This window comes from Arachis hypogaea, chromosome 5 (assembly GCF_003086295.3).
Source record: "Arachis hypogaea cultivar Tifrunner chromosome 5, arahy.Tifrunner.gnm2.J5K5, whole genome shotgun sequence".
In the NCBI taxonomy this organism is placed as follows: domain Eukaryota; kingdom Viridiplantae; phylum Streptophyta; class Magnoliopsida; order Fabales; family Fabaceae; genus Arachis; species Arachis hypogaea.
This window is the reverse complement of record NC_092040.1, coordinates 96,591,042-96,663,130: the sequence shown is the minus strand read 5'-3', so window position 1 is coordinate 96,663,130 and position 72,089 is coordinate 96,591,042. Positions and strand designations below refer to the sequence as shown.

The 72,089-nt window shown below is 33.7% G+C and overlaps 3 protein-coding genes across 36 annotated transcripts; 2 read left to right on the top strand and 1 right to left on the bottom strand.

Moving 5' to 3' along the window:
- The first annotated feature begins 19,035 nt into the window (after nucleotides 1-19,035).
- Nucleotides 19,036-26,894, top strand: LOC112802104 (protein REPRESSOR OF SILENCING 3). Of its 11 annotated transcripts, XM_072237508.1 has the most exons (9): nucleotides 19,438-19,876; nucleotides 19,982-20,197; nucleotides 20,311-21,242; nucleotides 22,387-22,655; nucleotides 23,711-23,738; nucleotides 24,081-24,305; nucleotides 24,414-24,629; nucleotides 24,907-25,311; nucleotides 25,649-26,894. In XM_072237508.1, exons 6-9 carry the CDS (start codon nucleotides 24,099-24,101, stop codon nucleotides 26,639-26,641), a joined length of 1,821 nt encoding a protein of 606 aa, XP_072093609.1. In that variant the 5' UTR covers nucleotides 19,438-19,876; nucleotides 19,982-20,197; nucleotides 20,311-21,242; nucleotides 22,387-22,655; nucleotides 23,711-23,738; nucleotides 24,081-24,098; the 3' UTR covers nucleotides 26,642-26,894. The 11 variants fall into 11 exon arrangements, with proteins under 11 accessions (XP_072093604.1, XP_072093606.1, XP_072093607.1 ...); XM_072237503.1 differs by lacking the exon at nucleotides 23,711-23,738 and adding an exon at nucleotides 19,036-19,337 and having other exon boundaries at nucleotides 19,652-19,876; nucleotides 19,982-21,242; nucleotides 22,382-22,655; XM_072237505.1 differs by lacking the exon at nucleotides 23,711-23,738 and adding an exon at nucleotides 19,102-19,337 and having other exon boundaries at nucleotides 19,652-19,876; nucleotides 19,982-21,242; nucleotides 22,357-22,655.
- Nucleotides 26,895-28,862: 1,968 nt separating this feature from the next.
- LOC112802102 (CRS2-associated factor 1, chloroplastic) lies at nucleotides 28,863-35,143 on the bottom strand. 22 transcript variants are annotated; one of them, XM_072237490.1, is made up of 9 exons: nucleotides 34,557-35,143; nucleotides 32,739-33,709; nucleotides 32,328-32,455; nucleotides 31,734-31,959; nucleotides 31,509-31,636; nucleotides 30,476-31,381; nucleotides 29,930-30,041; nucleotides 29,651-29,855; nucleotides 28,863-29,533 (listed from the first exon to the last, which is right to left on the bottom strand). In XM_072237490.1, the coding sequence occupies exons 2-6, from the start codon at nucleotides 33,559-33,561 to the stop codon at nucleotides 30,491-30,493; spliced, it is 2,196 nt and encodes a 731-aa protein (XP_072093591.1). In that variant the 5' UTR covers nucleotides 33,562-33,709; nucleotides 34,557-35,143; the 3' UTR covers nucleotides 28,863-29,533; nucleotides 29,651-29,855; nucleotides 29,930-30,041; nucleotides 30,476-30,490. The 22 variants fall into 22 exon arrangements, with proteins under 22 accessions (XP_072093591.1, XP_072093594.1, XP_072093598.1 ...); XM_072237493.1 differs by having other exon boundaries at nucleotides 29,651-29,841; XM_072237497.1 differs by having other exon boundaries at nucleotides 29,651-29,792.
- On the top strand, nucleotides 35,087-38,659 carry LOC112802103 (probable glycosyltransferase At3g07620). 3 transcript variants are annotated; one of them, XM_025845142.3, is made up of 6 exons: nucleotides 35,087-35,319; nucleotides 35,448-36,123; nucleotides 36,229-36,359; nucleotides 36,625-36,970; nucleotides 37,566-37,854; nucleotides 38,089-38,659. In XM_025845142.3, exons 2-6 carry the CDS (start codon nucleotides 35,539-35,541, stop codon nucleotides 38,232-38,234), a joined length of 1,497 nt encoding a protein of 498 aa, XP_025700927.1. In that variant the 5' UTR covers nucleotides 35,087-35,319; nucleotides 35,448-35,538; the 3' UTR covers nucleotides 38,235-38,659. The 3 variants fall into 3 exon arrangements, with proteins under 3 accessions (XP_025700927.1, XP_025700925.1, XP_072093602.1); XM_025845140.3 differs by having other exon boundaries at nucleotides 37,566-38,659; XM_072237501.1 differs by having other exon boundaries at nucleotides 35,192-35,319; nucleotides 35,468-36,123; nucleotides 37,566-38,659.
- Nucleotides 38,660-72,089: the final 33,430 nt, after the last annotated feature.

The window sequence follows — 72,089 nt, the reverse complement described above, 5'->3', positions numbered from 1 at the left end:
ATAGTTATCATATGTCACTTTATTGATGCAAGGTGAAATCTTAAAAAAAAAAAGATTGAGTTTTATCCAAGTATTTGTTCCTAGATGTGGCATTGATGTTGTGGATGCTATTTCAAGTGTTCGAAGACTTGGAGAATTAAAAACAAAGTCTTATCAGTATCTGTTCAAAATACTTCCTATAATGATTCATGTATAAGGGCTCTTAGGTATCATTTGTTTTGAGGTACTGAGACAGAGACTGGGAGACTGAGACTCAGTATCATGTTTGTTGGTTCAGAGACCAATACTAAATTTTTTGTCTCTGTCCCTAAAATTTCAGTATTTCAATACCTCCAAAAAATAGACACACATGAACTAAAATTTTTAGAGATGAAAATTGAAATTTTAATAACATTTTATATCTAAAATACCCTCATTTCAATTAATTAATTCCAATTTTTCCTTTTGTGTAAATTAAATTAGAGTTTCATTCTTGTTTTAATTTCTGTCTCATATTTTGCACCAAACAGGATACTCATATTTATTTCAATCTCTTTCTCTTAGTCTCTGTCTCTCAGTCTCAATCTTTTCGTCTCTATCTCTCCATCAAATGCTACCTTAAGAATACTATTTCAGATAACAACTCATTATTTGTTGGTAGTAGTTTGTTTCATGTTAGATGTTATACACACATTCTGAATTTGTTGGTACAAGATAGACAGGTAAAATTAAAGGTATTATTCACAAAGTTTGTGAAAGTGTCAAGTATGTCAATTTTAATGATTCAAGATTTAAAATATTTGTTGAGATGGCTGAGAACAAACATTTGAAGGAGGAAAAACTCATCATTGATTGTCCCACAAGATGGAATTCTACTTACAACATATTATTTGACTTTGAAATTTAAATTTGTGTTTTCTGTATATAGGAAAAGAGAACTCCACTGCAGTTACAAACCATCATCAGAGGATTTGAGAAAAGTTGAGAAGATTTGCACTAAAAATTTTTAATCTTACTATTCATGTTATTTTTTGTAGTGAGTATCCTACTGCACATTTGTACTTTCCTGAAGTTTGGAGGGTGGAACAAGTAATTGATGATGCTATTGAGGATAGAGATTCCTTCGTAAGAGAAATGGCAACCTCATTATTTTGATATGTTACATATTTTAGAAGTAGCTACGTGAGAATATATTCATATGCATTGTCTTTTTTTTTTAAATTAATAATAGTTATTTATCGATATTTTGTTTTTATTTTGTATCAATATTGTCCATAAATTTATTATTTTATATTTTATAATTTTAAAATTAAATTATATCTTAAATTTAATTATTTATTAAAAAAAATAGGCCTACTGATAGTCTTTAGGCCAGACTAGATTTAACAACAAACTAGGCTCAATACTCATTAAAAAGCCTATACCATGCTACAGGCCAGACTTAGGCCAATATACTCTATTATCGGCCTGGCCTGTTAAGAATAAAGCCTGACCTGACTTGTTTCAACCCCTAAACATAGCAATGGACCCAATAGTTCCTGAGTCTAACCTAGTTGAGGAATTTATACCTGCACCTTACTCTGATTGGGACCTTCTTTCCGAGTCAATGGTATCATCTTCGTTGGGCACTCATTAAGGAGATCATTCAGGACCACTAGCAGAACAATTAGATCAAATACCTGCGATCAGACCTGTATTCTCCATCGACGCGAACAGACCTGTGTTCTCGATCAGCCCTATATGCCTAGATATTAGTAGTGATAGTGAGGCTTGACTATGAATAGCTAGAGTTGGCAGCATGTTTTGACAGCGTCTTCAACTTAGCATAAGTTTTGTGTTTTAGTCTCTCACTTTTGGTTAGGACCACCGAGAGATTAGGCATTGTTAGACTTGCTAGGCTAATTAGGGCGGCAGACTAGGGACTTTCTCTATGGGCTAGGGCCAAAGTGTCATATGTATATATGTACATAGTTATGAGTAAAGGTGTATGAGAAAATGTAGTATTGACTTCTTTTGGAAAACGTTCCTATTCTGTATATTATATGTATGATGTATATTATTATAAGTTTAGTTTTCTTGTGTTTTATTTATTCTTCTGTTCTTATATTCATGTATGTTGTATTCGGTTATACGTATTCTTTTGTATAAATTTTTTTTTTAACAAAATCGACCACGTACTAACAAGATTACAGGTTTAATCATAATTATTAGTTAAGTTTAGAAAGACAAGTAAGTAGCGCTTGATTTTCAGTATGATCATGGCGTACTGATGATGATGATGATGATGATGATGATGATGATGATGATGATGATGATGATGATGATGATGATGATGATGATGATGAGGAGGAGGAGGAGGAGGAGGAGGAGAGTGGTAATGGTGATGACAATAACGATGATAATGAAAAAGAAAGATGAGGAAGAAAGAGGTTAGAAAACTTGAGTGGTTCCTCGATGGATTAGGTGTAATAATTTAGAATTGGTGTTTGTAATTTTTCTAGAATTATAATAAAATTCTATCATTATTATAATAGAGATTAGATATAAATCACATTGTTCTAAATAATTGAATCAAGATATATAATGTTGTAAGTTGTTCTTATGTTTTCTGTTCTAATTTTTATCAAAATGAGACAAACCAAAAAATTTCAAGATTTTTCATTTCTTAGTCAAGACAACATAAACCTTTCTTTCAAACCAATTTTTGTGATTAAATGTAAAAGATGTTCTAAATTTAATTCTCCTTTTGTAGGTTATCTAAAATTTTTAACAATTATATATGCATTTTGATAAATGATTTTTTTTATTTTATAAAAATAAAAACTAATTTTTTTTATTCTTAACAAATAGCAAATAGCATAATTCTTGTGCTTTAATCCTTATACTTCAATTTTAGCCTTATTTTTATTTAATAACTAAAATTGTGAATTCTCATTTTTCACATAATAAGTATTTTTTCATATGAGAATCTATTAAGTACAGCCACAAGGAGACATATATATTTGAGATTTGAGAAGCACAGCCACAAACAATTCACACACAAATACCCAATAGCATGTTACCATGTCATTCTGATATACCTACTCTCCTCTTCTTATCCTTTTTCTTGCCCCACTTTTATTTTATTTTATTATATTCATTCCATTTGTTCACCAAGGTCACATCAACTTTAGACAAAGCTCAACATCACTAAAATAAAATGGCCTACACTAATTTGGCACCGTCACTCTTAATATATTGGTTTGTTTTGCTGAAGCATCTCCTCATTAATAACTAGTTTAAACCACAAGTTTCCCACAATTTTTGGCTTTGTGCCTAATCTTAATTAAGGACAATTTGATTAGACTTAATATCATATAGATCAAGTTTAACTCTACTACATATAACACATATGACCACAATCCACTAATCATGATTCATGATTCATGACTATGCATGGAAGCTTCTATTCTATTATTTTTAGGCTTCTTTGCATGTTTTTGGTAAATTTTTTATTTTTTACAAATAGTTCATTAAAATTAATTTAATTTTTTTAAAAGTTATATTATTTATATAAATTAAATTAAAATAGCTTTTAACAGCACAAGTATTGCATGTATTTGATAAAATAGTTTTAAAAATTTAAAATTAACTATAATAGAAGGAAAATTTTTAATTGTAAATGAAATTTGATATTAACAATTTAATTAAGGATAAATAAAAGATTTTTATTAATATATAAAATTATATTAGATATTTTTATTTTAATGATCACAAACTAATTCTAAAAATTTTTCTTTAAATACTTTTAAAAACACTTAATTTTTTAAAAATTATAATAAATAATACGAATTTTTAATTTATCAAATACAAAATCAAATGGTTATAACTTTTAAAAAATATAAATACTTTCAAAAAAAAATTTTACCAAAGCAAATCTAAATCCCTAATAAGCCATTTATTGTTACCTACAAAGAAACCTATTTAATAATCTAATGATAAAAAAAAGTTCAAATTTTATGGAGATATATGAACATCTACAACAATAAGAGGCCAGGATTATTCAAATTTTCCGCGTCCAAATGTCGTAAAAATTTAAGTGCAGTCGACTTCACGTAAAGTTGATAGGTGAGAGTTGTTAGATGATTTGACTGATTTGACTAAATTTTCATCTAATCACTCTTAATTATAAACTTCACGTGAAGTCGACTATACCTGAGTTTTCACCAAAATTAATCATTAAAATTAATTATTAATATAAAATACATACTAAAATATAAAATACACAATAAAAATAAATAAACAACATATGTATTTATACAAATACATAATATATAACTGATTTTAATAAATAATTTCAATATACAAATAGTATTTATATGTGTCATGAAATTTTATTATTTGAAAATATATTTAAAAGATAAAGCAAATAGAAATTTTTAAATTTATTTATGTTTCAAGATATAAAAGATATATGTTAAAATTTATTTAGGCTAAATGTTATAGATAGCATAAGTAAAAAAAATTCAAAAACATATTTTCATTATTTTATTGTCTTCATCCTTGATAAAATAAAACTATACTTAGCATATATTCTTTTTGTAATTCATTTATTATTATTATTATTATTATTATTATATTATTATTATTAGGGGTGGCAACGGGCGGGTAGGGGCGGATTTTTGCTCTTTTTTGCTCTATCTGATCTCGTCTCGCCATACAACAATTCGCATAGAACCCGTCCCACTTCTACCCGCGAATAGTAAAACGTTGAACCCTAACCCGTCCCTGCGGGTACCCGCCCCGCCCTTACCCGCCTCTATAATTATTAAAATCCAATAAATAAAATTAAATTTCGAAATTTATATAACCATCATCACATACATAACATAAATTAAAGTAAAAATTTAAATATGATACAATATTATTAATTATTTACTAATTATTTTACATATATTAAACATATTATATATTAAAATTATATATATTATATATATATTAGGGTCGGGTAGGGGCGGGTATTACCTAAACCTGACCCTGCCCCGCCTCTCCCAAGAACCCGCCCCGTTAAAAATTCGCCTACGTGCGAGGCGAGTAATTACCCGCCTCGAGCGAGTAGGGGCGGAATAGGTACCTGTGGATTCAGATGGTATTATCATTCCTAATTATTATTGTTATTGTTGTTGCTGCTGCTTAATAGTACACTTAATAAGGATGTTCTATTATACCGTGGCTACCCATTTCACTATTTGGAAATTGTATTTTTATTGATTAGACGAGGTTAGATATAAAACTATTAATTTACGTGAACTTCTTTGAACTTTACTTATATGTTGGTCCATATCTTAAAATTATGCATCTTAGGCGACTAATTGTTTTGGAACTTCACCCTTCACATGCATGGCCAATTTTCAACCTAAATTGCATAATGTTATATATGCATCACCATTGCCTTCCGATAATGCATTTATTGAACACAGAACAAAAAGAATGGGGCTAAGGTTTGGATATATAGATGCTGCCACTTTAGGTAACGTTGCTAGATTCATCAACCATATACAGTTGTGAGCCAAACATATTTGTTCAATGCATTGAGTCCCCACCTCCATTATCAAACAAACTCGGTTGGCACTTGCTACAATTTGCCACACAACACAAGACATACAACCTCATCAAGTAAGGAACATCAACCTAATTTTGTTTCTTATTCTTCATGCTCTTTTTTCTCATGTCTCTAGCTATATTGGCTATTGATTCTATTAGTAATAAAAAATTAAAAAGTACTTTTAATATTTACTAATAAAACCCTAAAATAATTTTTCTTATAAGTTGTCTCAGATAAGAATAAGAAAGTGAATGTTTGGACCAAATATTTGTGTTATGCATCTATCTATATATTGATCAAGATCATAGTGATCAAATTTTAGGTGCACTTTCCATTGAACATAATCTTATCATGTTAATATCATGGTGAATTTTATAGTGACTATAATTATGGTAGTTATGTTGATTATGAAATTTTAACAATACTTACAAAATATAGCTAAAATTAATGTCACGTTTTTTTATTCTTTAACAACACTTTTTAATTTTGAAAAATAAAAAATAAAAGAGGGATCAAATTAAAAAAATATTTTCAAATAGTAAAACAAAAACCTTAGGTATCATAGAATCAATCTAAATATCATTAGTATTAATTTGATTATTCTAGAAAAATAGAAAGTTACAAAAATAAACAATTAGTGCTAGAAAAATAAAAATAAAAATGAGAAAAACTTATGTTCAGTTTAAACACGAAAAAATATCCTTATCATTTTTCATAAATATAATAACTTAATATACAGGTCTTAAAGTTTTTGGTTCTTACCTGGAAATTGAATAATTAAAAAGGTGTCATTGTTACGATAGGAAGTTACATATGAATATGTTCATCAAGTTGATAGTATGAAGCAATTCTCTTGCTATTGTGGTGCCAAGACTTGTCGTAAACGCTTGGACCAGTCTTGTGAGTTGTGAACATATCAATGTGTAATGTTCATGTTCATGTCATGTGTGTCGAATTGTCAATCTCCCAATTAATCATCTTCAGCCTAGCAATTTTCTTTATTCTTCTTGTAGTTTCTGTTAAATTTTGATTTTTCGATGGTTCACTTTCCCTAGACAAATTGTGTGTACAATAATGAATGAAAATTTGTGTGTCGTAGCATCACTTTATTCAGAAGCACTTTTAAACTTTGATTATATATATTTCAATACATTGTTTAGTCTCGTCTTGGCATATATGTACTATATTCCTACATTATAATCTGGTTAGGAAGCCATAATTTGTTAAACAACTTTAATTAAAACTAATAAACATAGAGATCCCAAAAACAAACAAATATTATAAATTGTCAATTTCTGTTGATAAAATTTTTCGTTGCAATTTTGCATTGGATTTCATAAGAGGATAATTATGCTAACTAATAATCTCTAACTTCTCACATTCAACATTGCAGTCTCATAGTTTTGACATCATAGAAATGGTTTTATATTTAACAATCTCTTCATGTAACAGTCTTTTTTGGACTTAAAATGTAGACAATGCACAAGTTCATTTTGCCTTGCGCCAAAATTCTATTTTTATTTTAAAAAAATGAGACAAATTAAACTTTAAACATTTTAGACATAAAAGTTTTAATATTATGTCATGAATTATCTCTGCTAAAATTTAAGGAAGTACAACATATTGCTGCAAAATATAACTAGAGAACCTCATTAGTCATTTACAGATAGTGAGTGACATGTATGCATCTAAAAAGAGGGACTATGGTAAATCGGAAAACCAAGTCCTAAACATTTTTCATATAATCTATTTATTTCTCAGCACTGGCCATGATATTTGCAGCTTCCAATTTAACAAAGAAAAGGCAACATCATAGCAGAAACTGCACTCATTGCAGGTGACAATAACATATTGACATGCTAATTCTTTGGTGGAGGAATTGGTAGTGGCAAGCAAGAGAAACTCCTCCAAATCAGAAAGATGGGATCATTGTAAAATCCTGTAGAGCCTAATTTTGTTCAAGTTCCCACCATTAGGGAAAGATAAAAACAGGAATGCTTTAGAGGCAAAGCCAAAACTCTGGAAAAAAAGGAGAAACAACATAAAAGAGAGTAGTTATTTTTTTTGCCAGGGAGATTTTGAAATGCAAATCCCCAAGGCAGCTATCACTGACTTGGGCTTCTATTTCTTGTGGTGTTTCCCAAATGGTTCTTGACCGCTTGTGGTTCTTTACTAGTATGAGCAAGATCTTGGGTTCCATAATCTCGATAACTCTTGGCTCTAACTCTCCCTAGCACCCATCTTGCGTGTGACACGACAATCTCTGAATGCACTCAACACATCTCTTTTGTGTTCATGGAAAGTTGCCCTTAGAAGCAAGAGGTGCAAATCAACTTTGAATGCAATGGCTCTTGAAAAGTTCAGCGATCGCCTCGTCTTTCTTGCAGTTGTTCATCAACACTGCAAACGGTTGAGTTTAGTTTCATTTTGGGCTAAAATATGATGACAAACATTAGTTGGGTTAAAAGCCCAATATTATTTAATGTGTGTTTTATTGGGACAGGCCCATAACTCTTCTCACAGCCAAACAATGAAGCTGATTATTCCTTTGATGCTTCAAGCAAATGAACAAGCCCAAGACATATTAACATAACACCATTCAGCAAAAGAAAAGGCCATAAATTTGATAAGAGAAAAAGAGGCAGCTGTCTACATCACAAGGAAAGCAGGACAGCTGGAAGAAAAAGAAACAAACAACACAACAAGGGAAGCCCCACTACTCTAAGGACATCAGTAAAGCACAATTCTGATTATGGGAGAGCAAAATACAAACTTGCAAGAATGCAGAAGTAGTGGAGCAGCTCCTCGTATAGCAGAGGAAATGGAGCAGAAGAAAAAAGTAATGCATGCCAAGGAAGAAAGCAAATCCAAGGATAGCAAAGGTGGTGGAGTGGTTCTTCGACAAGCAGTGGTAATAGAGCAGAATGGAGCAAGGACTGCATTTCAACAGAGACAGCTCCAACGGACAGCTGGTACAAGAAATGGAAGAGGCAAATTGGAGAGCAAGCTGAAGATATATAATCAACCTCCTTCCAACATTTGAAGACAAGAAAAAGAGAGCAAAAATTCAGAGCATCATATCCTCTCAACTGAGCTGAATTCTTTTTCTTCTACTCGAGCTTAATTTCTAATTTTATTTTGTTATGGCTATCTTGAGTCATCTTTTGTATTGAGAAAAGGCTGAAAATGTGAGTGAAAAGACCATGAGAGAAAAGGCAGAAGGTGTATGAAAGAGTCACTGATTTTCTGTGTATTTAAGTTGTTGAACTAGGATTAGTTCCCCTTGCCAAGTTGGGTTAGTACTTGGTGAGTTTGAATCTGTGTAGATTCCCCTTCCAAGTTGGGACAACACTTTGGGTTGCTAAGCTTTGGTGAAGAAAGCTTAGGGTAGATACTAGTTGAATTAGGGAGTAGTTCAATAGTATTGGTGAATGTAATCAGTGGATTATAGTGAAAATTCTACCATGGTTTGTGGTGGAGACTGGACATAGGATTCATTGCACCAAGAATCCGAACCAGGATACATGCTGGCTGTCTTTCTCTTCTTCCATTCTCATTTTCTGTTATGCACATGAGACAAATGAAAAAATCTCCTACAATTTCTACTTCTGCGAAAACAGAGCTTGAAAAGTAAAGTTTGTGTAAACTTAATTCAATCCCCCTTCTCAAGTTCAATCAGAACCATCAATTGGTATCAGGAGCAAGGTCTCAAAGAGTCAAGCTTCACAGCTTGGAGTAAAGATCCATGGCCAATAATATGAGTCCCAACATCATGGCTTTCACTCTCACTGAAGGGCAGTCTAATAATAGACCTCTCTACTTCAATGACAGCAACTATTCTTACTGGAAAGAAAGAATGAGAATCTTCGTGCAGTCAATTGACTACAACATCTGAAAAATCATTCTCAACGGACCATACATTCTCACTAAACAGAATGCTGATGGAGAGGTTGTGGCAAAAGAAGACAGCGAGTGGACATATGAAGAAAAGAAGAAGGTTGAACTCAATGCCAAGGCATTCAACCTGATGCACTGTACAATTAGTTTTGAAGAGTTCATAAAAGTGTCAATGTGCAAAACGGCTAAAGAAATATGGGACAAGCTCAAACTCACTCACGAAGGTACTAAGCAAGTGAGGGAGACCAGAATTGACATGCTGATGAAGGAGTATGAAATGTTCAGCATGAAGGAGGATGAAAGCATCGATCAAATGTTTGAAAGATTTTCAATAATCATCAACAATTTGGATGCCATGGGAAGGAACTATTCTGAAGAAACCTTAGTAAGGAAGATCCTGAGAAGTCTTACTAAGAAATGGGAAGTAAAAAGCACAGCCATCTCTAAAAGGAATGATTTGATTAAAATCACCTATGATGAGCTAAGAGGCAACCTGTTGGCCTATGAAACCACTCACATGTCTCAAGACAAAGATCACAAAAAGAAAAATATAGCACTAAAATCAAGAATGACAGCCAAAGAAGAAGAATCTAAACACAGTTTCTCAGATGAAGAAATGGTGCTCTTTGCAAGAAAAATGAGAAGACTACTGAGATACAAAAGCAAAGGCAAAGGAAGCTCTTCATCCAAAGACTTCAAGAAAGATCAAGTCAAGTTCACATGCCACCACTGCAAGGAACCCGGTCACTTCAAGTCAGATTGTCCTCAACTTAAGAAAGGCAAAAAAATCCAAGAAAGATAAAAGGAAGGTGATGATGGCAACATGGGAGGACTTGAAGAATGACACCAGCTCAGAAAGCTCAGATCAAGAAGCTCAACTATGTCTGATGGCAGATCATGATGATGAGGATGAGGTAGATCTCTCTGACTTATCTATTGATGAACTGCACTACATTATCAAAGACATTTCTGTGAACTCTAAGAAACTCTTGGATAAGCATGCAAAATGTAAGAAAGAAAACGAGGCATTGAGGACAGAAAATGATCTTCTTTTGAAAAAGGTTAAGGCTACCAAAACTGGTAATGAAAATTTTTTAAAAGAAGAAAATACTGCTTTGCGAGCTGAATTAGAGAAATTCAAACTCAAGCATAAAGTTACTGCTTCCACTAATTTGATTTCTGAAAACAAAAAGCTGAATGAACAAATTAAAAATTTGAATGAAGACTTAGCAAAGTTTGTTCAAGGTTCTCAAAATCTAAACAAACTTCTTGCTTGTCAAAGGTTTGGGTCTGAAAAATCTAGACTTGGATTCAAAGAGGAAAATAAAGCTATTTTCAAACAAAACATTCAAAAAGCTGAAGCCTCCTCTTCCAAGCTTTTCAAACCAAAAGGATTCAGCAAACCTCAGAAATCAGTGGGCAAGAATCATTGCTACAAGTGCAATAGAAATGGTCATGATCATCCTCAATGTTTCATCTTTCTTAAGTCTTTTGGTAATGATAGTAAATTATATAAAGTTGTTCATGATTTTAATGCTCTTGGGCAACCAAGAAGATTTCACATAAAAGGATCCAAATGGATTTGGATACCTAAGGTTAGTTGAAGAACATGAAGGTTTGCCTTACATCCAAGAAGAAAATGGACATGTGGTATCTTGATAGTGGATGTTCAAGGCATATGATCGGAAGGGATACTTTCTTCATTAAACTCAACAAGTATGATGGAGGATTTGTCACTTTCGGAGATAATGGTAAAGGTAAAATAATTGTCATTGGTAAGGTTGGCAAAGATTTTTCTACTTGCATTGATAGTGTCTTTTTAGTTGATGGGTTAAAGCATAATCTATTGAGCATAAGTCAATTGTGTGACCTTGGATATGCTGTAACCTTTAGGAAATCTGATTGTAGAGTCATTAATGAGAAAATAGGGGCTGTTTTGTTTATTGCCAAAAGAAGTGACAATGTTTATGGTCTTACACTAGATGATCTCAAAATTCAAAATGTAACTTATTTCTCTTCAATGTAATCTGAAAAATGGATGTGGCATAAGAGATTAGGACATGCTAGCATGTTCCAAATCTCTAAGCTTGTAAAGAGAGGCTTAGTAAGAGATCTTCCTAATATAAAATTTGATAAGAAAATCATTTGTGATGCTTGTCAAATGGGTTAACAAATAAAAACCTCTTTCAAACCCAAGGAAGACGTCTCAACTAAGAAACCATTGTAGTTGTTGCATCTTGATCTATTTGGACCAACTAGGACTCAAAGTCTTGGAGGAAAAAGTTATGGCATGGTAATTGTGGATGACTATACTAGGTTTGGTTGGGTGTTCTTTCTAGCTTATAAACATGAAGCATTTTCTATTTTTGAAAAATTCAGCAAAAAGATTCAAAATGAAAAAAAGTTTAAAAATTGTTTCAATTAGAAGTAACCATGGCAAAGAATTTGAAAATCAATAATTTGAATCTTTTTGTGATAAACTAGGCATATCACATAACTTCTCTTGTCCAAGAACACCTCAACAAAATGGTGTTGTAGAAAGAAAAAATAGAAGTTTACAAGAAATGGCTAGAGCTATGTTATGTGAATATGAAATTTCCAAGTTCTTATGGGCTGAAGCTGTGAATACTGCTTGCTATGTTTTAAATAGAACCATCATTAGGAAGTTTTTCAAGAAAATCCCATATGAACTTTGGAAAGGACATCCCCCCCAATCTTAGTTACTTTCATGTGTTTGGCTGCAAGTGTTTCATACTGAATATCAAAGAAAATTTAGGAAAATTTGATCCTAAAACACATGAAGGCATTTTTTGGGTTATTCCACTCATAGCAAGGCATATAGAGTTTATAACAAGAACTCTAAAACGGTTGAAGAGACCATGCATGTCACATTCTGTGAATCTAACATTGTTCCTAGTGTTTGCATTGATGATAGTCCAGGTTTTGAAGCTGAATTGCCCAAGAATACTGAGTCAGTTCTTCAAAATACAAGTTCTCAAGAAGCTGCACCTGCTAGCAGCAAAAATCCCAATTCTGCAGGAGACAATTTGGAATTATCTCCTGTCGCAGCAGAAAATCCTGCTACAGAGGCAATTGTGGATCAAGAGGAACCTGAATCTTCAACCCAAACCAGAAGGCCAAGAGAATGGAAATTTCTGAAAAATTATCCTGAAGAGTTCATCATTGGCGGTCCCTCCAAAGGAATGACTACTCGTTCATCTTTGAAAAGAGCCAAATCCAATAACTTAGCTCTTATATCAAAGATTGAACCTCAAAATATCCAAGAAGCTCTTGCTGATCCATCTTGGGTATTAGCCATGGAGGAGGAATTGCAGCAGTTTGAGAAGAATAAAGTCTGGACCTTAGTGTCTCACTCAAATGGAAAGAAAGTCACTGGCACGAAATGGATTTTTAGAAACAAGTTGGGTGAAGATGGAACCATTGTCCAAAACAAAGCAAGATTGGTCGCGCAAGGCTATGATTAAGAGGAAATGATTGATTTTGATGAATCCTTTGCACCTGTAGCTCAAATGGAAGCCATCAGATTGCTCCTAGCATATGTTGCTCATTGCGGCTTCAAGCTATTCCAAATGGACGTAAAGTGTGCATTCCTCAATGGTATAATAGATAGAGAGGTCTATGTGGCCCAACCTCCTGGATTTGAAAACAAAACGTTTCCTAACTATGTTTTCAAACTAGCTAAAGCCTTATATGGTTTAAGACAAGCTCATAGAGCTTGGTATGAGAGGCTTAGCTCATTTTTATTAAAAAAAAAATTTCAAAGAGAAGTCACGGACACTACTCTATTTATTAAGAATTACCATGATCATTTTATTCTTGTGCAAGTCTATGTTGATGATATCATTTTTGATTCAGCTAATGAGGCTTTGTGTGCAGATTTTACTAAGCTAATGACAAGTGAATTTGATATGAGCATGATGGGAGAATTAACCTTCTTCCTAGGCTTACAAATCAAGCAAACTACAGAGGGCATATTCATTCATCAAGAAAAATATGCTAAAGAACTTGTCAAGAAATTTGGGCTGGAATGTGCCAAGCAAATAGGAACCCCCATGCATCCTAATATCAAGCTAGATAAAGATTAACATGCTAGAGATGTTGATGAAACCCGTTACAGGGGAATGATTGGCTCTTTGATGTATCTAACATCATTAAGGCCAGACATCATACAAAGTGTTGGTGTGTGCTCAAGATTCCAATCCAAACCTAAGGAATCTCATCTCTCAGCTGTCAAAAGGATCATCCGATATGTGCTTGGTACCACTAATTATGGTTTATGGTTTCCCAAAACTGATTCTTTTCAATTAGTGAGTTTTTGTGATGCAGATTTTGCAGGGGACATAATTGATAGAAGAAGCACAAGTGGCATGTGCTGCTTCCTTAGAAAATCACTCATTGTATGGTCAAGCAAGAAGCAAGCAACAATGGCACTCTCCACTGCCGAAACTGAGTATATTGCAACCTCTTCTTGTTGCTTTCAATTATTATGGTTGAAAACTCAATTAGCTGATTATAACCTGAAAGTATCTAATATTCCATTGTTTTGTGACAACATGAGTGCTATAAATATTTCAAAAATCCTGTTTTTCACTCAAGAACAAAGCACATTGAGTTAGATTTCATTCTATAAGAGAGCATGTGCAAAATGGAAATTTAGATATTCAGTTTGTTAAATCTGAAGATCAACTAGCTGATATTTTCACTAAACCATTAATAGAAGAGAGGTTCTGCAAGCTACGAACTGCTCTGGGCATTCTTGATTCATCTAATTTTTCTCAAAATTTTTCTGATGTTCTGGTTTAAGCGTTGTCTCATAGGTCGAGATGAGATTTTTCTGGGCAGATGATGAGTAGGCTTCATTAACTCCTTGTGATGCTTTTTGGACTCGTTGAAAGCAAGCGTGATTTGGTGGACCTGGAGTATTGGCTTGTCTACCATCATATGGGCCACTTATATTGGAACACTTTGAGCCCTCTTTGGACTTGAATTTAAAACCAATTGTTTTTCATTTTAATTTGGACTTATTTTTTAATTGTTTCAACAATTAACCTTTTCATCTTCTGAAAACTTTTCATTTGGTTACAGCGGTGAAACTCAATATTTTTGTTTTATTTTTTTCAACTCAATTTCAAGCTGAGACCATTGCACTACTTTAGATTTATATCAAGTCACCACTCCATGCACTATTTCACACACACTTCTATCCATTCCTATACCCAACTCTTTGCATTTGCATCCTTCGAAACTTTATTCTGCCTGTGTTGGATAACTATAAATAGTTTACTTCTTTCATTTGATTTCTACTTATGGCTATTACTGCTGTGAATCTAACACTTTTGTGCAGATTTTTTTATTTTTCCTCCTTGATGACAAAAAGAGGGAGAAATGAAAAGACGGCATGTTAGCTTTGGCTTATGTTAAGGACAATGATGGTTAAAAACAATGATGCTTGATGCTTATTACTATGCTTAACTTTAATTTGCTCTGTGCTGTGAGTCATGGTTGGTGTTAATTGCTTTGTGTTTAGAAGTCATTTTTACTGTGATATACTGCTTGAAAAATTGGTCTTGGCTGTTTTAAGCTTTATCTATTTGAAGATGTAAGCCCTGATTAAGGGGGAGAGAACTGCTAACATTGAGTTGAGAACACTAAGACAGCATGTTAGCTTTGGCTTAGGTTACGGACAATGATGGTTAAGAACAATGATGCTTGATGCTTATTACTATGCTTAACTTTAATTTGCTCTGTGCTGTGAGTCATGGTTGGTGTTAATTGCTTTGTGTTTAGAAGTCATTTTTACTGTGATATACTTTTTGAAAAATTAATGTTTTAAGCTTTATCTATTTGAAGATGTAAGCCATGATTAAGGGGGAGAGAACTGCTAACATTGAGGGGGAGTACTACACATTTCGGATGGACATCAAAGAGAAGTGCTCTCAACTCATTTAAATTTTTATTTAAATTTAATTATCCTCTTTTATCGTGTTTTTCATCAAGGGGGAGATTGTTGAGCTTAGTTTGATTTTGGGTTAAAATATGATGACAAACATTGGTTGGGTTAAAAGTCCAATATTGTTTAATGTGTGTTTCATTGGGGCAGGCCCATAACTCTTCTCACAGCCAAACAATGAAGTTGGTTATTCCTTTGATGCTTCAAGCAAATGAACAAGCCCAAGACATATTAACATAACACCATTCAGCAAAAGAAAAGGCCATGCATTTGATAAGAGAAAAAGGGGCAGCTGTCTACATCACAAGGAAAGCAGGACAACTGGAAGAAAAAGAAACAAACAACACAACAAGGGCAGCCCCACTACTCCAAGGACATCAGTAAAGTACAATTCTAATTATGGGAGAGCAAAACACAAACTTGCAAGAATGCAGAAGTAGTGGAGTAGCTCCTCGTATAGCAGAGAAAATAGAGCAGAAGAAAAAAGTAATGCATGCCAAGGAAGAAAGCAAATCCAAGGATAGCAGAGGTGGTGGAGTGGTTCTTCGACAAGCAGTGGTAGTGGAGCAGAATGGAGCAAGGACTGCATGCCAACAGAGACAGCTCCAACGGGCAGCTGGTACAAGAAATGGAAGAGGCAAATTGGAGAGCAGGCTGAAGATATATAATCAACCTCCTTCTAACATTTGAAGACAAGAAAAAGAGAGCAAAAATTCAGAGCATCATATCCTCTCAACTGAGCTGAATTCTTTTTCTTCTACTCGAGCTTAATTTCTGATTTTATTTTGTTATGGCTATCTTAAGTCATCTTTTGTATTGAGAAAAAGGCTGAAAATGTGAGTGAAAAAGCCATGAGAGAAAAGACAGAAGGTGTATGAAAGAGCCACTGATTTTCTGTGTATTTGAGTTGTTGAACTAGGATTAGTTTTCCTTGCCAAGTTGGGTTAGCACTTGGTGAGTTTGAATCTGTGTAGATTCTCCTTCCAAGTTGGGACAACACTTTGGGTTGCTAAACTTTGGTGAAGAAAGCTTAGGGTAGATACTAGTTGAATTAGAGAGTTATTCAATAGTATTGGTGAATATAATCAGTGGATTATAGTAAAAATTCCACCATGGTTTGTTGTGGAGACTGGACGTAGGATTCATTGTACCGAGAATCCAAACCAGGATACATGCTGGCTGTCTTTCTCTTCTTCCCTTCTCATTTTCTGTTATACACATGAGACAAAACGAAAAAATCTCCTGTAATTTCTGCTTCCACGAAAACAGAGCTTGAAAAGCAAAGTTTGTGTAAACTTGATTCAACCCCCTTCTCAAGTTCAATCAGAACCATCACAAACAAACCATACCACATTACATGTGTAAATCAAGCAAAGTGAAACAACACACACCCTTCATTTTTATAGCACACACATAATCGAAGCTAATAGTTTGGTAAATCATACTAATTTGACAGATATCATTAAACAAATTTTGGTTTATCAAAGCACACAAATATTTAAGCGTAGCACACATTTTTGTTCAGCATAGCACAAAAATTCACACATATAGCACAAAAACCAAAATCATAGAATAACACTAATTTTCTAAACAACTCAATTAAAAAAACTAAGATCATCATAAATAACCATAATCAAGAAAAAAACATATACAATAGCATTCAAATATCGAGTATAGAAAAATAACACAAATAATCGAAGTTAATAGTCTGGTAGCTCACACTAATTTGTCATAAATCATTAAACAATTTCTAGTTTTTTACAGCATACAAATATTTAAGCATAGCACACATTTTTGTTCAACATAGCTCACAAATTCATATATATAGTATACAAATATTGAGCATAAAAAAATAATATAAAAGACATTTGTGCCTTTTTAATTTCACTCAATAAAAAAGATACATCCAATTCACAAAGAAGAAGAAATTAAACAACAACAACAAGACGTTGAAAAAAGAATGGACGTAAGAAGAAGACAACGGTGGTAGTGGTAGCAGTGGCAACGACGGTGGTGGTGGTGGTGGTGGCAGCAACGATGATGACGACGTTGGAGGAGGGGGAGGAAGAAGAGGGCATGTGACTGAAGTTTAAATTTTAATAACTTGGTTAATGAAAACACTTGGAGACTAAGCATTTTTGTTTAGAAAATAATCAATTTTAATTTGTTTTATTTATAGTCTAATATCCTCTTAAGCAAAAGTTACATTCACACTTAAGAATTCAGGAATATTTTGTATTTTAAAAAACTAGATTAGTTAAACTTTGAAAGACTCTACTTAGATGAGTTTTGACTATGATTTCCAAAATTGGAGTTGATCAGTTGGTTTGACTAAGTTAATTGGCAATTGGTCACTTGTTTGGTTTGGACCTGTTACTGGTTGACAGTTGACACAGAGATCCTATTTGCAAATAATTGAAAAAAATCGGAACAATTGGCAGAAAATTTGCAAATCATTTAAACCAAATGTGTTTTCTCCCCCGGATTTTGCTGGCATAATGTCTATCGTGCTTATTGTCATCGCAATCTGATTCTCTTCTGCTTTCTATATCAACAGAATCTCGCCACATTGGTGTCAATGTCGTGATATGCAAAAGCTCATATCTGTAAACTTGCCACGATGCTACTGTCCAGCATCTCCTCTTTACATTGCTCCAATGTCACTGTCTGATTCTGGACTTGGAGCCAATTCTCCATCTTACTCATATTCTTTGGAGAAGCAGAACATAAGAAGAATGAATGACATAATAAAAGTGTGAATGACATAGAGACAATGCAATAAATTCGGAGGAGTGAGAATGACATGGCTGTAGGGATGGTAGCATGTACCCTACCCAATCCGGTCGAGTAGGTTACCAACCCAATCTGTTGCGGGTAGGGTTAAGTGCGGAGCAGGTTTGAGCGCGGGTCAAGTAGGGTGCGGGTTGAATTTCAACCCTATCCGACTAACCTGCATTTTATATATGTATATGTTTTTAAAATATGTTATAGGTAGATGTTGAACCAAAGGCGAAAGACCTCTCAATTTGTGCAAAAAAATTTTACCATTGAGTCAAGATCCTCAATTGATAATTTAATACTTTTGTTTATATAAAAACCAATTCTATTTTAATGACACAGCATTATATCACTACATTTTATTTGTGTTTATGTTATTAATTTAAGCAAATACTTTTATGTAGAATTGAACATTTGATGGTTATGTTGTTAATGGGACGATTGTGTTGTTTGTGGGATAATTGTGTTGTTTGTATTGATTTTTTAATTTGCATGCACATTAGGTTATATAATAATATTGTATATTGTGAAAACCCGCAGGTAGAGTTAGGGTTGGATTGTTCTCAACTTGTGGGTAGCATAAGGCTGAGTTTTAGTAACAAATTCAGCCCGCGAGTAGGGTTAGGGTTATGTTCAAACTCTCTCCTACCCTACCCATTGCCACTCTTTTATTTTATTATGGCTTGTGGTAGAGTTTCATTAATTTGGGAGTATTTTTAACTAAATCAAATGTTAAAAATTTTAAAATAGCTGTAAAAAGTTGTTTAGTATAATATCAAGTAAATGGCCATTTAAAACCATGAAAGATTCAAATATTGATAAAATTAACCAAAAAAATAAAACTAACTTTATACCCATAAAAAATGAATTATGTTTTGCAAAAATGATCAATCTTTACTTTTGGGATCCCAACATACAAGAGGATCAATTTTGGGAGCTCCTAACTTGTCCGGAACTTCATCAAAGCTTGGTACAATTAACTTGGAACTTTAGAGCATATTGGAAATCCAAGCATTGGTGGAAGTTCAAGGATGAGTTCAAATATAAGCCACCATGACAAGGAGCTTGCCAACATGTCCAACTTAAGGATTATAACTAAAAGTTCTCGGTGGGATACACCCTACCATGGTATGATCTTCCACTTTCATTTCTTGTATTTAGTTCAATTTGTTCATTTTTGGTTGTCTTGTGAAAATATATTTATATAGGATGTAAATAGTTCAGTTCTAGGTCATTTTGTTGAAGTATTTTGATTTAGAGGTCTTAGTATGCTCGCGTACGCAACTTGATTCTCGCGTACGCAACCTTGTTTTTGTGCCAATGTCGCATATGCAGCTCTTGTTTTTTTTCGCTTCTAATTGTTACTCTTGGAGGCACAAAACATTGTCGAACTAACTTAATAGCATTCCTCTATCAACCGTATTATTGTTAATTGAGTGCAGGCTAACGTTCCTTAGGGCATGGAGGGGCAACACAACAAGTTGGTGAGAATATTTGTCGGTGGATTGGGGGAATCAATAACTAAACAAGACCTCCACAGTTTATTAAGCTCTTTCGGTAATGTCGAAGCAGTCGAAACAATCCGAACCAAAGGTCGCAGTTTCGCCTATCTTGACTTCCTTCCTTCTCCCACCGATGACAAATCTCTTTCCAGGCTTTTTAGTAAGGTTAGTTTTTTCTCTTATTTTTTTAGTTAAAACTTCATTAAATTCAATTGATTATAACAATATGCATTTTCTGTTAAAAACTAAAAAAAAATATTGTCTTGGCAGTATAATGGTTGTGTTTGGAAGGGTGGGAAGTTGAAGCTCGAGAAGGTTAAAGAACATTATCTAGTGCGGTTGAAACGACAATGGGATGAAGATGCTATGTCTAAGATTGAGCATGTTAGTGACAAACCAGCCACTACTGATAAGTTAGAGAAAAAGCCCACAAAAGAGAGTTTAAAGACAAAGCAGCTCTACATTTACTTCCCGAGGTTAAGAAAGGTGACATACTAATATAACATACCTTTATTTATTCATTTAGTCGACACAAGTATGTATTCATTGGCCATTGATGTTGTTAAAAGCCAATATCTAATGAGTTTGGATGGATCCAGCTCCTCTAAATTGAGGATATTGGAAGTTGAGAATAAAGAAAAGAGGAAGAGTTGGGAAGGAGAGCGCGAGGATGAAGCGGAGGTGTGAAGGGACGGAAGAGCGGCCATGGCGGCAGAGGAGGAGGAAGCTACTGCCATGGAATAGGGATGGGTGGTTGAAATTAGAAATGGAATTGAAAATGGATATGGTTTTGGAGGGTTGGGAGTGTCACATAGGTTCGGATAATAACATGGTTCTGAAAATCGGACCGGACCGACCGGTCGAACCGGTTCAACCGGGAACTGACGATGCAAGCGGTCCGGTCCTCCACCTATAACTGCTCAAAGAAAAATTGCTAAAAAATCGTCGAATTGGCCGGTTAGACCGGATCGGTAACCGGCCAGTTCGGATAAAACAAACGCCGTGTTTTAATTTGTAAAAAAAAAAAGGGAACCACGCGTGAACCAAACACCCCCTCTTCCCCCAATCATTCATTCATTTAATCATTTGTCACTATCATGGTTCTAAAAATCGGACTGAATCGGCCGTTTCAACTGATTCAACCGTGAACCGGCAACAAAAACGGTCTGATCCACTGTCTAAAACCGCTAAAAAAGCGAACCAGCCGAGAACCGGACGGTTGGACCGGACCGACAACCGGCCGGTTCGGATAACACGACGCCGTTTTTTAATTAAAAAAAAAGAAAACAGAAGCAAATGCAATAACGCATCCCCTCGTCTTCCCCCGACATTCGTCACTGCTGGAGAACTCTGAAGAAAGGAAAAAAAAAAAAAACCCTAGCCCTTCGTTGCCGTCGCCATTCCCGGATCCTCAGCGCCGCTGCCGTCCCCAGGTCCTCAGCGCCGCCGCTTCTTCCTCTTCCCCGTGTCCGGAACCCAGTAGATCGGCACGTCGTCTTCGTCTTCGCCGGCTTCTCGGCACGGAACGCAGGTTAGTGGCATCTCGTCTTCATCTTCAGTTCTTCACTGAATGTTTAGTCTTGTTCTTGGTTTGAACTTTGAAGCTCTGAAGTTGTTGTTCTTCGATCTTCTTCTTCGGCCTTCTTCTTCAATTTTTGTTCCGTTTTTCTTCAATTCTTCTTCTTGGGTCTTGGTTTGAAGTTTGTTTCTGAATGTATTTGTTTTATAATTTTGGAATGTTTTATAATGTGCTAATGTTTTATAATGTTTTGTAATGGCTCTTTATAATGTTTTATAATGTTTGGTCTTGTATTTGCTAGTTGGTGATGGCTGTAATTTTTTTTTTCAAATTTACGGATGGTTGGCTCTGATAGTCTGATTTAGTGTTTTACTGATTTGTAATTGCTGGATTTAGGCTGAAATTTTTGTCAAAAACTTTAATAAGAGCATTAACTTGTTTACTGTTATCACATTCAAGAACTTTAATAAGAGCATTAAGTTCATCAGTTTGTGCTTTTCATCTCACTACAAGAGCTAACTGTGAGGAAACAGTGGATTCTAAGGTGACCACTTTCTGACTTATTTTATCAGCATCTTTTTCCAACTCTTTTGTTTCAAATTTATTGATTTAGTCTGAAATTTTTGTCCAAATTTACTAATGGCTCTGTTTTGCAATTACTAGTTGCTGATGGCTCTTAATCTTTTTGTTCAAATTTACTGATGGCTTTGTTTTGTAATTGCTGGTTTTGCTGGGTGAAGGTTTAGTGTTTTGGAATGTTTTATAATGTGCTAATGTTTGTAATTGCTGGCTTTGTTTGTTACTGTTGGGTGAAGGTTTAGTGTTTTGTGATTACTGGTTAATGTTTTGGTTTGTTTGTTGCGGAATGCTGTAGGCCGAAGCAAATTTGCAACAAGTTCTTGCAGATTTTGATGATTGATAAATCATGATGCTGGGATTTAATATTTAGATATGTTTTTTTACTATTTAACTTTTGAGTTTGTATTTTCATAAGATCATATGGATTTGGTTGGTGATATTTTATGCAGTGTTTTATGTTTTGAAGATATTTTAAAATTTATATTACACTATAATTATATTTTAGGATGTTTATTTATAATTTATTTATTATTCTATTCTAAAACAGTTTTTTTGGTTGAACCACTGGTTAGACCAGTTGGACCAATAAACCAGTGAACCAGTGACTAGAGCGGTTTGATGACCGGTTCGGTTCTCAGAACCTTGGTCACTATACTCCCTGTACTGGAGATTGGAGAACTCTAAAGCGAAGGAATCCTAGCCCTCCATTGTCGCCGCCGTTCCCAGGTCGTCAGCGCTGCCGCTGTCCCCAGGTCGTCAGCACCGCCGTTCCCAGGTCGTCGAACCCTAACCCAGTAACTCGGCAGGTACTCTTCATCTTCGCTGGCTTCTTGGCACGGAACCCAGGTTAGTGGCTCGTCTTCATCTTCGGTCTTCTTCAATTTTTGTTCCATTTTTCTTCAATTCTTCTTCGGTCTTGGTTTGAACTTTGAAGTTTGGTTCTTCAATTCTTCTTCTTCGGTCTTCCGTCTTGGTTTCCAGTTTGGTATTCCCTTGTATTTGCTGGTGGTTAATGGTGGAAATTTTACAAATTTGCAAATTTGTATGTATGGTTCTGATTGCTCTGTCTTGTATTCACTATACTCTGATTGCTCTGTTAGTCAGTAATACTTACTCTGTGACTCTGTTTTAGTGTTTTAGTCGGTTATACTTACTCTGATGGCTCTGAGAGTGTTTTACTGGTTTACCAGTTGCTGATGGCTCCTAATTTGTTTGTTGCAATATTGTTGAATGCTGTTGGCTGATGGCCCTTAATTTTTTTGTTCAAATTTACCGATGGCTTTGTTTGTAGTTGCTGGTTTTGCTGGGTGAAGGTTGTGTTTTGGAATGTTTCATAATGTGCTAATGTTTGTAATTGCTGGGTGAAGGTTTAGTGTTTTGTGATTATTGGTTAATGTTTTGGTTTAGTGTTCTCTCTTTTCCAGTTTTCCCTTTTCCCTGTATTTCTGCATGTTGCTGAATTGGTAATTAATAAATTTGCCTTTTTGCTGTAAATCGGGACTTTACTAGGATTTGTTAAATTTGTTGCTGTAACTTGAATTTGTTGCTTCCCAGTCACAGAATCAGAACAGAATGCTCAGTCAGTGCTTGATTGATTGGCTTTGCTCACTGATTGTATTTGATGATAAATTTTAAATTTTCACTGCCTATGTTACTGATTTACTGTTCTTTTAGTGCTTTTTGTTGTTGTTAATCATTGTGTTGAGCTTTGTTAAAATTTGCACTGCCTATGTTACTGAGTGTTCGTTCAGTGCTTTTTGTTGTTGTTAATCATTGTGATGAACTTTGTTAAAATTTGCCCTGCCTATGTGACTGATTCACGGATTCATCCCTCTCGTCGTTATCATTGGCATGAACTCCGAACCAAAACCCCAACTCGCTGGATAAAATTGTAACGAAAGCTGATTGGGACTTTTTCTTCTACTTAAGGTATGAATCACAATGATGAGGCCAAGTTGTGAATACACAAGTGTCAACGGACTATAATATATATTGGGTTTGTGACATTAGAAGGGTGTAATAATAACAATAATGGAGTCATATTATATTCATATAGGATGTAAATAGTTCAGTTCTAGGTCATTTTGTTGAAGTATTTTGATTTAGAGGTCTTAGTATGCTCGCGTACGCAACCTTGTTTTTGTGCCAATGTCGCGTACGCAGTTCTTGTATTTTTGCCGCTTCTAATTGTTACTCTTGGAGGCACAAAACATTGTCGAACCAACTTAATAGCATTCCTCTATCAACCGTATTATTGTTAATTGAGTGCAGGCTAACGTTCCTTAGGGCATGGAGGGGCAACACAACAAGACGGTGAGAATATTTGTCGGTGGATTGGGGGAATCAGTAACTAAACAAGACCTCCACAGTTTGTTCAGCACTTTCGGCAATGTCGAAGCAGTCGAAACAATCCGAACCAAAGGTCGCAGTTTCGCCTATCTTGACTTCCTTCCTTCTCCCACTGATGACAAATCTCTTTCCAGGCTTTTTAGCAAGGTTAGTTTTTTCTCTTATTTTTTTAGTTAAAACTTCATTAAATTCAATTGATTATAACAATATGCATTTTCTGTTAAAAACTAAAAAAAAAAATTATTGTCTTGGCAGTATAATGGTTGTGTTTGGAAGGGTGGGAAGTTGAAGCTCGAGAAGGCTAAAGAACATTATCTAGTGCGGTTGAAACGAGAATGGGATGAAGATGCTATGTCTAAGATTGAGCATGTTAGTGACAAACCAGTCACTACTGATAAGTTAGAGGAAAAGCCCACAAAAGAGAGTTTAAAGACAAAGCAGCTCCACATTTACTTCCCGAGGTTAAGAAAGGTGACATACTAATATAACATACCTTTATTTATTTATTTAGTCGACACAAGTATGTATTCATTGGTCATTGACGTTGTTAAAAGCCAATATCCAATGAGTCTGGATGGATCAAGCTCCTCTAAATTTAAGACTTCCATTTATCTGTGATATATAAATGTGTAACAGTTTTATTATGTAGAATGCATTCTTGCCTTTCCCTTATATTCGGTCATGTAAAGAAACATTAATGCTTAATCATATGGTTCATTTTTCACATGCAACATCTGTACTTATGCAGGTAAAATCTATACCATTCACTGGAACTGGAAAGCACAAATACAGTTTCCAGAATATTAAAGTTCCTCTTCTCCCTGTGCATTTCTGTGATTGCAAGGAACATTGTAGTCCTTCTGGCACAGAAAAGGGAAAACTACATATTGAAAGGGCAACAGAAATTGGAGGAATGAACGATGAAGAAATTAACATAATGAATGTCGTGATGAACAAACTATTTGGAAAAGAAAATGTTTCCGAAAAGAAGAATCTTGAAACAGAGGATTCCTTTGAATCACCTGCACATCCTGATGACTCTGAAGTAGGTAGTTCAACAGATGAAGATGATCTCATTATTAACGTGAACACAAAGAAAAATAAATCATCCATTATAGGGAGTGAGGAACTTCAAATGATCTTGGAAAATCAGGTTTATTATTATTATTATTATTATTATTATTATTATTATTATTTTGCAATAGGGCTTACTAGGGAATGGATCCTCTTAATTTTTTTCCCTCAATTGTTTGGTAAAGTGTGATCTCTCACGTTACATTAAGTGGGACTAAGAAAAAATATGTGAGAGAAGATATTGAATGATGAGAGATCACACTTTACCAAACAATTAAGGGAAAAAAATTGAGAGGATCCACTCCCCTTACAAAAGAAACTGGTTAAGTTATCTCTTATTGTATCACTCCTTATTTTTTTTTTTATCAAAGAATAGATTTATTTATATTGTTTCTAATTGCTGTTTGGATATTCAGGACTCATGGTCCAATAAATCAAAAATTGGTAAGGAAGAAAATGACAAGAGTGAGTCTGATGTGCATAAAGGGCATAAGAGCAATCCCAACAATAAGGGAAAATCACTTCGCAAATCGGAAAGGGAAAGCATTGGACATGTGTCTACTACTGCTAAAGGAAAGAATAATGTGCAGACCCTTCCAGATGAGGTAGAATCTGGAGTGCAACTTGTTGAGTCAGAAGATGATTTTGGCAAACCGTCTAAAGTTTTATGGTCTCAGAAATCTTCATGGAAAGAACTACTTGGTAATGGAGGTAATACTGCTTTCAATGCCACTCTCATATTTCCTACAGAACAAGAAAGACCTGATAGTCCATCCCAATCCATATCTTTAAGCGACAAAACTGAAAACATGGAAGGGCATGAACACCTAGGGAGTGAACCCACCGATACAGAATCGACAAAGGAGCTCACTGAAGATAATCATACCAACACATCAGCATTAAGAAAGCATGCTGAAGCTCAGCCTGGTGACAACAATGTGGAGTTGAAGAAGACCGGTCGAGGTGCATCATGGCGACGGAAGCAATCATGGACACAACTGGTTGCTGGAGACAACAGTTCATTTAGCATTTCACAGATTTTGGCAGGCATTACATTCTCAGAGCCAATGGCCAAGGGGTCTACCATGGACCCTGCAAATTCCAACAATCCCAAGCATAATAATGTAGGTAAGGATGCCATTAATGAAGTTGTTACTAGTGATGGGCGTATACCGGAAAAGAGTCAACATGATGGTGGTGGTGCCAATGATACTGCATATGAGGAAAAGAGTGAGACAAGAGAAAAGGAAGGATCGTCTGAAGAAACAGTACAAAAAGAGAGATCCATTGCGAGGGTTGAAGTAGGCGAAACTTGCACATTCATGAGAAGTTGTTCTTCTTTGAAAGAGTGGGCGAAGGCTAAGGCTGCTTTAAGTGGATCACTCAAAAGGAAACGTCCCAACTCCTGAGAACCAATAAAGAAGCATGAATAACACTGTCGTGTATTTTTAATTTGTTGTTTTTCTTGGCTTATACATAGCAAAATGAGGGAAATTAATTTTCAGATACTGCGAAATGATTGATTTCTGTTTGATTGGACAATGCTGTAGGAACTGCATAATAAGGATATTCTATTATACTGTGGCTACCCATTTCACTATTTGGAAATTGTATTTTTATTGATTAGACGAGGTTAGATATAAAACTATTAATTTACTTGAACTTCTTTGAACTTATATGTTGGTCCATATCTTAAAATTATGCATCTTAGGCGACTAATTGTTTTGGAACTTCACCCTTCACATGCATGGCCAATTTTCAACCTAAAATGCATAATGTTATATATGCATCACCATTGCCTTCCAATAATGCATTTATTGAACACAGAACAAAAAGAATGGGGCTAAGGTTTGGATATATAGATGCTGCCACTTTAGGTAACGTTGCTAGATTCATCAACCATATACAGTTGTGAGCCAAACATATTTGTTCAATGCATTGAGTCCCCACCTCCATTATCAAACAAACTCGGTTGGCACTTGCTACTATTTGCAACACAACACAAGACAACCTCATCAAGTAAGGAACATCAACCTAATTTTGTTTCTTATTCTTCATGCTCTTTTTTTTTTTCATGTCTCTAGCTATATTGGCTATTGATTCTATTAGTAATAAAATATTAAAAAATACTTTTAATATTTACTAATAAAACCCTAAAATAATTTTTCTTATAAGTTGTTTCAGATAAGAATAAGAAAGTGAATGTTTGGACCAAATATTTGTGTTATGCATCTATCTATATATTGATCAAGATCATAGTGATCAAATTTTAGGTGCACTTTCCATTGAACATAATCTTATCATGTTAATATCATGGTGAATTTTATAGTGACTATAATTATGGTAGTTATGTTGATTATGAAATTTTAACAATACTTACAAAATATAGCTAAAATTAATGTCACGTTTTTTTATTCTTTGACAACACTTCTTAAATTTGAAAAATAAAAGAGGGATCAAATTAAAAAATATTTTCAAATAGTAAAACAAAAACCTTAGTTTTAAGTTATATTTTTTAAGTGTTGTCAAAATTTCATATCAACCACTATAGTCACCATAACCATAGCTATCATAGAATCAATCTAAATATCATTAGTATTAATTTGATTATTCTAGAAAAATAGAAAGTTACAAAAATAAACAATTAGTGCTAGAAAAATAAAAATAAAAATGAGAAAAACTTATGTTCAGTTTAAACACGAAAAAATATCCTTATCATTTTTCATAAATATAATAACTTAATATACAGGTCTTAAAGTTTTTGGTTCTTACCTGGAAATTGAATAATTAAAAAGGTGTCATTGTTACGATAGGAAGTTACATATGAATATGTTCATCAAGTTGATAGTATGAAGCAATTCTCTTGCTATTGTGGTGCCAAGACTTGTCGTAAACGCTTGGACCAGTCTTGTGAGTTGTGAACATATCAATGTGTAATGTTCATGTTCATGTCATGTGTGTCGAATTGTCAATCTCCCAATTAATCATCTTCAGCCTAGCAATTTTCTTTATTCTTCTTGTAGTTTCTGTTAAATTTTGATTTTTCGATGGTTCACTTTCCCTAGACAAATTGTGTGTACAATAATGAATGAAAAATTGTGTGTTGTAGCATCACTTTATTCAGAAGCATTTTCAAACTTTGATTATATATATTTCAATACACTGTTTAGTCTCGTCTTGGCATATATGTACTGTATTCCTACATTATAATCTGGTTAGGAAGCCATAATTTGTTAAACAACTTTAATTAAAACTAATAAACATAGAGATCCCAAAAACAAACAAATATTATAAATTGTCAATTTCTGTTGATAAATTTTTTCGTTGCAATTTTGCATTGGATTTCATAAGAGGATAATTATGCTAACTAATAATCTCTTAACTTCTCACATTCAACATTGCAGTCTCATAGTTTTGACATCATAGAAATGATTTTATATTTAACAATCTCTTCATGTAACAGTCTTTTTTGGACTTAAAATGTAGACAATGCACGATTCATTTTGCCTTGCGCCAAAATTCTATTATTTTAAAAAATTGAGACGAATTAAACTTTAAACATTTTAGACATATAAGTTTTAATATTACGCCATGAATTATCTCTGCTAAAACTTAAGGAAGTACAACATATTGCTGCAAAATATAATTAGAGAACCTCATTAATCATTTACAGATAGTGAGTGACATGTATGCATCTAAAAAGAGGGACTATGGTAAATCGGAAAACCAAGTCCTAAACATTTTTCACATAATCTATTTATTTCTCAGCACTGGCCATGATATTTGCAGCTTCCAATTTAACAAAGAAAAGGCAGCATCATAGCAGAAACTGCACTTATTGCAGATGACAATAACATATTGACATGCTAATCCTTTGGTGGAGGAATTGGTAGTGGCAAGCAAGAGAAACTCCTCCAAATCAGAAAGACGGGATCATTGTAAAATCCTGTAGAGCCTAATTTTGTTCAAGTTCCCACCATTAGGGAAAGATAAAAACAGGGAGGCTTTAGAGGCAAAGCCAAAACTCTGGGGAAAAAAAAGGAAACAACATAAAAGAGAGTAGTTATTTTTTTTGCCAGGGAGATTTTGAAATGCAAATCCCCAAGGCAGCTATCACTGACTTGGGCTTCTATTTCTTGTGGTGTTTCCCAAATGGTTCTTGACCGCTTGTGGTTCTTTACTAGCATGAGCAAGATCTTGAAATTTGGCTTCCATAATCTCCATACCTCTTGGCTCTAACTCTCCCTAGCACCCATCTTGCCTCTTCAAGTTTGCTGGTTCTGCAAGGGTGTTAGGTGTCTCTGTACAAAAATATGCAAATTTAATAGTGTCAATGTTACATTCTAAAACTACCATTCATGTCATAAGAATCTTGAAATTCATTATTCTCACAAATAGGAATAGATAGAGTTACTAACCCTGATTCATTGATTGGAGTTCATATTGAGAATTCACTTGTCTATTCCTTTGCGCTTTCTTTATTTCTTTGTCAAGACTTGTGAAAGAAGAAGAGGAACTTCATTGGCAGGAAGAGGAATTCTGGTTTTGTTTCTCGTAAAACTAACTTCCATCAAGTTAGTTACTTTCAAATATCTACTAACAAGCTTTCCTTCATTTAATTAACTGATATATTTATTAATCCTATAAAATGCAACACACAACACTAGAGACATAATATAATTTCTTACAAAATGTACCTCCAAGAACTAGAAACATTAGAGTTGCTGGAACCGTAGCCAAACACAAGGATATTTTCCATCCATATCTCTGGACTTCCAAAACTAATTAGCCCCATTTGCAGCTAGGACACTGTCAAAAGTCATTAGGGTAATAGAGTCATTTTATGTTTTACACTTTGGCATATGGAAGATCTCGGGGTCCACTAAGGGAGTAGGGTCCGAGTGAGATTTTTTCCCTTGAGTGTGTCAACATTAACTTTTAAATGTGAAATCCAAGACCAATGTATTAGATGCACAAAGAAAATTGCATTGATATAATATAAGAATTATGATTATTCAAAATAATAAAAATAAGGCAAGGGGCAGCAATAGCATAATAACAACAACAATAAAACCTTGCCCTAGTAGGTGGTGTTGGCTACATAGATCAAACGTCATGAATCAAGTCTAAGCTTGGATCACACTTAGATATCTTCTTGATAATAATTTAATTCCATTAAAAAATAAAAGAGTCAACTATTTTGGATATCAAAACAATAATAATTTTATTGTGCAACAAAGTACCTACTTTTGGTGGTATCATGTCAGAAGTCTCACAAGTTCATCTACTCTTGATGTTCCCTGTGGCACTACATTCCTCTGTCGCTCATCAAAATCTTTTCTTCGAATTTCGGAACTCTTCTGAGTGTTCTCCATTTTACCTTCAATCACAACAGTGGTAACTTCTTTTTTCTCAAAAGTTGAATCTTCTTCCTCGTCATTATTTTGAACCCTAACCTTTCTAGATCGGCTAAAAACAGGCCCTGGTGGAGCTGATTTGGCAAAAGCCACTGCGGTTTGATAAACATTGTCAGCATCCAAAGATCTGTCATCTAAAACAAGTGCACTACCTTTCTCAACAGCTTGCTCCCACAGTAACATAACTCCTTCTGTGCAAGATGCAGATGATGTTGAAATTAAACTTTCATCAGCTGCATTTGAACTATCTAGCAACCCATCTGTAGAAGGATCTACCTTGCCATCAATAGAATTCTCACAACTTTCCAGCACAGAAACACTTGGTTTTGTGCTACCAGAAGGTGGAGAACCCCTGACATCATCTGTGGTTTCAACTTCACAGGTTCCCATAGAAAGTGAAGCAGCGTCAGTAACCATCGAGAAAGGTGGATTGCTATCTTCTATAGGGTAAGGCACCTCAGCTTGAGAGAAACTCACATCAGCTGAACTCGAAGAAATACTAGTGTCATAAGATTCACTGCTTAGATGCTCTAATGAATTCTCCTGTAAAGACATTTCAGACAATTCTGGGGCATCTGAAGTCGGTGTGTTGGAATTGTCACTGTCAACATCAATTTTATTGGCTTCATTGTAATCATCTTCGAGAGCTGGGAAAGAGGACCTCCACTTTTTTCCCCTCCACATAAGTATGTGTTCATTCTCAAATGAGAGCAATATGCATGGAACAAGATCCTACAGTCAAGAAACAAAATTGGAAGAAAAATGTTACTTATTATCCTATCTCACCAACGAAAAAAGGGCAAAAAAAAAAAAAGAATCTTCAATGTTGTTTGCAAGATATAGGAGAAAATGGCTATACCCTTAGTTTTCCTCCAATCCTTCGATAATCACTTTCATTTAGTCCTTGACAATTTATTCGCACTAGTTCACACTCTTCAAAAGCCTCTCTGACATTTGCTACAAGGTCACAGTAAACACCATTTTTTGCTGTATATAAAGATAGAAGTTAGTCTCACATGGTCAGCAAAAAAGAGCAAAAACTTGCTTTTTTGTTAAATTGTAATGAAAATCTGAAAGATTCTACCTAGCTTGAATATCGGTTCCAAGTTCCTTCCCTTCCGACGAAATTCAGTTGCTTCTTCTAGTGTTAGGCCTTCTGGAACTCGCTTAACCAACCTAGGATATACTGGAGATACAGGTTTCCACAGCATCAGAGGAAAACGTTGGCGTGTTCTATAGTTGTAGTTTCTGCCCCGGAAGAGGTATACCGTACCACTTTTCCTATGAATGATTTTTCCCCCAGTCCTTTCCTAGGAAACCAGACAAAGACCATAAGTAATGAAAAACAATTAATTTCTTTATTGAGGAATGTCAGAGGACATGGTCAACTCAGAAAAGTAAGATCAGTGAAGGCATCGTATCCTTGAGAGAAGCCAAAGAAAATGCCATCGGAAACTGTAGCCCCCCACCCCAAAACAAAAGATGCATGAACTATATTCTCCTTTACCATTTAAATTGCATAGCAGGATGAACAAATAAACGAATGTTTTAACCCAAAAGCAAATACACATCGACCACACAAGATGAGGTTTTACTTCCAAAACACAAGCACAGATTTGAGGTCATTATGAATTGATATCAGTGAAAAGTGCGACAGTTGAGAGCAGAAGAAACCAACCTCTAACTGTTGGCACACATTATCCATGTTGACGGTGCACACTCCTTTGCACTTTATCTTGCACACTCTCCGTCGTTTCCAAAGAGCATGTATATTCTCCAACATGTTATGTGTCAAACCATCTCTACCTGAAAAACACCCAACACAGAGAGTGCGTAGGAAAAAGGTAAATTTTCCCTTATTGATTAACCCTTAATTTTGTTGAGGCAAAAGGATATTTCAATTATCAACAAAAGGAACACACTTTTCATTACCTTAGAAAACTCCCAAGTACAAACTAACTAGATATTTTCGAGCAAAGTCTAACTTCTGCTTCGCATCAATTAACTAGATATCTTTAACTCTCAAATATGTAAAAAATAATTAAAAAAATAAAAAATTAAAGAAAAAATTCAAAACAAGAAAAAGTACCAATATTGAGCTGGCGGGCAGATTTGATGGTGCCGGCAACCAACGCATTGATCTCTTCCTTCGTCAATGGCTCCCCCAACAACTCTTCCTTCGACTGCACGTGTTTCGGGCCCGATCCGGGTAAAAAGGGTCCGGGCTTCTGGACGGGCTTCACCCCCTTCTTGTCTGCCGGAGGCAGAACGAACGAGTCGAATTCCCTCAACTTCTTCTTGCTCGTTGGCAGCGGTGCCCGTCCGGTCCATGGCCGCGGCATTGTCGCTGGTCCGAACGGCACATACGATGGCTCCCGAATCTTCACCGGCTTCGCCGCTGGCGTTTCCGTGTAGCTGTACCGAAACTCGAACGGTGCGCCTTCGACCACGTAGGAGATTCCGTCATCGCCAATTCTCACGTTTGCTGGCGCCAATTGAGTCCTGCTTGGATTCGAATTCGGGGTGCTGGAAAACCTAACCGCAGCATGAGAATCCCGCGGGGGCTCCGCCGGCGGTTTGGAGTACTTCGATTTCCTGCCGGGGATGGAAGGCCTCGACGGAGCGGAGGGCGTCCCGGCGGATTTGAAGGTTTTAACGGCGGCGCTGGAAACGGCGGAAGTCTCGGCGGTTTCAGCGATTTTGTCGGCAGAGTCGAAGCGGCGCGTGCGGCGTATCTCATCCTCGATTTCCTGCTGGGTTCGCCGGCGCTCGTTGAACTTGGCGGCGTTGGCGTTGTTCCAACGAGAGAATCTGACCTCTGTGGATATTTGGGTCGGTTCATCTGTCCGATACGGGTCGATAATTGGCGCGAATATTGGGAACCGTATTGGCAGCTTGACGGTTAGAGCCATTTTCACTGATACAAAAGTGAAGTGAACTCAAAACAGTGAAACATACCTCTCCTAACCATAGTTATCAGAACCAAACCGACAATCAATTCGGTCATATGACCGGATCATTGAGTTACTGGTTCAACCATCCGGTTGACTCGGTCATCATCTAAAAAAATATAAAATTATATAAATGAAATTAAAATTATGTATTAAAAATTAAAATGTAAGTCTTTACAAACATATAATAATCAAATATTAATTTTTAGACATAATTAATGATGTAAAAAGAGATAATAAATTAGTTTCTAGTATAAATTTAGAGCATCAAAAACAGATTTGGAGTTTCATATATATCTTTATAGGACAAATTTAGAGCTTGATCAATATTTTTCTCATTTTAATTTGCATCTATGTCTTCCATAAGAAACATTGCATTATGCAGAACATCAGAAATAGAGAAAGAAGAGTTTGAAGGAAGAGCTTCAAGAAATTAGTGAACTGAATTAACTTATCTTATTCTTCCATCAATGAATCAATTATACGCACTTCTTAGAGGGATGCAAGAGTTTTATTTATAACAGAGTTAAAAAAGAGAGAAAGATCAGAGATCAGAACAAATTCAACACAACAACAACAAGGATCAGTAACAAATTCAACTCAACTCAATTATCCAGCAACAAATTCTACTTCCAGCAACAACCACATTTATGATATATTCAGCATCAAATTCAACTTACAGCTGACAACAAATTCTACTTCTAGAGTTCTAGCAACAAATTCAGCTATGATAACTATTGATAACTTTCAGACAGTAATAAAAACTTAAACTATGATAACTTTCAGGCAGCAACAAAAAAAACTCCAATTCTCCAAATATGATTTACAGCAAATTAACATTAGCTAAATCATAATTTCGGCAACAAACTCAACTTTGAACAATAAATTCAAGATGTACTAATAATTTACAGCAATAAAATTGAAAGAGGAATAACAGGGCTGAAGCTGAAACTCACATAGGCAGAGACACGAAGCAAGCGTTGATGGAAGAACCAAGGCGAAGCTGAAACCCTAAACCCAGACTCAGGGCCGAGGAAGCGTTGATGGCCGAAGCAGGAAGGCGAGCTTACGAACTATGACAGAGCGCGACAGAGCTTGAGCGGCGACGAGCTTGAGGCGGCGACGAGCTCGGCGACGCGAGCTTGAGGCGGCGACAGCTTGAGGGGGCGACGCGAGCTTGAGGAGCCGGCGACGGGCTTGAGGGAGAGAGTGGCGAGAGAAGAGAGAGGTGAGATGAGTTCTGATTCTGGGTTAGGGCACCACGCAAAGGGGGTAAGTGAGGGAGAGAACAAAAACGACACCGAAAAAAAAAAGTCATCCGATCCGGGTAAACCGATTTTCTGAAACCCGGCCGGGTCAACCGGCTTTTACGGATTCATTACTTAAACGGTTCGACGAGTGGTTCAACTCGGCCAGATGATCGGATGACCGGGTTTTCGGTCGAGCCGAATTTGATAACACTGCTCCTAACTGAAAGATGAAGAGCATTTTCGGAATTACGAAGCGACGTCGTTTTGGGGTTTTCTATTTTCTGTTTTTCTCCATCGCCAACACACAAAGGCATTTTTTTTTGTATAGTTTTTGGACAGTGGTATGAACGTAATTAACTTCAAGAATGAGAGCATTTTATAGTAACTTCAGTTTGATTCTTATGCGTTCTCCTTGCAAGTGAATTGACTAATTGAGTAGTGTGAAGCTTAGTTGATTGCTGGAGCAAAGGTATATGTCTTAATTCATGATAAAGTTAATTTCTTTCTTAATTTTTCTAGTTTTAAGAAGTAAGAACTGTTGTTGGCTTCTAATTTGATTTACCATGCTTATATATTTTTTTTTAAACTTTTTTCTAGTTTTTGGGATATTGGAACAGGAGTTTAAGATTGCTGTAAGGATGAATGTTTAGTTTGAACTTTGAAGTGATGATGAATTGAGTTTTGGGGCATGAAAATGGGTGTTATGTCTATTCTAGATCGGAGATTGTACCATATTGCTACTATGCGGTTCTTATTTGTTGGTGTGTTGGTTGCAATAGTAGTTGTTTTCCAATGTTTTGCACTTCCCTCTTGGAGATTACATTCTCTGTTAGATTCGGAGAAGCTCTCAGTAGCTCTGCCAGCTAAGGATATGGGAAATGGAGTAGATTTGGACTATGAGATGGAGTCTAATGTGGATGGGAATTTGATCATTGGAGAGACCCTAGATAGCAGTTATGGAGGGGAAAATAGTGAAGATGCAATTCAGAAAGGTTTCACTCATGAAAGACCAAATTATGCACATGATCCTGTAGAATACAGATATAATGCTTCACCACTAGGGGTTCCTCCAAAGGGCATAACATTTCTGGATGAAGATTTGGGCACCTTAATCACTGCAAGAAAATCTTCAAATGGCAGTGGAATGCAAAGGGGGGAAATGAAAGCTCAAAATGAGAAGTCACCTCTATTGAAAGTTCCTTTGTCCAATTTGAGTACTTCATTGACTCGGATGAACTCCTTATTGCTTCAGAGTTTTAACTCTTCTTATATGGTATGGAGTTTCAGCTTTGTGGTAAAAAAGATGAGACATTATGGAATATGTATGTATGGACTCCTAATTGTTGCATATTGTGTATTGATTGATCATTGATGACAGAGACCTAGGTGGTCTTCTCGTCCTGATCGTGAACTCTTATCAGCAAAACTGGAGATCGAAAAAGGCCGTGTCGTATCAAATCCTTCTGGGCTTTATGCACCTATTTTCCGGGATGTTGCCAAGTTCTCAAGGTATGATCATAATAGTTAAATGTGCTAGATAGATATATAGCATTGAGTTGTGAATTATTCTTGTTCCATTTTTATCATTGTTATCATTCTGCTACTTTGATAACATTGATTAATTCAGCAAGTCCTTTGTATTTTAGTGCTTCAAATTTGAAATATGCACATGTCAACTAGATTTCACCATTGTTTCCTCCTGAATAATTCATGTGTTGTTCTTCTTCCAGTAGATAATTGATGGTTGAAGCATTTCTCTACCTCTGTTCTTCAGGAGTTATGCACTGATGGAACGCAGGCTCAAAGTTTACGTCTACAGAGAAGGAGATAAGCCTATATTTCACCAGCCAAGGACGAGGGGACTATATGCATCCGAAGGTTGGTTTATGAAACTGATGGAGGGAAATAAACGGTTCGTAGTGAAGGATCCTCGCAGAGCTCATTTGTTTTACCTGCCATTCAGTTCACAAAAGCTAAGAATTACTCTTGCTGAACAAAAGCTTAATGGTAAGCAGATGGAGCAATACCTAGAGAGGTACGTGCATTTAATCGCAGGAAGATATCGATTCTGGAACAGAACTGGGGGAGCAGACCATTTTCTTGTTGCTTGTCATGACTGGGTGAGCTTCTGTTTCAGACTGTCATTTCTTTGATTACTATTTATGTAATGTTTTTCAACAAGTTAATGTCAATAAGTTCATTCTTTTAATTGACCTCCTTTTAGAAAATGTTTTAAGCAACAAGCATTTATCAATTCAAAATTTTGACCGAGATAATTAGTTAGGATTGATCATACTCAAAGCGAGGCGCTTCACACACACATCTAGACAAGTGTACAAGTCCTTACGATTAGGGGAGAGAAATGATGTCTACACCACCTTTTGTACACCTTCCTTTTATGGTATAAAAGATAATTTTTTTATCTTCTTTCATTTTCTATGGATCATTTTTAATACCAAAAGTGGTGCCTATAACATTTCTCCTGTGTAAAATATAGCACTAACCTTCCCTTGAGGGAGATCAACGTCACTTGGACAAGTCGAGGGTATTGTAAAAAATTTCAGCAAACCTCAAGGAGTGTAATTTGCCCTAGTTTTTATGATAAAACATGGAATAATCACTTTAATTGGATGAAAGGGATGATGGCCGTATACCTAATGTAGCATATTAAAAAAAATGTGCATTATTAATATGATGTTGTTTATGAAATTTCAGGCCTCTCAAATCACAAGGCAACCAATGAAAAATTGTATTAGGTCTCTCTGCAACTCAAATATTGCTAAAGGCTTCCAAATAGGAAAAGACACCACTCTACCAGTTACATATATACACTCTATGATGGATCCTCTAAGAGGTTTTACAGGTAAATCTCCTTCAGAGAGATCTATTCTCGCCTTCTTTGCGGGGAGCATGCATGGTTATCTCCGTCCCGTGCTGCTAAAACACTGGGAAAACAAAGAATCAGACATGAAAATTTTCGGTCCAATGGGGCGCGATATTGAAGGTAAGAAACTTTACATGGAATACATGAACAGCAGTAAATATTGCATATGTGCTAGAGGCTATGAGGTTCACACCCCAAGAATAGTTGAGGCCATTTTTTCTGAGTGTGTCCCAGTTATCATATCAGATAATTATGTGCCACCTTTTTTTGAAGTTTTGAATTGGGAAGCATTTTCTGTAACTGTTAGTGAAAGGGATATCCCAAATCTAAGAGAAATACTTGTCTCAATCCCAGAAGAGAAGTACCTTGCATTGCATTTGGGAGTGAAGAAGGTTCAGCAACATTTTCTGTGGCATAGGATTCCTGTTAAGTATGACTTGTTTCATATGATTCTTCATGCAATATGGAACAATAGGCTTTCTCAGATTAGACCAAGATAATGTTGTCAACGATACATGACATTAATAAATTCAATTTTTGGGATGAAATATGAGCAACATCGTGGATAGAACAACTGAAGCTAGACTCAAAACCTTATGATGGTGGTGAATTAGAGTCTTGACCCTTTGCTAAACTAGTTGGGCTAAAAGCATATTGATGATAGTAAATTGGTCAACTGAAACTAGTCCAAGTTGATAGAGAAATATTATTTTGTCTTGTACATCGAGTCAATACGCATCAGTTTATCACTGGATTGAATTTAGTTATGTCAGGTCAATGTACATAAATAAAAAGCAAATTCTTATGGAGTATTATGGAAATGAAAGAGTGGAGGGATTCTAAATTCTTCCAGGGAATCTTGGTCTTGTGGACTGTTGTATAAATAAATAATAAATATTCTAATAAATCATTGAAGTTTGGTGTATCTATCCATCCATCCATTGGATTCTCTCAATTTTTTTTAACAATTGAGAGTAAAATATAATCTCTCATCATTGATTTTATAAGTGAAATTAAGAAAAAATATATAAAAAATGCATTAAAAAATTAGAGATCACACTTTATTCCTTCAATTATTTAAATCTATCAGAAAATCTATCTATCTATCTATTTTTATTATATAAAAGTTAATGCCAAAATCTTTGTACATTAAATTTAATCATCTTTATTTTTTAGGAAAATTTTATTTCCCTTCCCTGCGAGATGTTAAAATGACACTATCATCTTCTCTATTTTATAAATGTACATTCTCATCCCTTCTAACTTTTAAAAAACCTCTTCTTTAATCCATTTTAAATGTTTTGTGTTAACTAATATTAACTTTATTCATTTTTTAAGAAAAAATAAATTATTTTTTGAAAAAATAGCCATTAGCAAAAATTTTATTTTTTATCATTAACTTTTGCTTACCAAAATACCTTTTAATAAATTTTTTTTATTAATTAAATTGTATTTTACCAAAATACTTTTAAAAAAATTAATAATTAAATTATTTTTTCTAAGATACCTACCCTTCAATAATTTTTTAATTATTAAATTGTGATTTTACCAATTTTTTTAACAATTATTTTTATATTTTACTATTAATTTTTTGATATCAATATATATTATTTTAACATTAAATAAAAAAATCTTACCGCTGTTAATATGTATAATAATTAATATATATTGATATTGAAAAATAATCTTACTAAAATTTTGTATTTAATGTTAAAATAATATATAGATATCGAAAAATTAATAATAAAATATAAAAAAATTATTAACAAAAATTTTGGCAAAATTATAATTTAATAATTAAAAAATTATTGAAGAGTATTTTAGAAAAAAAATATAATTATTAATTTTTGTTAAAAATACAATTTAATCAATAAAAGAATAACTTATTAACGGGTATTTTGGTAAGCAAAATTTAATGATAAAAAAATAAAATTTTTGCTAATGGGTATTTTTTAAAAAATAATTTATTTTTCTTAAAAAATTGATAAAATTAATATTAGTTAACACAAAAAGTTTAAAATGGATTAAAGAAGAGGTTTTTTAAAAGTTAGAAGGGAGGGAAATATACATTTATAAAATAGAGGGGAGGGGAGTGTCATTTTAGCATCTCGCAGGAGAGGGGAGTGAAATTTTATCTTATTTTTTTAATGATGCCAACTAAGCACATTTTCTTATTAGACAAAGTTTAGAAATCAACCAATTAAATTTTTAAAAATTAAAAATAAAAAATTAAAATCATAACTCCCATAATTAATTAATTTATTACATATTATTATTCAATAAAAATATAAATTATTAATTAAATACAATAAATATCTACATTAAAAGTGTCATAATAATATTATCATAACAAATTTTAAGTTACAAACTATTCAAATTCCATACTATTTGACATACTTATATATCATATATAAGACTTTTACTGCTATTACTTTATTTGATAATTTGTAGTTTGCCTATGAAAAAAATTTATACCAACAAATGAAGAAAAGCCTATTTATTTAAAATTGATTCTATTAGATTATTAGGTACAAAATAAAAACATTTATTATATTTTTAAAACAAATTTATGAGAAAAAAATTCTTATTACTTTTACTATTTATATTTTTTATTATTTTGTAATATTTTGCATATAATTATATTTTAAAATCTTTATAATTATACTTATTTAAATATGTTATTTAAATTAAAAAATTAATTTTGATCATTTTTTAGCACTATTTTAAATTTGTATAATTTGAGACATTATCTAATAGAGTAAATTAAAAAAAATATTAACAAATATTTTTATTTAAATACTATTTAAATTAATTTTATTAAAAATGAGTTATTCAATACACACAAACACACATAATACATATTCTAAAAAATTGTAATCTTACTATTATGGATGTCACTGAAAAACTATATGCATTAAAAAAAAAAGTAGATATCAAAAGAAAATCCACAAAGAATACAAAAAAATAAAGTTTTTGTGATACAAAATAAAATATTATTAACATGTATTTTTATTTTATGCTATTTAAATTATTCTTATTAAAAATAGCTTATTCAATATATTATATATACACACATAATAAATATTTTAAAAATTTTTATTCTTACTGTTATAGATATCATTGAAAAATTGTATGCATTAGAAGAAGAAGAATAAGTAAATGTTAAAGAAAAATCCACAAAAATATAAATAATGAAGTTTTGTGATACAACATAAAAAAATATTACAGATTTAAATTTTAAAAAATTTTATCAAATTCTATCAAATTATATACATCACAAAAAATTCTATCAAATTATAAATTACTAACTCAATAATTATTATAGATTCTGAATTAAACCAAAGGTTTAGATCAAAGTGCTACAATAATTTTTGTGCTATTTGATAGAGAAGCAAAAAAATTATTAGGTACAACTACCTTAAATCTAATTACACTCCAAGATAGCAATGACACTCAAACATCATCCCGATTAAAAGATTGGAAAAATTATTCTAAAAGATCGTTAAAAAGATTTAATTATTAAAAAAGACCTTTAATACCAAAATTATTAAGAAGGACTAAATTTTTTTTATAATATTTAAGAAGAAAAACCAAATCTTTTATAAGGAGACCTTAATTATTTTTTTATTTTTTTATAATATTTAATATATGTTGTTTGATTCTCAACACTATATAGTTAATTAAGAAAAAATTATTCTAAAAGACCGTTAGGGAGATTTAATTATTAAAAAAGATCTTTAATATTAAAATTATTAACAACAACCAAATCTTTTTATAATATTTATAATATTTAAAAAAAGACCAAATATTTTTATAAAAAGATAAATATATCTTTAATTATTTTTTACTTATTTTTTATAATTTTTATATTAACAATTTTTATTTTTTTCTAAAATTTTAGTAATTTTTATTATTTATTTATTTATTTATTCTGATCTTTTGTCTTTTTTCTCGTTGAATAAAGATCACAAAAATAAATAAATAAATAAATAAATAATAAAAATTACTAAAATTTTAAGAGAAATAAAATTTATCAACATAAAGATTATAAAAAATAAATAAAAAATAATTAAAAATATATTTGTCTCTTTATAAAAAAAATTTAGTTCTTTTTTTTTAAATATTATAAAAAAATTTGGTCCTTCTTAATAATTTTAATATTAAAAGTCTTTTTTAATAATTAAATCTTCTTAACAGTCCTTTAGAATAATTTTTCCTAAAAGATTTATACAACTTCACACTTATATTTAAAGTCAAAGTAAATTATTTTAACTATATTCTCAACAATACACTATTATTAAGACATTTGTCCCAATAAAAAATATCGAAACTCAACTCCTATTACAACAAATAAAATAAGTAATATAACAAAAATTTTATATATTCAAAATATCATTTATATTGCTCATTTATATTTTTTATTGATTATAAAAATTAACTTCACTAATACTAATATCATCGGTATTAGATGATATACAAATCAAGAAATTAAAAAAAAAATAAATGAATCTAAGTCAGATGAAGTACATATATATAAAGATGGAATAAAAAAAGATAATATATCATAAAATGTATACAATCAACAATTTTAAAAAAATATGTCTCTACAAAAATATATGGTAAAAAAAAGAAAAAAATAACTTCAACAACAACCAAAATAAAAAAGAAAGACAAACACTATATAAAAAGACAAAATTCTTCAATTAAAACAAATATAAAAATAAAAACAATAAATAAAGATATAAATATGTACAATTTTAATTTAAAAAATTTATATTATAAAATATTTTAAATAAAAAATATCAAATTTGATATTAATTTATATATATTTTAATTAATTTTTAAATAATATAATAATTTTTTAAAATATATTATATATTATCATTAATTTACTATTTCACGTATGACTCTAATTTATTTTCATTTCCTAGTCGTCCTGGATAAATCAGTCATAGGCATGATATTTCAATAAATAATATATATATATATATATATATTTTTTTATTACGGTATTCCATAATTTAATAAGTTAAAGATTAATCTCTTATGTATCTGAAGTACTCTATTAAAAGTCTATCATTAATTAATAAATTGTTGCATGTGTAAACTAAAATTTAAATTTTTAACACTTATTTAAAGGGAGGAGTGACGACTAATCCAAGTTGGTTAGCACATATACATATTGGAAAAAAGATATATAGGTCCTGACTTTTTAAATTTTTGACAAATACATTTCTGATAAAATTTAAATACAAAAAAGTCCCTGACTTTAACAAACGGAGGACAATTTAGTCCTTCCGTCTATTTTCCTCTTATACACCAAACGGAACTGGCTGACGTGGCTGAAACGGTGTCCAAGTGTCTGTTACGGTGCCACGCTGGAAGGAAAATAAAGTTCGAAGGACAAATAAGTCCTTGACGTTATTTTACAAATAAAGTTCGAAGGACAAATAGGTCCTTGAGAACTTTTTTTTCAAAATTAATAAACTCCTTTCCTAAATTCTCTCATCTACCTCTCTTCATTTTTATATTTCTCTCTACTATTTTTACTCTATATATAATTATATTTTATATTAGTAATTTGACAAATCAAAATATGTTATTTGATATTTTTTTATAATTAAAATTTTTTTAAATGTAAAAGCATACATATTAAATTATTTTAAATTTTAGATTATTTTAAATTTTAGATAACGAATGTTAAAATTAATTATTAATAAAAAAATTAGACTTTTCATATAAAAATAATAACTAAAAATCTTATTATTTAATTTTTTATCTGCGGATATCTTGGTCTTCTTAGTTAGAAACTTTTGTCAACTTATGACTTTTTTGTAAAAGTAGTTTGATTTTATAAATCTTTTGTGTCATGCATAATTTATACTGTTAAAACAAAGTGAACTATAATTTAAAAAAAATTATTCTCGTAATTTTATTATGGATAAAAATACTAGTTCTAATATAATACACAAATGCACTAATGCTAACTTAATACATGAATGATGCACAAATGAACTAATGCTAACTTGATGCATAAATGAACTGATGCTAACTAATGCCATGATGAAAACTGAACTAATGTAATTTAACAAATTCTAATATAATACACAAATGCACTAAAACTGAACTAATACAATTTAAGAAAAAAATAGAAACAGAACAAGCCCAATTTCTGCAATTTTAATACAAATAATTTAAATTGCAGAATACAACAAGTTAACTAGATTTCAAAATACAAGCATAATTTTATAAACTAAATTCTCATAATAGAAATATAATAGAAGTATAATGAAAAAAAATTCTCAAGGACCTATTTGTCCTTCAAACTTTATTTGCAAAATGACGTTAAAGACTTATTTGTCCTTCGAACTTTATTTCCCTTCTAGCGTGGCACCGTAACGAACATCTAGACACCGTTTCAGCCACGTCAGCCAGTTCTGTTTGGTGTATGAGAGGCAAATAGACGGAATGACTAAATTGTCCTCCGTTTGTTAAAGTCAATGATTTTTTTGTATTTAAATTTTGTCAGAGATGTATTTGTCAAAAATTTAAAAAGTCAGGACCTATCTGTCTTTTTCCCATACATATTTAAAGTAAACTAATTAGTTGTTTTTGGTATGAAAGCGGGGCATTAAGCCCAATCGTATTGTTTAATTAAAAAGTGAAAAAATAGTCGTTAAGGAGGAAAAACTAAGCTTGACCAGAAACGAGAAGGAAAAACTAGGCCCAAGATGGAAGTGTAGGAAGCAAACAAACTTAAGAATAAGACTGAACAAAAAAAATCCCTAAGAATAAGACCCACTCTCATAACGACTTTGGAGCCCATCAAGTTTCCTCTAACTGTTGTTTTTTTATATTTTTGGTTGCCGGTTTTTGTCATTTTTGTATGAATGCTTTTCAGCCTAAAACCATTAACAACTAATAACCATGTCCACCCTGACCAAAAAAATAAAAACCATGTTCAGGAAAAAAAAAACAAATTGCCCCTAATAAATTGCTTCTGATTCGGCGGTATTATAAATGTTCAATAATCATGGCAGAAATAATATTATGGTTGTGTTGGGTTTGGCCCGTTTAATATCGTAATCGAGACTTTTGGCTTTAAAAATAGATTCATGAAAATGAGACATTTTAATGAGTTTAACTCGATTAATCTGTGAAATAAAGTGGGTTGATCCGTTTAAAGTTTTTATATATTTTTTTTCAACTTTTAACATGGGGAGTCTAGATACGGGGTTTGTTTAGTTCAGGGTACTTATTTAATTTAAAATTTTGTGAAAACAAACTGTTCACACAATAAAATTTTATTTTTTATTTTTTTTTCAAGTACAAATATTAAAAAAAAGTAAATAGTCATTATTAATAATAAAAGATTCAGTTATTGACAAAAATAATCATAAAAAAATAAAATTAATATTTTATCCATAAAAAATAAATTATATTTAGCAAAAATAATCTATCATTAATTTTTCATTGATTTTGCTAAAAAATTAATTAAATATCCAAATTAACTTCGTTTCATTCATTATCTTTTAACATTTCAAATCCTTAAAAAAATAAACTCTTTGTTAAGTGTTAACAACAACAAAATAACTACCTTTTTTTTTAAATTTTGAATACCATCTCACTATATCACTACCACCATAGCTAATGCTACCATCAACATAATAAAGCAGCAAACAAAGATAGAGAGTGAGACAATAAAAAGGAGATAAATAATAACATCATTTGTTGAAGGTGTAGTGAGAGTAGCTATAGATTGGGCAAGTTCAAAGAAAACAGAAAAGAAAAAGATAGAGATGTGACTTGAATCAGATAATGACAAAATTCAATTAACTATAAGGCATGACAAACCTTATATACAACCATAGATACAATGAGTTAAGCTCAACTAATTTGTTAGGTTCTACGCATACTATATTAGTATACACACGCATAGCAGCTGATAAAATTCTACTCTAACCACCTTGTGATAAATATCTCCACACTAGCTAATTAATTCAGCTACTTAGCAACTAAATGGTTAATTTTTTAAGTCTCTTAACTCACATGTCAAGTAACACCTTCTCTCAAGTTAGGAGTATAAATGTCTAGTAGTCCTAACTTGCCGTAGAGAGTGGAGAAAGTTCCTGGTGGTAGTGGCTTTATCGATAGATCTACTAGTTATTTATGAGTCAAGATAGGAAATAAGTGGATGAGTTTTTCCATCAACTTGTCTCTTATCACATGGCAATTAACCTCAAAATGCTTTGTTCATTCGTGAAAAATTGGATTGTGAGCAATGTGAATGGCTGCTTGGCTATCACAGTATAGACTTATAGGTTTTTCCAACTCAAAACCCGAGTCTCTTAAGACTTTCTTTAGCCAAATTGCTTCTCTAGCGACTGAGGCCAATGCTCGATATTCTGCTTCAGTAGAAGATGATGCTATGGTCAGTTGTTTTTTACTTTTCCATGAAACAATCAAATTCCCAATATAAAAATAGTAGGCAGAGATGGATATTTGTGAATCAGGATATGCCACCCAATCAGAGTCACTAATGCCTGACACTAGTAGATCAGACTTGGACGAAAAGAACAACCCGGTTGCAGGTGCCATCTTGATGTATCTCAAAACCCTATATGCTATCTTGAGGTGCAAAGTAGTTGGTTTCTCAAGAAATTGGCTGAGCTTGCCAATTGCAAAACTGATTTCTGGCCTTGTGTTAGCCAGATAAAGAAGTTTGCCAATTAGCTTCTTATACGTGATGTTGTCAGGTAGTAACCCCTCCCCCCAATCTTTTGTCAACTAAGTGCCAATAATCCATTGGGGTTGAAGCTGGCTTCCATTGCTCCATTCCAGAATCTTGTAATAAATCCAAACCATACTTTTGTTGGTATAAAGCAATGCCTTCCCTGCTTCGAGCAACTTCCATCCCTAGAAAGAACTTTAAATCACCAATGCCCTTGATGCAAAAATTCTCATGCAACAGTGCCTTAATGAAATTGTTTTCACTCATGTCATTCCCTGCCAACGTCACATCGTCTATGTAAACCAGCAGTGTGGTAAAGCCATTGCTCTTGTATTCGGTAAACAAGCTGTTATCAGACTTTGATTGGCTGTATCCACTTTCTAATAGAATATATTTTAACATATTGTTCCATTGTCGACTTGCCTGTTTCAGGCCATAAAGGGACTTCCGCATCTTGCAAATGTGATTATGTAGGGCATTTGATGCACCACTATTTTTGTGGTACATCTTATTTTTAATTGAGTGGATTTTATCCACTAGTCTCACACTTATTCATATTATTTACATGGTTTTACAATTCCTTCCCAGAATTTGTTCTATGATTGAAAACATATTTCTTTGGCCCTAAATTTTCTATGTTTAATCCCCTCTTATTACCATTCGATGCCGTGATATGTGTGTTAAGTGATTTCAGATATTACAGGGAAGGAATGGCTTAGAGGATGGAAATGAAGCATGCAAAAGTGGAAGGAATACAAGAAATTGAAGGAATTGCTGAGCTGTCAGCATGACCTCTTCGCACTCAAACGGTCATAACTTGAGCTATAGAGGTCCAAATGAGGCGGTTTTAGTTGCGTTGAAAAGCTAACATCCGGGGGTTTGCAACGATGTATAATTTACCATAGCTGCTCCAAAGTCAGGTGACGCAAATGCGTAGATCACGCGGATGCATGACCTGGCAAAACAAAAACCCCAATCCGCGAGAACGCGTGGACAACGCTTCCGCGTGACTTTGCAGCGACTTGTACGTACCAGAATCCGCTAGGGGCAATTTCTGGGCTATTTTTGACCTAGTTTTCGGTCCAGAAAACATAGATTAGAGGCTATAAAGTGGGGGAATCAATTAATATGAAGAACACAACATTCATAATTCACAATTTTAGATTTTAAATGTAGCTTTTAGAGAGGTTTTAGGATTTAGGATTTCTTTTATTATTAGGATTTCTACATCTCAGTTTCCAGGTTCAATGTTCCTTTTATTTATTTTCCCAATTTAATTTATGAACTTTTCCATGTTAGATTTGATTTCTTTTTTTAATGCAATTTGAGGTATTTCAGATATATGATTTTTATTTAGCTTTCTATATTCTTGGCTTTGGTTGAGTAATTAGAGACTCTTGAGTTATCAAACTCTTTTGTTGATTAATAGTTGGAAGTTGCTAATTGACTTGAATTCCACTAACTCTAGTCTTTCTTTGGGAATTGACTAGGACTTGAGGATTCATATTGATTTATCCACTTGACTTACCTTCATAGTTAGAGGTTGACTAAGTGGGGGCAATGAGCAATTCTCATCACAATTGATAAGGATAACTAGGATAGGACTTCTAATTTTCATACCTTGCCAAGAGCTTTTCTAATTATTAATTTATTTTTCTTGCCATTTAAATTACCTGTTTCTTATTTCAAAAAACCAACGATACTTTTCCATAACCAATAATAAATCATACTTCCCTGCAATTCATTGAGAAGATGACCTGAGGTTTGAATACTTCGGTTTATAAATTTTACTGGGTTTGTTACTTGTGACAACCAAAACTTTTGTACGAAAGGATTTTCTGTTGGTTTAGAAACTATACTTACAATGCGATTATATTCTTGTGAATTTCTTTACCGATAGAAAATTCAATCGTCAGCATTCAACCCGAGGGGATGCGTATATAGACCTCTTCCTCCAACTCACCCTGAAGGAAGGCCGTGTTGACATCAATCTGCTTAAGAAACCAACTTTGGGCAGCAGCCAATGTAAGCACGACGCAAAGTGTGCTGAGCTTTAAAATAGGACTAATTGTAGAGGTAGTCAATGCCGGATACTTGGGTTAAGCCTTTCACGACTAGTCACGCCTTATGTCTTTCAATGCTTGTTTGAGCTTAAACACCCATTTGCACCCTATGGCTTTCTTGCCAGGAGAAAGAGCTTGGATTTTCCAATTCTGTAGTTGCTGTAGTGCATCGAGTTCTTCTTTGATGGCACTCCTCCAACAATCATGAGCTACGGCATCCTCATAAGACCTCAGTTCTTTGTCAATGGAAATGGCCAGGGAGAAGGATCTATGTGATGTTAAAAGTGCATTATAACATAAAAGGGGACATTTGCTTGGTGGGGCTATGGAAGCACTCATACATTGGAAATATTTGAGATATCCATGTTTCCTATGCTCTATTGTGGACCTTCTTAAAGACACAAGATGTTGAGAGTCAATGGTATGAAGATTATCTATGGATGTATGCTTAGTTGTTTCTCCGTTTAAATCATTATTGATGCATGGATCAATGATGTGTGTGGTGCTTTGTGTTGGTGGAGTGAGTGCGGAAATCTGCTGTTCAGGAAGGTATTCGTGTGTGTGGATGCTAGACTTGTGGTAAAATGTATCAATATGTATCATATGTGAAAGGGACATACATGGGATGAATCCGTGATGATATAGGATGTGAATGTGTGTCAACCATTTTGGTGAAAGAAAAACTTTCTCATAGAACTTTACATCTTCAGATACAAAAATTTCATTTGAGTGAAGATCTAATAGAACAAAACCTTTAATGCCTTCCCTAAATCCCAAAAAGGTGCATTTCCTTTCCCTTGGGTCAAGTTTTTTTTCTCCCTGCCATAATGGTATTAGCATATGCTAAACACCCAAAGACTCTCAAATGTGATATAGAGGATAAGGAATAGTGCAAGACTTGGTAGGGTGACTGATTTTTTAAGAAAATGGATGGCAGCCTATTTATCAAGTGAATTGCATGTGCAGTGGGTTAATTCCAGAAGCGCTTAGGAATGTTTGAGAGAAATAAGAGGGCCCTGGTTATAACAAGAACATGTTAGTGTTTCCTTTCAACAATACCATTTTATTGAAGGGTCTCAACACATGTTCTTTGATGAATTATGCCACTGAATGCATAGTAATCTGGCATTAAAAATTTAGATTTATTGTCAGTTGTCACCCTTTTTACAGTTTGATTGAATTATATTTTAGCTAAGTTGACAAAAGATTTTAATAAGTTTATGACTTCTGATTTAGCTTTCATAAAATACAACCAGGTGTACCTGAACTTGTCATCCACAATTGTTAAAAAATACTTGTAACCTCCTATGGACAAAATAGACAAAGATTCCCATATATCTACATGAATGAGTTCTAGGCAATATGATGCAATCTTATTACTTGTTGCGAATGGCAGCTTTTTTGCTTTGCAAAATGGCAAGTGTTGCAAGATAACATCTCAATGTTATTACAAGTAGTGAAATTATAAATCTTTTGCATTGATTTTAAGCTATTTAATGATAGATGCCCTAACCTACAATGCCAAAGGCTTCTATCCTAAGTGCCTTAATTACTCATGATGTATGGTACAGAATTTGTATGCAATGAATGTTCCATTTTGAGTGTATAGAGGCCACCAACAACCTCAGCTTTGTCAATCATCCTCGAGGAGCTGCAACCCTGTATCTCGCACAATTTTTCAAAAAATTTCGTGATGCCATGTAGTGTGGTTGTAAGCTTAGAGACTGAAATTAGCTTGAAATTAAATGAAGGAATGTATAATGCATTTTTTAAATACAATTTTTTGAAAAATACAATAGTTCCAATTATGCTACTTGTAGTGTAAGAACCATTGAGTGGTTTCACAATAATTGGATCTATTTGTTGATAGTCTTGAAGATCATCCAAGGTATATGATACGTGATCTGTAGCACCCGTATCAGTTATCCAGGATTTGCACTTTTGTTTTGAAATGTTTAAGGCTTTAACACTTGTTTTGAAATGCAAAACATGCACCAAATTATCTTGATGAGGTGGTGACTACTGTGAAGTCACAATTTGGCTGGTACTATGAATGTTCCTTAGACATCATTTGTTTTCGTGGGCAGGACACAAAGACAAGGATAATAAATATCTAAAAGGTGTTTGAAAAGAAAGACATGGGCATTGGATACTAGGAGTGTAAGTTACCAAATTGGACTGAAAATTACCATAGAATCGAACCAAAATTTACCACAGCCGAATGAAAAAACAAAAAAATCAATTTTTTTTTCAAACTAAACTGATCGGTTTGGTTCGGTTTTTGATTGATTTTGCTGAAACCGAACCGAACTGAATCGAGGAGTGAGTGTTCAGCAGTGCTTGTTTTTACTAGTTTACCCTTTAACCTAGTAATAAAAGAGTCCATCAATCCAAATCCCTAACTTTCTTCCCCTTTTACGCGCAGTCACCCATTCAGTCACTCATGGCAAACCCACAACTCACTTTCATCTTCCATTCTTCATCCTCCGATCTCCATGCCTGAGAGAAGGAGAGCCTGAGGGAGCCAGAGAGTGTCGTCCGCTATCAAGGAAGTTGCCCATCGTTGCTCGAAGTCGTCACAAGTCATCCATTCATCTCCGTCGCAGGGTTGTCGTAGCAACAAACCCTAAGCCGAGTAGCACTCCAGTCCAGTCCATCGTCGAGCAGCAGTCCGTCACCAAGCAGCACTCCAGTCGTCGAGCAACACTCCAAACGCCGAGCAGTCCAATTCGAGCCCCCACCTACGCGCTGCAAGTCAACAATGTCTTCTTCCGAGGTTAGAATTTGATTTTCAAATTTATATTGTTGATTAAAAGCAAATATATTAGTTAAATTCACAAATTAATATATCTCTGTCTCTGGAGTATGTACATTAAAAGTGTCTCTTACATTTTCAAAATACATCAACTTTAAATAAATTAACCAAATTAATTTGTTATCAATTTATCAATTGTCATAGTTTATAAACAAGTATATTATCCTGCAGAACTTACATCCTAAACAATTAATTACATTGAATAAATTTTTTGAATAAAATGACTATACCTATTGTTGTTGCTGGTCTGTTGTTAATTAGGAAGATGAGTTTTGATTAAAATTATTGTTCCTAATTGTTGTTGCTGGATTGTTGCAAATTAGGAAGATGAGTTTGACTAAAATTATTATTTCCAATTGTTGTTACTGGTCTATTGTTAATTAGGAAGATGAGTGTTCCTATTGTTGTTTTTTTTACTCTCAAAACTACACATATATGCTTTAATTTATAGGGGAGACATGGTTCATAGAATAATTTATTGTTGTTGTCCTTGTTGTTTTTGTTGTTGGAAATAATATAATTTTGTTGCTGCTGCTGGAATGTTGGAAACAAAGTATATTCACAATTTGTTATTTTGTTTCATAATTTGTTATTTAGTATGTTTCATAAAATGTTGTTGTTGCATAAATGTTGGAAACAATATTTGAACAAGTTTGAATGCTGACTTTGTTGCTGAAAATAATATTTTTGGTGCTGTTGATGAGTTTGAATGCTGATTTTTCAATAAAATTGCTATATTTTGTTGTTCATTGTTATGTTTATATATATGTACCCAACAAGCCATGAACAGCCCAATATTTTGAAGTTCCTTTCATAGTTTATGTTTATAATTTATAACCTATATTATATTTATGTTTATAATCTATATTGATTTTTTTGTTTTGTTTTTGTAGAAATCGCACCAACTGGAGAAGATGATGATGAATTTGGTGTGGATTCAGATTAAGCATGGTGATTGTTTTGGTTTTTATTTAGTTTAAAGTGGCTGTCTCAGTTTTTAGTGTGTTTTAAAGTGTATTTGTTTTTGTTGTTTGTTAGACATTTTTAATTGTCTTTGTTTTTATTTTTAATTGTTGGGACAAGTTGAACTTGTATTGAATTTGGATGTGATATACTCTTGTTATTTTAGTTTATTGGCTGTTTTAAACTTCATTTTATGGTGATTTAAATTCTGATTATTAGGTTTAAAAAACTAAAAAAACCAATCGAATCAAACCGCTATTGGTTCGGTTTGGATTGGTTCAGTTGTCCAGAAAGCAGCAAACCGAACAGTTGGCATCACTGTATAACCGAACCAATTACACCACTATTGGATGCAGTGTCTCCATGACAGTTTTTTTTTTCATTTTTTTGTTCACTTTTAAATGAAGGACAATGATGGACACGGGATTTGGGAAGGTGACACGAATTTTTATATTAATTTTTTTTTGTTTTTTGTTCGTAGATATTTTTTGTTATTCCACTGTTATCCCTTCCTATTTTTCCTAATTTGAGCTTCTTCCATGCATCGTCGTTCTCATAAAGGTACTATCTTCTCCCTGCCTTTTCATTCTCGATCTCTGTTTTCTTCTTTCTCTCTTTTTTCCTAGATACTCTCTTCTTCTTGCAGAATTTCTTACTTGACTTGATAATTCCTTCCTTCTTATTGTTTATTCTCTTCTCTATGATGTGTTGCAGGTTTACTCAATGAAAGCTTAATTCACTCTTCTACTTACGTTACTTTGTTCATTCATACTTTTGTTACTTCAATACCATTTTTACCTTATTGGTTCATAGACCAATTCTTCTTGTAATCCTCTATATTCCGACGTACTCTCATTCTCTATTAAATTAGTTTATACTTGATGCAGAAAATTTGGAATCACATGGATATTTTAGTCATTTCACATAATATTTTAGTGTTATCTATGTCTATCCAAATATATTACAGGACACTACATTAGTGTCTTGTGTATTGTATCAAAACACAATACACAAAGGATAATTTTTAGTGTCTCTGTCTCAGTATCATGTTCTGTCATGTCCCCAAAAATAAACGCAGCCTTAGTTCATGCATTTGAAGCAATTCCAATAAAGCTTCCTTCTATTCTATAGTAAATCCAGAATTGGAAGTCTCAGACTTTCCTAACTGCATACTGAGTTCTCCATTTGCATCCTCAATATCCGCTGTGGCCATTATGTTTACAGCAACTTCTCCATCATTCCTTTGCCTCAAGCATGGTGGAAGGCCATGCTTTTTATAGCATATCTCTACGGTGTGTCCCAATTTTTCACAGTGTGAACATTGCATTCTTCCTTGTTGTCTTCCTCGACCATCTTTCCCTCTAGCTTGTTGCCTACCTCCTCTACCCTTTCCTCTCCTTCTATTTTGACTAAAGTCCATAGTGTTTGAGAAAGTTATAAAGTATGCCATGAGTCTATCAATTGAGATAGGTTTCAAGCTATGTTGCTATCTTTCTTGCTATGAGAGCATTGAAAAAGCTATGTGGATATCAGGGAGGGGATCCATGAGCATGATTTGGGACCTTACAGCTGAGTATTGATCGTTCAAACCCCTCAAGAAACGTGTAACTTGATCTTCAGTCTTGTCTTCTCACAACACCTAAACCACACATACAATCCTTTCCATATTCACATGAAGGAATCATCCTGAAATTCTCTATGTCCTCCCAAATTGATCTCAATTTAGTGAAATAGGTTGTGACATCCATGTCTCCTTATCTAATTGCATAAAACTCCTCCTGTAATTCTAGCACCCTAAATTTATCACCATGATAATACATGTGTTTCAGGTCATTCCATAAATCGCTAGCAAAGTTCATCCATATTACTAATTGCGAAATGCTAGGGATTAACGAGAGGTTTATTCAGGCTACAACCTAAGTATTGCATCTCTCCCAAGATTCAAACACACTATCATTTTTGTCAGGCTTTGGTAAACTACCATTTATGAATTTCAGTTTATTTTTAGATTTTAATGCTAACAACATCGATCTACTCCAAGAGCCTTAGTTCTTGCCATCCAGAATAATAGGGGTAAGAGGAGTACCAGGCTCTCAGAAGGATGAAGAAAGTAAGGGTTTGTTGGATCTTGACTCGAATTGACGCTGTTCTGAGTTAGTTGAGCTTGAATTGACGCGATTTGATTCAGAAATTCAGTAATTCTTTGTAGCTCTACCGTAGAATGTGACGAACCCGAGTTTGCAGTGAATGGTTTTGTCATTTCTCCCTTAATTTTACAGATTGTGTGAAATTGGAGTTCTATGCTCTTTGAATTGATGATTGAGGCACAGAGATCAAGCTTCTTCTTCCTCAATGCCTTGCTTCTTGCACATGCTACCCTCTTTGGGTCCACGCTCACCGCACCATGTTGAAGGTACAGTGAGAGTAGCTAGAGATTGTACAAGTTTAGAGAAAGCAGAGAAGAGAAAGATAAGAGGTGTGGTTTGAACAAGGTTGCGAGAACCGGATCGATCATTGAACCGGTCAAGTGACTGATTCAATGGTTTAATGGTTCAACTGGGGTCAAACCGTGATCGAACCGGTTTAGTTAAATATAAAATAAAATTATTAAAAAATTCAATATATAACAACAATAAACTGAGTTTTCTTAATAGCAGAAGATTTGCTCACCAAATATTTGTTCCTTGGTCTTATTTATGAGCTCATCTTAATCTTAGATTCATTGAACAATACATTGCTACGGCAATTGATTGTTACAGCATCCATATGTAGCAATCACAATCATCGTTTCTTGTTGTTTCTTTTAAACAAGAGAGGCAGCAAGAATTAAAAAATAAATAAATAAAGTATCAGAAACTCGAATTCAAAAAAGAATTTATGTTGGATATCATGAAATTATCATGAGCCAACAACAATATTAGCCCCTTTCCAACCTAACCAAAGACTTCCAAAATTTGATTAAGAAAAGAAATAAAAAATAATAATAAAATTTATTTATTTTCAATTGTAGTTATATGACAAATAGTACTTACACATCAATAAAACCTCTGCCATTACCGTAATTACAGCAAAATTGAGAATTATAGCCATTTAGAATCTAAAATTATATCAAAATTCTATTGAGCATGCAAAATCCAGAATCCAAAAACCAGTACAGCAGCCATTACATATAATTAACCAAATAATTAATTAAATAAATAATTCAAAATTGAATTACATACAGCAGCCATTACATACAGAACTCTGCATCAATCCATATAATTAACCAAATAAGGAACTCTGCATCAATTCATATAGTTCATTAACAAAATAAAAAAAATTAGTTGAAAAACCAGTACAAATCACCGCAACAGAGAGCAGAGTGGGCGTCTAGGTCATAGTGGCAGAACAGATCCCCAACAGCGTTGAAAGAGAAGCTTACCAGACGAGCAGACAACGTCGACCATGGAAGCTTCGGAGTTTAGATTCCCAGACGACCAAACAACGCCGACGCCGCCGCCCGTTGGATGTCCTTCTGCCCGGTGATAGCAGCTCTGATGTGGTGTCGATTGTGGTAGACTGGGAGGGACGATGTCCTTCGTTGGAGTTGGATGAAATGATGAAGATAGGATTTGGAAGTGAAATTAGGGTTGAGGTGTGGTGGCTGGTAAGTGAGAAAACTGAGGTCTCACCGTTTGTATAAAGGGTTGGGTAATTGGGTTCCGAGTCAGCTTTGTGGGTAAGCGGGTTGGGCTTGTTTAGTTTTTTTTTTTTTTTTTTTTTTTTTTGCGTCAAAACGATGCCGTTTTGAAGCTATAGCAAAAAATCGGTACTAATAAAAATCTGGCCGGTTCGACTGATTTTTTACCGATTTTTTGCAGAACGATTTTTAGGAAGCGACCGGACCGATCTGGTGACCGATTTTTGGTTAATCCAGTTGAACCGATCGGTCTGATCCGATTTTCAGAACCATGGATTTGAATAAGAAAATGACAAAACTCAATTAACTATTAAGCATAGCAAGTCTTATATACAATCATAGATACAATGAGTTAAATTCAATTAATTTGTTAGATTCATTCACATTTATATTAGTATACACACGCATAGCAGCTGATAAAATTCTACTTTAATTACCTTATGATAAATTAAATATCTTCACACTAATTAATTAATTCAACTATTTAGCAACTAAATAGCTAGTTTGTGAACGTTTGAATTTTTTATAATTAAAAATGAGTATTTACTAAAAAAAAAATATTCAAAGTAAAAAACTCAAATTAAACACCCATGCGCATGCATGTGTTAGTTAGAAAACAACTTTTCATATCTAGTTATGATGCCACCGTACCAATTATTTATAAGCAACGAACCAATGCCATCAAAACGAAATGGGTACGTAAATGTTACAAGTACATTGGCCATTGGTACAGCTTAATTTTAATTATTTATCGATGGATCACTTTGAAATTAACTCATATCCAATCATTTTATGATAATATACAAAACAGCGGTTGGATAATTAATAATGAATGAACAAAACATGTTTAATTGTGATGACAGCTAATGCAAAAGCCAAAAGGTACGTTTATGTACGTAAATGTATTGACTCTCTCAAACTAAATAGTGATCAATGGTTTTTTTTTATATATATATATATATATATATATATATATATATATATAAACATAAAAATATTTTAATTCCCAAAATACGCACTATAAAAAAGTTTTGCAAAAGTACATATAGATGAATTTTATATCTCTGCACATTTAATTGAAAAGGTTATTATTATTTATCATCGTCACCACTATTACCAAGGAGGGATGCATGTTTAAAGAAGTGGGAGTAAATGCTCCCAGTAAAATTTAAATTTTTTTAATTAATATAGTAACAAAATTTATTTGTCTCTATTATATAATTTAATTTGACTCCACTATAATTAAATTTTACTTATTAACTTTAATTATATAAAAACAAATGGTAATATAATCCAAGATTTAAATAAATTTATTAAAATAACTTTTAGAAAGAAGGAGTAAAATAATTACAAATTTATTATTTTATAATTGCAACTAATAAATAAACTTAAAATTTAAAAAAAATCTGTTTATATAGTTAATGAATATTATTATTGTCCTATATATATATATATATATATATATATATATATATATATATATATATATATAATATTTGATTATTTATTTAAAATAGAGGTACCTACCAATTTGATATCCAAAAGATTCAAACAAAATAATTCTTAAATGATTTGAAAATTGCGATAAAAATAATTAATAAATATTATATTTATTAAAAGTGATAAAAAATTTTCATATTTAATAAATGACATATCCATTTAATTTAAATTGTTTTGTCAATGTTTGAATAAATATTTAGAGTAAAATGTGATCTCTAAAAAAAAAATTTAATCATTCACAATTAAAAAATTAAAAAAAATTCAATTGACATAAAATTATAAATTTTTGAGAATGAAAGGATCTTATTTTTTAATATTACTTATAAAAAATTGTATCAAAATATGACATCTAAAGTCTTTTTTTTTAGAATATATATTTAATGTATATCTAATTTTTCGGGATTTATTTATTGTTAACACCTTTTAGGGTTTTTTTTTATTAGCGATATAAACTTTTCGATACTATTTTAATTGTTTACTCGTTTAAAATAATATATTTCAAAACATTATCCTCTTCTATAAATTACTGCTAGGTTAGCATCTTAATTTTAAAATAATAAAATATTTAATAGTTAATAGAATTCAGCTCAATATTTTATTAGATTTGATTATAAATATATAAAATTATTCTGTTAAATTAATTTCAAATGTAATCGATTATCTTATTAAATTAATTTTAATATTAAATTAAAAATATGTAATAAAATTATTAATATTATATTATTGGTTATTAAATAAAAAAATAGTTAAATAATAATAATAATAATAATAATAATAATAATAATAATAATAATAATAATAATAATAAAATAACAAAATCAAAATAATACTGTTTATTTATTGGTGTTTTTTTTAAATTAACTTTAGTTTTTTTTAGGCAACTAACGTCAGTTGAAAAAATCTTTTTAAATATAAATATTATAAAAAATCGTTTTCGTAATCGCATGAAAGATGAATTTTTAAATGATTATTAACAACATACAAAAAAGAGAGATATTTAATTGTATTGACAATGAAATTTTAGATTTGATTGTATTTAATCATTAAAATATAAAACTTAAAAAAATGAAATTTTAATTTATATATTATTATTTAAATTATTATTTTAATATTTTAATTTGTTGGTTCGATAATTTAAAGACTAATTATATTTTATAATAATAAAATATAATTATAAAATTATTATCATATTATGTATATTTTGTCCTCACTTACAAAATTTTTTGGATCCGTCACTGTAAGGACACATTAAATATATATATATATATATATAGAGAGAGAGACCTAATTAAAAATTTAGTAAAATTATAGAGATCAACAAAGTAATTAAACTTCTAAATATTTATGGACATAAATGATTGTTTTTTCTTGTTAATTGAGTTATTAATTTATTTAATTTTGTTGGTGTACTACTTATTTGTATACTTAAATGGGATTATAAAACTTTAGTTAGTGTTATACATGTATTTATTTTTTTTTTTGGTGACTACATGTATTTATTTATATATTCTTTACTTTAGTTTTGACAGGAAATTAACTTTTCTTTAACTAATAATTACCTAATAAGATAGTGAAATAGCAAATATTATGGCGTGAGTAAGAAGAATTTATGAAAAATAATTAATATTGAGGGATGGAATTTGACACAAATACAATTTGACAGTATTGACGGCAGAATTGTCATTTATTATATCTTTTAATTTTCAAAAATACAAATCGAGAATGACATTTTGTTTTTTATCATTTTAATTTTTAAAAAAATATAAAACGGTAATCCCATTTTGTCATTTATCATTTTTTTAATTTAAAAAAATCAAAATCGTATTGTATTTTTCTACAATCATGTACAACACATGTTCAGTGATGTTTGGGGACTACACCCCTTTAGAACCAATATAACAACAAAAAAGGACCTAACTTTCTACACCAATGTCCTAAGAAATATCATGAAAAAATTTCCTAGCTGTTAGTTGTGGCACATGCAAAAAATTTAATGTCTGCAAGTACATAGAAAAGAAGGAGATCTATGCCCTTTGCCCTTTTTGGCCTCCAATTCCTTAGTTTTTCAGTTTTCTCATCCCCTCCGTAACTCTCTTATTCTGAATGTATGGATCAATTTAGGTAAATGATTTGATGAGACATATAATTATTTATCTATTTTTGTTTAATATTTTAAACTTTTGAGATAATTAGATAAATAATTTTATGATATCTTATCAAAATTTTATAACGAAACAATTTAGAATTTGTTATTTATTTCATTTAAAAAAAAGGAATTTTAGCCTGAATCTAATAATAATAATAATAAACGTATGCAAAATTCAGAGTCAAACTCAAAGAAAAAAAACATTCAAATCAAACAATAATGCCTTTTTCCGTTGTCTCTTCATTTCTGTTTCCAAAAATGAAAATCAGATTATTTATTAACATACCGTAGTCGTTGTTGGCAACTCACATGGATATATATGTTCATACCTTAGGTTTTTTATTCAACGACGATGGTGCATGCGTTGAAAGAAACTCTAAAGAATTCATTTTTCTTTTAAATAATTTATTATAGAAAGAATACTCAATTTGTTCCTAAATTTGCTGCAAACTTTAATTTAATCCCTAAAATTTCACTACAATAAATTCGGACTGAGGCAATCCTTTGAAAATGTTGCCTATAATACGAAAAAGTGTTGCCTTTGATCAAAGACAATACTTTCCAACAAAACGTAACGCTTTTTGGGGTTGACTATACGGTCGTTACCTTTAGTCTAAGGCAACACTTTTATGTATCAAAGGGAACCCTTTTTATGGCAACCTTCAAAAAACGTTGTCTTTTCTACAAAAAGGCAACTCTACGAAAGGGTTGCCTTAGAGCACCTAAAGACAACGCTTTAAATAAGACTTTATGTCAACACTTTTTACGAGTTGTATTTTCTAATACATAAAGCAACACTTGTCCAAATTTTTTAAGTTGTCTTTTTCATATACTTAAAGCAACACTTGTCCAGATTTTTTTTAAGTTGCCTTTTTTATAGATCTAAAGCAATACTTATCTAAGTTTATTTATAGTTGTCTTTTTCTAACACCTTATTGAATTTTTCTTAGGTTTTTTTTTTATATCTAAAGTAATATATTTTTTATCTTTATTATATTTATATGACATTTAAAAGAACAATATTTAAATATTTAAATTTAATTTAATCAATATAAGAAGAGAATGAGCTAATAAACATATATTGCATATATATAAAGGTCTTCTAAGTACCAATAACATACTTGCTAAGTTACCAAGTCAAATAAATGATAAACATAAGTAAACAAAATACATATTTTTCTCATAATGAAATTGAACAAAAAAAAAACTAGTTTTTCTATTTGAAACTAAAAAGACTTTGTGCTTCACCATTGTGCCAAGAGTCGCCTTTATCTCTTTAGAAAACTTCATCCAACTATAAGAAAGTCACAGTCAAATTTAAATGGACAAAAAAATTATAGTCAAAACATTAGTTTAGCAATAACATGTGTATTCAAGTGTTACAACAATAGTAGCAACTAAAACAGCAACCACGACAGCCATAAGACAGCCACCATGACAGCCATTAAACAGCCATAAAATAGCAACCATGACAACCACAATACAACCATAAAGTAGCAAATAAACCAGCAACTATGACAACCATAAAATAACAACTAAAACAATAAGCAAAATAACCATAAAACAGCAACTAAAACAAGAAAATTATAGACTAACTTACAATAAATTATGGTTCAAAGTGTTTCTTCTTGATTCTTGTCTTATATCGCTTCCATGCTCCTTGAACACCCGTCATCACGCATAGCTTTGAGGATTTTGGAAGAGTGAACTTTGACTACAAACACATCGATTTTATCATATCATATGAATAAAAAGATTATAAACATATGGCATAAACATAAAAATAAATGGAGCTTACATTAATATACTTCCATATGCGTTTTTTGATTTGCCTAGGCACAACTTTTCAATTAGTGTACATCAAGGTAATAAAATCACTATTCATTCCCATTGTTCCAATAAAATTGGTTAATTCCTTCACTCTCTGAGGAGTTGGCCCCACGGCTACTCCACGATCAAAAGTCACTTCCTCCATTTCTTTTCAAGTTCTTGCATAAATCTTTAGGCATTTTGTTTTTCCACGCGTCTTTTTAACCTTTGGAGTTTCTAAATTAAAAAATTGAGAAATAGTACAAATTAAAACCAAAGAACAACCACTATTCATATAGAAATGGATAGCCGTGAATCATATAGAAGTCTTTCCAAATTAAACAAGTATATGCACATGTTACTATTCATATAGAAAGGAAAGCCATGAATCAAATATGGATTTGTAAAACAAATAATGATAATCAGAAAATGTAAAACAAATAGTAACAAACAAAAGGACATCACCTTCTACATGAACATCTTTCATAACTTGGTCTACTTCCACATCAAAATTGTCATTTTCATGTTCACCAACATAATCTTTCTCATGGGGGATATGAAAATTTCCTCCATCATTTGGGAATGGCCTAGATCTATCATCTTCAGTAATTGGAACTTCAATATGTTTCTCTTCTCTTTCCAAATGCGATTGATACTTTTTTACTAGTCTTTTCCTCTTTGAAGTTGCTCCATTTTCCATTACGTTGCTGTATAAAAATATTAAACAGACATAAAATAGCATAATGAGGAGCAAATCAAGTAGTGAAACATAACAAAAATTATCAAATTCTATATCACATAAAACAGCAGAATAAGGAGCAAATCAAGTAGTGAAACATAATCACTAATTTCACTTGATGGTAGGGGCTTCTTTAAAACAGTTACATGGGTAGAGACTGAAATAAAGACCTTCTTATTGTACAAGGACTAATTTCAATATTGATGATATATATAACAACTAGATTTATATTTTAACTATAAACAAGTTTATTTCAAAAGGAATACCATGAATATAGATAGAAAAAATTGCAGGCTCGCAGAAATATTAGTTCAAAAAGGCAAGATGCCTGTGATTTCAAATGATAACTCCAAAGAACAAGGATATATGCTTCAATAAATATCGAGAGCTCTAATATATGAACTACTTTAAAATTCTGCAACCGAAAAGTAACATAATCTAACAAACAAGGACCTACAAAAAATAATCTCCAAACAATATTTGCAATATGTTTTAACTTTCAACAAGATAAAAAAAACATTATTATTCAGTGTTTTCGCCTTTCTCAATTTAAGGTGGAGGAAAACAATCAAATTCATAGAGACTATAGGAGCAACTTTGCTTAATAATGCAACACTAAATGCTACTATAAAGTATAAACAAGCTAAAGTGCATGAATTCAATTCTTACTGAAAACGCTAGCATGGATTAAGCAGATAACAACAACCAAAATATCATTAAATGGATTCAGTATAACTCAACTAAATAACTGTACCTAAAAGTGAGAACTGTTAATGCAGCATCTAAAGCAAAAATAAGAAGCACTTGTCCAGTTTCTACTTCCTGCTCTCCAACAACCAAGATGTAGTTCTACTGTGCTAACTGAGCCTCTGGCACCTGCAGCATGGCATAACTTTCAATTAAGACATTTATTTGGCTAAGAGATTAGTCATAACAAAGTCAACAAAAAATTGTTTACTTTACATTAAAAATAAATTAATCACTTTAACTTTAAAAGTTATACACCTAAATTCTAATGTCTTTTAGGTGTGTATATTCTAAAGATATTAAATCCCTTACCATATTTTTGTGAAGACATAAATTTCTAAACAAAAGTAAGTACTTACAGGGATTTTACCACCGAAAAAAGAGGGCTTTCAACAGGGTAAGCAGTATCTGTGGGTCTAATTTCCTACTGTAGATGCTGAAATCTTAAGAGACTTACTAGTGGACGAGGATGATGATGATTAAAATGAAATGAAAGGAGTAATACTCTACCAAACAAGCTCCAAATCCAATCTATTTAAAGCACTGTAAAATTTTTATTACAGCTCAGAAACAACCTGCAGATCCAATGACATTAGAGCTCTTCCTTTGTCACTACATCTCTTCACCCGTGAAAGTCCTTCAACAAGAGTTTTTGCTACGATTTCGAGCCCATAATCCAATAATAGGTCTTGAATCTACACATACACAGCATAATTTTTGAACAAGTCTTGATGCTAGCAATTCTTATCCTCTGTTTTTCTATTTTTTAACAAAAAAATCACTTTTAAAACCACTTTGAAGACATGAGACACAGAGAAGCAGAGAAAGTGTTTCAAATCAAACACTATAAATGGTTCTAAAACACACTATAACTACAGTTAATTGCTGCCTCCATTACTTCACATAGAAACACAAATACAAATGTGAAATACCAATCCATGTCATGATTAAAACCAAAACAAATGATGAACTAAATACATATGTTTTAGCATTTCTGTAGGGAGCAGTAGCTTAATTAGCATGCATCTTAATTGCTTCTAATTAATATAGTCTCTATATAAACATCAAAAGAAACAAACCCTGCATAGCTACAAATTAAAGAAAAATATTTTCTAAGAATAATTATCATCAGTAGTCCACAACAAAGAGTTAAATTAGAACCCGAATTTCACTTTAATAACTAATATTTTTTTGTGACATGTAATTAAAAAGAAACAAGAATTAACAACATAAAAAGATAGCAATAATCAATTGAATCCATGGGAACCATGCTTCTGCAGTTTTCTATCTATTAATTAAAATAACCATGCTTCTGCATCATATCTATCATCAAATACATCTTCTCCTAATTTGCGAGTACAAAGATCTAATCCATATTAGTTTTTTTTCCAATGGGCACCACTACAGAGACACTAGTTGGAGTCGATTGAAGAATTGAATTAAACGCAATAGAAAATCAAATAGGTAAAACAAAGAGCACAAGAAAATGAATTACTTGGTGAGCTACGACAGCAGAAGCATTGATTGGAGAGAGTGATGATGTGAGTTTCCTGCTCCAGTGCTGATGCCAGTTGCGAAGAGGAGGAGGCGAGACAGGGAAAGAAAAGGAAGAACGAGAGGGATTTCTCGAAGATGACAACGTACGTGGAGCCGAGACAGGAGGAGGAGAAGCCGTGGAGCAGCGTCCGTGGAGACGATGACCGCGAAGGAGAGCACCGCAACGCGCCGACGCCTATGAAAGGGAGCACCGCGCCGTCGCTGACAGCACCGCGAACGAGACCGGACGTTGTACGCGAACAGATCCTCCTGCTGCCGTTTGTGTCGCCTTTTGTGTTGATTAGGGAAGTTAGGGCTTATGGTGGGTGCTGGGCATAGTGATGAGCTTACTGAACCAAGCAATAGTAGAGAAATGATTTATGGAAAACTAAAGGTCTTTCTTTTTTTTTTCTAAGTTATTATTTGATTGAAGAACAAGAGGGGTTTCTCGAAGATGACCACGTACGTGGAGCCGAGACAGGAGTAGGAGAAGCCGTGGAGCAGCGTCCGTGGAGACGATGACCGCACCGACGCCCTTGAAGGAGAGTACCGCAACGCGCCGACGCCTATGAAAGGGAGCACCGCGCCGTCGCCGACAACACCGCGAACGAGACCGGACGTTGTACGCGAACAGGTCCTCTTGCTGCCGTTTGTGTCGCCTTTTGTGTTGATTAGGGAAGTTAGGGCTTATGGTGGATGCTGGGCATAGTGATGAGCTTTCTGAACCAAGCAATAGTAGAGAAATGATTTACGGAAAACTAAGGTCTTTCTTTTTTTTTCTAAGTTATTATTTGATTGAAAAGTAATTATTGGGGGAATGGATGAAAAGTTTCCCTCTAAAATTTTTAGTTGTTAATGATTTTAGGCAACATTTTGTAAAAGTTATTTATTTAATTTTTTTGATAACCCTTATAAAATGTTGTATTTTTATTTAAAAATGTTGCCTTAAATGTTTTATATTGTAATATTTTTTAAGTGTTGTTTTAGATATTAAAGACAACAATTTTTGTGGATGACCAAAAAATTTGTTATCTTTGCCTTACTCAAAGACAACTCTTAAAAAATGTTGTATTTTTTTATCTAAGGCAACTTTTATTAAATGTTACTTTGAATAAGGGTTACCTTAGGCCAAAATGTTGTAGTGTCTTAGTTATTTCTATTTAGTTTTCAAACTTTGCGAATATGATATTTGGATTCAGTGAATTTTTCCGAGTCGGAAAACATAGTTTTCTGCGTAAAAGCGCGCAGTGGAATTTTGACCGGAAGTACCGGCTGAGATTTGTCTGGTACTACAGTTGAGAAAAATTGATTATGGGTAAATAAGATTAAGAAATGAGGAATTATAATTAGGAGAGGTAGAAATATTTGAAGTGCGATTTAGAGCGCTAATCTTAAGGGTTTTGGTCCAAAATTGGGCCAACGGACAAAAAATAAGTGAACCGGGCCTAAGTGGGCCCAAGACCCAACATATATAAACAATAGTTATGAGCATTTCAGCTCATGTTGCCCTAAAGAAGGGGTGTTGGGCGCTGAAATTGAGAAGAGAGAAGAGAAGAGAGGAAACCTAACTCTCTTTGATCTTCAAACCACCATAACTTGAGCTACGGAGCTCCGATTGACGAGCCGTTTGCGGCCACGCGTCGCTCTTCTCATCCTCTACAATTCTATCTAAGTTTTGTGGTGAGTATTCCATTCATCTCTGCCCAGTTTTCGAAATTCTCCACTGTTGCACGTTTTTGGGTAGTTAGTGTTGAAATCTTGTGATTTTGGGTGTTTAGGGATACTCCAACATGGATTCTAAGTGGGTTCTATCCCTACTTCATATGGGCTGAGGTAAGAAGTGCTCAAACCCTTGTGATTTGTCATTTTTATGAGCCTTAGGTTGATGTATGTATGTGATATTGGTTATGTTAGTGTATTTGATGATCTTGGTGCACAATTGGAAGATTGGTGTTGCTTGAGGAGTTTTGGTGAGGCTTGGGACTAAGATTGGTAGAGACTTCTAAAGAAGAGGCTCAATTGATTTGGCTACAAGAGGTACGGTTTAAGTTTCATTTAAGTACCGTGTGGTGTGATAAAAATTCCTAGGCTAGATGCCCTAGGATTAAGTTTGGATTGTGCAAATGGTTGGTGCTTATATGCATAGTTGGTATGTAATGTGAATCAATGATCGGGTTGAGAAATTATGTATTGGGTAATGAGTATTGATTTGTGGTTTATGCATTTAAATTGTGAAATTGGGCCGGAGGCCGTAAATTTTGGGCCGGAGGCCGGAAAGAGGTAAGGAAGGTAAGTTGATGTGTGCATTGTATGATGACACAAGTGATTGGATGAATTTCAGATAATGAATATGCGAATGATTGGGTTGATTATTGAATAATAATGTTTGAGGAGTTGAAGTGTGGAATTTGGTAATTTTGGGTGAAAATTATGTAGATGAGGTATGTTTGGTTTTGGTTGAGAAATATTATGTGGTCATATATGTGACTATGATTATTGATGTCTTGATGGTATGATGATGCATGAGTGGTATATATATTATGATATATGCTTGAGGAATGATTAAGGTTGATTTGTGGGTGAAACCACGTGATAGTGAGTATGATGTTGATTATATGTAATGATGATTGATTAAAAATGGTATTGTTGGAAATTGGGATGAGGAAAGATGTATGACATGTTAATGTGTTTGTAATTTAGCCATTTGTTTGAAATGGGTAAAAATGGTTATATGGCGGTTTTGTGAATCGTGGCAAATTGTTAATGTATGAATTGAGGAGGCTTAATGTTGATTTTGGCATATTTTGATTGATTTCAAAAAGGGTTGAAACTAGCATGTTTTGGTTGATTTTAAAAAGGGTTGAAAATGGCTTGTTTTGGAAAGGGCACCTTGTGGTTTTGTATGAAAACATGGTTTTTGGGCATATTTTGATGGGACATAACTTGGACTCTGGATCTCCGTTTTGTGCCAAACTTATTTAGAAGTGAAATTGGATCCGGGATGTCCATGCCGTTCGAAGAACGGGCGAAAAACGATTTAAAATGAGAAAGTTATGTCCATCGGAAGATTGGGGGTTGAATTTGTGAATTCTGCAGCTTTTAACTTAGAAAAATTTTTAGCAGAATAACCCCTTGCGCGTAGGCGCACTTGGCGCGCACGTGCCGATCTTCCAGAAAGCACCATCCACGCGTGCGCGTGATGTGCGCGGGCGCGCCGATTGTGCTGCACCCAATGCCCAGTCATTTTCCAGAGAGTTGTGCCAGAACTGTGCCAGCCTTGTGCCTGGGGCACGGGAGTATCCACGCGTACGCGTGGTTGACGCGTGCGCGTCGATTGGAAAATTTTTATTCCACGCGTTAGCGTGCATGACGCTTGCGCGTCGATGAGTTTTCGAGGCCATGCACGCGTGCGCGTGGAGTGCGCGTACGCGTGGCCCTGTTTTCATCCCAAAGTTGATTTTTGAGTTTCAAAAGCCAAATCTCATACTTTTAAGCCTCCGATCTCACCCTTATGTATTGAATCATTATGATATGCCTAGCAAAGAGGAAAGAGCTAGGGGATGTGGTAACTTGCGAATGAAGCAAGGGGAAAAGTTGTGATCAATGATGATTATATGAGATATGGAGGATGGCGGTAGAAGTACCGCGTATGCCATGAGCCGAAGGGCTACAATTATTGATAAATGGTTGGTTCTTGAATGAACCACGAGCCGGATGGCTGAGTTATTGCTGGATACGGCGGAGCCATGTTGAAAAATTGGCTAGTTCTGGATTGAACTGTGAGCTGAATGGCTGAGTTATTGCCGAGTTACGGCAAAGCCATTATGGATTATGGCTGAGTATAAAGGCATATATGATAAATGAATAATGATGAAAAATGTTGAATGTAAGCATGCTTGTGTTTTCTCTCTGGTTGTAAGGGTGACAGGGCACCGATACCCTCTAATGGCGACAGGGCGCAGATACCCTCTAATGGCGACAGGGCACATATTCCCTCTAATGATATTAATACGCAACAGAGAGACTGTGCCCGGGTTAGCTACCGGACACGTCGGGTTGGCTTGATAACCGACAGATGATATCATCAGCCATAGGGCAGGCATACATCATTTGCATATGTTTGAATTGTTTGGGTTTGCCTATTTGTTTTGGATTTCTACATCATATATGCTATGTTACCTGGTTATGTGCTACTTGTTCTACTTGTACCTTAATTGTGTATTACTTGTCTGTATTGTTTGTGTTTGTACCACTGAGAGATCCCTTATGTTGGCGTCGTGGATGTTGAGGGCTGTTCTTGATGAGATGAATTGATGATGCGATTGCATGATGATAATGATTTTTGAATGGGATAATTTGAGCCCCCCTGGGTAGACGCAGTGATGTGATTTCACTAGCTCCAGGCGAGGGTACGATGTATTGATATAGAGTTGCTGAGGCAGAACAACTGGCGATGGTTTTGCTTATGATTCTGAGTCTGATTCGTGGAAGAATCAGCGAGTCGGGAAACGTGTGTAACATGAACTAGATTTAGTATCCCCTTATGACAGATGCCTATTTATGGATTAGTGAGAATCTAGGCTGGATACTTGGTGAAAAGGAGTTTAGGATGCTTAGTGAGTTTTTATTGCAGTGCATTGTATTTATTTGGCACTTTTACCGTACTGGGAACCCATGGGCCCGGGGTTCTCATTCCGTATATATCTCTTGTTTTTCAGATACAGGTTCAGGTGCTCAGAAGTGAGCTGCGGTTCGTCCGAGAGACGGCGAAGATATTTATTTTCCCTACTTTGTGTTTTGCTTAGAATCTCTCCACCTTTGTTTTGAAAAAATTATATTATGTATTGAACTCTTTTGGAACTTGCCTATAGAGGCTCTTATGTTTCCTTTGGGAGAGATTAGGATATTCTGTTGTCAACTGCTTTCATACTGTACCCTAGCCGGCCTAAACTTCGCGGGTCGCGACTAGTGGCTATTACTTATGTTATATATATATCTATCCATTATCTATCTCTTAATCTCCTTTATGCCTTGTCCGTATATCGCTTTCGACTTCACAGTTTAACTTTTCGTTGTCGAAACGTGAGTGATGCGTTTTCGCGATTTTATTTCTACTCTTTTCAGGCTTCTCGATTAATACTCCTTTCGAAATTACCTATATTTATATATTAAAAATCCACCTGAGAGTCGTACCACCGTAATATCATTGACTTATGACTCGAGCATAAGGATTTGAATATTAGGGTGTTACATTATGGTATCAGAGCAGTTCGTCCTCGTGAGCCTGAGGGATGGAACTGCTTATGCTTCAATGCATACTCTGAGTCTGTGCCTGTGCTAGTTAGGGTATCTAACTGATACATCTAGCATGAAGTCCATGAGTGTACCTTTGGTACTTTGAAGCACTATACTTCCGATATTGAGACTGATCAACTTGATATCGATTGTTTGGTGTGTATAGGAACCAGATGGCGCCTCGTGGATCTGGTCGGGGATGTGAGAGAGATCGTACTAGTACTCAGGAACCGGAAATCAACCCGAATAACCCGGTAAGCCTTATGGCGGCTTTGGAGAATATGGCTGCTGCTATGCAGGCCACTGCAGAGGCTCTTGGGCAACAGATAAACAATAATGGCAATGGTGGAAAAGGAGCTCAAGGCCCGATGACACTGGAAACTTTCTTAAAGGTTAATCCACCTAAGTTCAAGGGAACCACTAATCCGACTGAAGCTGACACTTGGTTTCAGGCCATGGAGCGAGCACTGCAAGCGCAGTTGGTGCCTGAAGAGCAGTGTGTTGAATTTGCTACCTATCTGCTCACGGGGGAAGCATCGCATTAGTGGCAAGGGGCTCGACGTCTCCTGCAGCAGGGGAATGATCCTATCACCTGGGGTGCCTTCCAAGTGGAATTTTATAAGAAGTACTTCCCGAATTCTGCTAGAACGGTCAAGGAACTTGAATTACTGCAACTGAAGCAGGGTACAATGTCTGTATCTGAGTATACGGATAAATTTGAGGAGTTATTCAGATTTTCTCGTATGTGTCAAGGAACCCCGGGAGACTCTGAGGAATGGAAGTGTATTAAGTATGAAGGAGGACTTCGAAGTGAAATCCTGAGCTCCGTTGGACCGATGGAGATTAGGGTCTTCTCTGAACTTGTGAACAAGAGCCGTATTGCTGAAGAATGTGTGAGGAAGGTTGTTGAGGCAAAGAATGACCGTCGGGAGTCCCACCGCAGGGAGCACAATCAAAAGTACCCAACAAGGGGTCAAGAGTTTAAGAGAAGAGGATACCCACAACGTTTTCCCCAAAGGCGAAATGACCTTGCGACGAATAAGAATTCTCAAGGAAAGGGTAGGGAAAAACAAATAGTGGCTGCATCGGATGTTTTGAGCTGTCAGAGATGTGGAGGTCATCACCCAAATAGACCGTGTCGTTATGGTTCGGGTTTGTGTTACAATTGCAGAAAGCTAGGACATTTGGTCAGAGATTGCCCACACCGGAAGGATCGGGAGACTGCCAGGTCCGATTTTCGTACCTGAGGTAATAAGAAAACTGATAACTTAATTCTTTACCACTTTACATAATGCTGAAGGTTGGTATTCACTCATAATACATGGTCGAATGAAAAATTATGATCTGTTCTATATAACCCTAAGTTATCTTAATAGAAGGTTTGGTGAGCATAAATGATTAGGTAGGCCTTTAACGGAAAGCAACCTCAGAATGGAATGACTGGTGGGTGATGTCAAAGCCATCATTCAGGAACTCCGTGTCGAGGTAGATTGGGACTTTGCCATGGTTGTAGAGGAGTTGGACATGTGTCCTAGAAATGTCCTAAGAAGGTCAACCGGAATACTACCAAGAGCCAACAACAAGGTCGTGTGTTCACTACAACAACGGGGGATACCATTAGATCCGACAGTTTGGAAATTGGTAAGCGAAAGATTGGTAACAACGTGCTAAAGGTACGATTAAGTTGGTATGTGGTTTTGGCTATCATAGATAGAAATCTAGTGAATGCCAGTCATGCTAAGTTGTGGTTGAGTACTTGAGGAAGTAAGTGATAAAGCTCGTACTAGACGAGAGGTCAGAATAAAGCAACGGAAACTTGTGGAAGCAGTAACACAGGATAGCTACGAATAAGAGTTGTAAAAGTTTAATATAGTATCTTATGTTTGAATACTAGAAGGGTTAAGAGGGTTACTGCAAGTAATGATCCCCAAATAGTTGGAAATGATTGCGGCTGCGAGCTTTGATGGTTCTAAAGCGGATGAGGAAATCATCATTAATGCACAATTAGATTTAGATGATGAGAGAGTGCAAGTTGTGGTGTTGAGAGATGAGTACTGTGATGTTTGGTCATAGTGACCTTGGTTTTAGTTTGAGATTTATAATGGTTGGTTTTGAAAGACGAATGTGAAAACCATTAAATCGAAATGTCGATGCGGTATTGAGATTGGTTTGAGGGAACCCGTGACAGGTGGTAAACCCCAATTTTTGGAGAGGTACTGTTGAAAAATTTTCCCCAAGAATTTGAAAGAAGTGTTGGTTTTGGTTTTGAAGATGATTTTGGATATGAGTAATTTTAACAAAAGAGATGCGTTTCAAATGCTTTTATAGATTA

Excerpts from the sequence above, each read along its gene's own strand:
- LOC112802104 (XM_072237503.1), top strand. The coding sequence starts at position 24,099 with ATGGAGGGGCAACACAACAAGACGGTGAGAATATTTGTCGGTGGATTG. Across the intron at positions 24,306-24,413 it reads TTTCCAGGCTTTTTAGCAAG|TATAATGGTTGTGTTTGGAA; the intron begins GTTAGTTTTTTC and ends TTGTCTTGGCAG. Across the intron at positions 25,312-25,648 it reads AAATGATCTTGGAAAATCAG|GACTCATGGTCCAATAAATC; the intron begins GTTTATTATTAT and ends TTGGATATTCAG.
- LOC112802102 (XM_025845134.3), bottom strand. The coding sequence starts at position 33,561 with ATGGCTCTAACCGTCAAGCTGCCAATACGGTTCCCAATATTCGCGCCA. Across the intron at positions 31,960-32,327 it reads ATGTGTGCCAACAGTTAGAG|GAAAGGACTGGGGGAAAAAT; the intron begins GTTGGTTTCTTC and ends CTGGTTTCCTAG. Across the intron at positions 31,637-31,733 it reads GGAACCGATATTCAAGCTAG|CAAAAAATGGTGTTTACTGT; the intron begins GTAGAATCTTTC and ends CTTTATATACAG.
- LOC112802103 (XM_025845140.3), top strand. The coding sequence starts at position 35,539 with ATGAAAATGGGTGTTATGTCTATTCTAGATCGGAGATTGTACCATATT. Across the intron at positions 36,124-36,228 it reads GTTTTAACTCTTCTTATATG|AGACCTAGGTGGTCTTCTCG; the intron begins GTATGGAGTTTC and ends CATTGATGACAG. Across the intron at positions 36,360-36,624 it reads GATGTTGCCAAGTTCTCAAG|GAGTTATGCACTGATGGAAC; the intron begins GTATGATCATAA and ends TCTGTTCTTCAG.